The sequence below is a fragment of the Mytilus edulis genome, chromosome 10 (assembly GCF_963676685.1).
Source record: "Mytilus edulis chromosome 10, xbMytEdul2.2, whole genome shotgun sequence".
Classification (NCBI taxonomy): domain Eukaryota; kingdom Metazoa; phylum Mollusca; class Bivalvia; order Mytilida; family Mytilidae; genus Mytilus; species Mytilus edulis.
The window spans coordinates 51,145,211-51,217,299 of NC_092353.1; positions in this window are offsets into that span (position 1 = coordinate 51,145,211).

Consider the following 72,089-nt stretch of genomic DNA (forward strand, 5'->3'; position numbering starts at 1 on the left):
TATAAAATTGAAGATATTGAATATAATACACTTAATCATGTCATAACAATGATTTGTTTTGTAATTTATAAATGTTTTTATTTATCAGAAAAGAGAACTAAATTTGTGAACATGTTGTCAGTTCTAAAAAATGAAATTGAAACACAAATGTTATACCATCCAGATAGTCTATTTTTGAGAAAATTTCATGGGAAAATATCACAACTTTGATTATATTTATTTTTTATGAGAATTAGACCTTATATAAATACTACAGTATTTAAATAACACAAAATCAATCAATTAATAATTTACAAATCATCAAGATCAGGGGTCAATAGCTCCTTCTTTGATCTTTTCGATATACTTCATTCTTACTTACCTGAAATATTCGATTATTATAAGTTTAAAAATTTACACATTCGATAAGTGACTTGACGACTGTAATAAATTACTCACCATTACATGAATTTTTTTTTGTCAAGCCATGAGGTCAACCATGCTTGATCATTCTTGATCATTCTACTTTCGGTTAAAAAAGTTTTATATAATCAAAACAAATGACGGGCAAAAATCCGGTTATCTGGTGTTCTTCTTTTTATTACTTTCTTATATGATTGTTTATATATAGGATCAATGAATAATATATATGTATTGTGTGCTCGTATGAATACTTTGTAAAATGCAACTAACACAAGATATAAATATGAGATTTTTTTTGCTAATCAAATCCCCTGGTTTCATTAGCAATTAACAACACAGGGAGGAACCTTCGCGTCATTGTTGTAGCGCTAAGGGACATTGTTCACAACCAGTAGTGAAATAAAATATTTAAAGTTTAAAAAAAAAAAAAAAATCATAATCTTTCAGTCAGTTTAATTGAAGTCTGGAGCTGGTATATCAGTTAACTGCTAGTAGTCTGTTGTTATTTTTGTATTTTTGTCATTTTGTTTATTTTCTTTGGTTACATCTTCTGACATCAGACTCGAACTCCTCTTGAACTGAATTTTAATGTGCGTATTTTTATGCGTTTACTTTTCAACATTTGCTAGAAGTATAGGGGGAGGGTTGAGATCTCACAAACATGTTTAACCCCGCCGCATTTTTGCGCATGTACCAAGTTAGGAGCCTCTGGCCTTTGTTAGTCTTGTATTATTTTAATTTTAGTTTCTTGTGTACAATTTGGAAATTAGTATGGCGTTCATTATCACTGAACTAGTATATATTTGTTTAGGGGACAGTTGAAGGACGCCTCCGGGTGCGGAAATTTCTCGCTACATTGAAGACTTGTTGGTGACCTTCTGCTGTTGTTTTTTTCTATGGTCGGGATGTTGTCTCTTTGGCACATTCCCCATTTCCATTCTCAATTTTATTCAATATATATTGTCACAATGACGCTTGATCTATTGTGCGCTTTATAAGATACGGATGGTTGTTACATGTATGTTCAAGACGTCATAGGCTGTCATTTCACATTTGAATGCCAATAGAAGTAATAACAGTGAGTAACACATAGATGAGAGGGTGAACGAGCAGATGTTTACCTATCGTAAAGACATCGCCCCGATTGACAATGTTCAATTGGGTAACAGTATCTTATACACCCTATCAGCAGTGTGTAATTCATAAAATATTTAAGAAACAATGTTGTTAATCCTCACGTATTATAGGTTATTTGTCAATTTGATATCATTTGTTGGTAATTTGATTTATCTCTGCTGACAATTATATTTCCATATGAGTCGTCATTTATGAATACAAATATAATTGAGAAATAAATATTTTCAAAATACAAGAAGCATACTAAACTTTACTTGAGGATTATTAAATTATAAATCCCGAAGGTTTATACGTGCAATTTTTTGACATTTATTATGTATATTTACTTTCCCAACACGCGATGTCCTACTTTTATAAAACGTTTACACATCCACTAAAAGTGTATATTGTAAATGTGAAGCTAGCCATATGTTTCGCCTTCTTCTAATCAACCGAACTCACTATATGTAATGAAAGACAAATTCTACCTAAGAGCACTGTTAATTTCAAACTATTTGCAACTTTGCAGACATCAGTTTGCATGCATAAATGTTCAATTGACCAGTTTAGTTTAATGTATAGTAATTTAAAAGCTTTTATAACGGAACCAATAAACTCATCATAGATACTAGAATTAAAAGACGCGTGTTTCATCACAAAAAAAAAATGTTTAAAAGGCCAAATAAAGTACGAAGTTGCAGAGCATTTAGGTCCAAACATTCCTAAAAGTTTGCCAAATACAGCTAAGGTAATCTATTTCTGAGGTAGAAAAGCATTAAAGCTGGCTTGAACCAAAGAACATGATAAACATTCTGATATAAGAAGCCTGCATTGAGATTCGCGACACTGAAAGTTTACCCATGATTTATCATATCTATAGTCGGTTTGCATTCATTTTGTACATTTTACCTATAGCGACGGAATAAAACACACAAATGTGATAAACGGAACATTTTATGAATTAAGAAACGAAATATGAATTTCGTCCAAAGGTAAAATAGGAATATCAATTACAGCACCGTTTACTTTTTTTTGTCATGCCAGACATGTTTTACATATTCCCCGTTTTCATTGTCAATTGTATTGAAAAAAAGACTACAAGTTGAATTCATGTTGCAAGACACAAACTTTAGAAGCTTCTTCAATATCACAACTTTCTGTCGTAAAAAATCTGTTTTCTTTAATTTTCTGACAATTCTCACTTGAGACAAGATGTCTTAGACACTTTTTTGCTCAATAAAGATCCAGTGTCCGTAGCTGATAAAATTTTGTGTAAACTTTATACTATAATATTACAAGTGACATTTGACACCAGAATCACAAATCCCTTCAGTAAAAATATAAATATTTGTCGTGTATTTTCTTACTACGTACGTGAAAGTCATTATTGCAATCATACCAGATCTTCCTATATCTAATTATACACCTCTTTGCGAAGTATTACATTCTATAAACGTAGATGATTCAATTTTTGTGTCTATGGTACTTTTGCAATATGAGCCTTAAAGTTCTCTTTCTTATACAATCGTTCTAAGATATGTATTTCAAAATGATAAACGAGTTTTATAAAACCTCTTACAGACTTGATTTAAAAAAAAAGCTGCTTCAATACGTAAGTCTGTAGCTGACAGAGTCCTTGAAGCCCTCAGCAGCCCAGAGGTACTAAATACTATCATACCCATTTTATCTAAACAAATTAGCGATACATTAGAGCCAATTATAGAAGCTGAAGTTAAAAAATGTGTTGCCGAAGAAATCCAACCACTATTACAGAAACTAGATTGTCAGTCTAGTTTAGTTGAAACACAAAAGCAACAGTTAATTAAACAATTCATACAACTCTCGTCATTGCAACGCACCACCCAAGACCAAATCACATCAAACAATGAACGTGAAAAAGAAATCAACTTTCTCTATAATAGGGTCGCTCTACTGGAAAACAGGCTTGAAATTCAGAAACAGTACTCTAGAAGGGCAAGCCTGCGTTTCAATAATGTTGCTATTCCCGCAGACAGAATTCAAGGGGCAAAAATAGTTCATCCAGTCGATACTGATAGCATCATCCTAGATATATGTAACAACAAACTCGGACTCGACATTGGTATTGAAGACATTGGACGATCCCATGTCATCGGCAAGCTCAAACAAGGAAGGTCTCAAGTAATTGTCCGATTTATTTCATACAGAACTAGACAACTGGTATACTCCAACAAAAAAAGCTCTGAAAGGTGATCCTAATGGTGTATTTATTACAGAAAACCTAACACATTTTAGGACAAACCTCGTCAAACAGTTAGCAACGCTAAAGTACAACAACAAAATCAATGCCTGCTGGACCACAGACGGTCGGATCTTTGTCAAAGTGAATGCTAACAGTCAAAAGCGCATTATTAACAACCTCGATGATATTAGTGATCTCGAGTCAGATATCCAACAACTTGAAGAACGCACGAACACAAATAACTCTGATGGAATGTAGAGTACAAGGATTCACCATATTTCATATTGATATATATATATAATAAAGACTTATCTTTAATTCTACTACAATTGAATAACTTTTTGAGAGTGTGTCATATGTACTGAACAGTTAATAACAAAATATTATATTTACAGATTGTTTCTTTCCCAAATGTGAAACTGTATGAAAACCCCGCATCTTACCAAAAGCAATCAAAGTCAGTGATCCTATTAAAAAATTCTATGTTCATCCATTAACACAATGTATTGAGAGTAAATTAAAGTCTCGGTTTTTGTTTGTTTTTTGTTTTGTTTTGTTTTTTAAAGGTTCATTCATTCTTATTCTTAAACTTGAAAAACACTGAAGTAAAGATTCATTTGAAAGAAAAATCAATTTAAAAAACAAAAAGCAGTAGCTAGTACTGTTAGTTAAATAATACACATTCCAACTTAATATGTGTGTATATTCTCGATATATAGTTGTCGGAATCCGTAAAACTTGTTCCAATCTGTTTTTTTTTTATTTTGATTTGTTTTTGATTTGTTTTTCTTTGGTTAGAAAGGAACAAAAACTAAATCCAAAAGTGTCCCTAAAATCATAGCCTTTTTTGTTACCTTATATTACACTTATTTTGACCTTCACCACTGTATTTAATATTTTCAATTGCATGGTATGTTGTTTGTATGTATATATTATGTTTATTAGGTGCATCTAAAAATTGAACAATTTTGTTAATTTTATTGCAGGCACTAACTTGACAGAGACCTAATGAGAATCTTTTTTAAAAATAAATAATTATAGCCCATTTCATTAAAAGTCTTTAAAAAAATTACATCGATTGAACATTTCCGTTTGCCGTAAAATTTATGTTTATCTATGAGTACATACTCTAACCAGTCTACTGACCATAGGTGTCAACAATAGATAATTGTGGTTAAGCTCGAGTAATTTACCATTTCGAAACCGTTATACATTGCCTAGAGATTCACGAATTAATTGTAGTTCACCCACAAACAAAATCTAACCGAACTACATACAGATGACCGCTTTAAACTAACATAATACCCTATTAAAAAATATTAATACCCTATTAAAAAATATCAACTATTTGATAAGAATAAGAAAAAAGTTAAACATGTCGAGAAATGGGGAAATCCAATATTTCACTTACTAAGTTTTTCAAGCATCACAATTCATTGTTCAATAGTTAGATAAGCCATTTGAAACAACTATAAATTGAACGGGATTTTTGCTTGTCTGCAAATTGTAAATTGTATGTTGACGTACTAACCTATTGCGTATCATATCATAATTTGTTATCTAATGTTTATAGCCTGTCTTTAACTCTATTAAGCTAACAGCATTTCTGGAAGTTTGTGATAATAGTCATAACACAAAAACATTTGTTTTGTTTAGCCAGGATATATATAAAAAAAACACTTAAAGCTACAAACCTACTTACAGCCATGTCTATTGATCGCTGGCTAATAGTTGTCTCATCGGCAATCATACTTTAGTTTCTGGGGTAACTATCAAATACAGTCCCATGTACTTTTTTCTTTCTTTATTTATTTACCAATTGCTTTTTTTTTTTTTTTATTTCTAAATACAATACATATAACTCCTTCAGTATTACAATATCCCATTTTCATTCTCCTTATTTTTTTATGACTTCCATATTTGCGAGGCTTATTTATTGGCCTTTAACATTTTTCAACTTTTCTTGCTCTTACTTTTTTGTATTTTTCTGTGATGATGAAGGTGGTGATGATAATGATGATATGTGTGTCAGTTTTGAAATGTTCTCCTACAGCAGTCCTCTCCTAATTCCTGTAACAGTTTATTCATGTAATGGATAACTGCGTCCAGGAATACAGGGCTGCTATAGGTATATTTAATAACAGAAAAAAACGATGTGGACCTTCATCCAATTCACAGTTAGCTTCCTATCTAGACATATTTATAATCAACTTACGTTGCAGTCTCCTCATCTTCAATCTCTCTGTTTTACAAACAATTAATCCAAGATCAAACATTATTTTTCTGTTGTACGTACTTTATTTTCTCCTTATTATTGGAAATGTTGAAACAAATCCTGGTCCAAGTTTTCGTAATGAATCGAACGCACCGTCGATGAATGAAACACAACCACAAGAAAATTTTATATCCATTTGTAGTCTCAACATAAGATCCGTGAGAAATAAACTAAAATTTCTAAATAATTTTTGTGATGAATTTGATATTATTACGCTATCGGAAACACACTTAGATCCCAACATTGCTGACGCCGATATAAAACTTGATTCCTTCTCTTCAAATATAGTCCGAAAAGATAGAAATAGCTTTGGTGGTGGTTTACTCATTTATGTCAAAGATGGTATCGGACTTAGTCGAATAAATGCACTCGAAACGAAAGAAGACGAATCCCTTTTTGTCAATATCCATGCTAAAGGTCAAAGCTTCCTATTGTGTCACACTTACCGATCGCCTAATTCAGATAACAACTACTGGACACGATTAAATCATGTAATTGGGATGGGTTTGCAGGTCAATGAGAGGATGGTAATAACGGGCGATTTGAACTCTGACTTACTTACTACGCATAATAACAAACTGATTGACACATTAAATTTGTTCAATTTAACCAATGTTATTGAATTACCTACTAGAGTAACGGACCATAGTAGTACTCTGTTAGATCCGATTATTATTAGTGACTCTATGTCATGTTCCTTTTCAAATGTTCTAAAAACTCCATCTGCAATTAGTGATCATGATGCACCTGTTGCATTTCTCGAATGTCCAATGTCCGATTTTAAATCTTTTAAAAGAGAAGTATGGCTATACGATCGGGCTGATAAAGCCAAATTTGCTGAGAAATTAGACGAAATAGACTGGAATACTATGCTTCCCGAAAGTAAAACCACTAATGAGATGTGTGAATGTTTTACAATAGAATTTTTGAAAATAGCTAAAAAATGCATTCCTACTAAAATAGTAACAGTACGACATAATGACAAACACTGGTTCAATAATGACATAAGACGTGAAATTCGAATCCGAGACAGATTAAGAAAAAAAGCGATTAAATATAATTGTGAAAATAATATTATGAAGTACAAAAAACAACGAAATAAGGTAAATAATATGAAAAAAATCGCCAAAGAAAATTTTGAAACAAATTTGGACTGTCTAATATCAAAACAACCCTCAAACTCAAAAACGTATTGGAAATTAATGAAAACGTTAATTAAATCCAAAAAAGGTTCAGAAACCATACCCCCTCTCAAAATATTATAAATGATAATGAACTGAATGATACTGTATATGAAGATGAGGAGAAATGTAATTTGTTGAACAAATATTTTAGTATGATTTCAAAATTAGATGAGTATCATGTTGATTTGCCCGAATTTGATACAAAAACTAATAGTAAGTTTTCAGATATTCAAGTAAATATAAAAGAAATAATAGATATTATTCAGATATTAGATCCAAACAAAGCATCTGGTCCTGATGTGATCAGTCATAAGATGCTAAAGCTGTGTCCAGAAAAGGTAGCAGTTCCACTCCATATTATATTTAATAAATCCTTAAGAGAGGGAATATACCCAACTAGCTGGAAGATAGCAAATCTGATACCCATTTTCAAAAAGGGAGATTCATCCTTGCCATCAAATTATAGACCGATATCCTTAATTAGTTGTGTAGGAAAAGTTATGGAAAGAGTAGTGTTTAAGCACTTATACAATCATTTAAAAGCTAATAAATTAATTTATGAGTATCAATCAGGATTCCTCCCTAAAAATTCAACTGTTCATCAACTCTTAGAAATATATAATTGCATATTAAACTCTTTGGAAAAAAAAGATATAAATTGTTTTGTATTCTGTGACTTCTCTAAAGCTTTTGACAAAGTTTGGCATAGGGGTCTTATATATAAAATGAAAGCTTATGGTGTTGACGGAAACGTATTGAATTGGTTTCAGGATTATCTACACGACAGAAAACAGAGAGTAGTATTAAATAACTCGTCTTCTTCCTTCTGTAATGTCTCAGCTGGTGTCCCCCAGGGATCAGTTCTGGGCCCTCTTCTCTTTGTCTTATATATTAATGATATTGCTGATAAGCTTACTTCACTGTGTCGGCTATTTGCTGACGACACATCATTCAACTATTCTGGTAACGATGGAGAACAGATTAGATCTGTTATTGATCGCGACTTGAAAGAGCTGGATGTTTGGTCTTCTAAATGGCTTATGTCATTCAACCCAGATAAAACCGAAATAATGATTTTTTCAAATATTGAGACTCCAGACCTCAGCTTTTCCTTAAATGGTAAAAATATACCTTTAAGTACATCTCATAAGCACCTGGGAGTTAATTTCAGTAGTGACGCAAAATGGAACAATCATATTGAAAGTATAATTACAAGTGTAAAGAAACACTTAAATGTTTTACGTAAACTTAAATATCGATTATCTCGAAATAATTTAGAAAAACTATACTTAGTTTTTATTAGACCCATTTTCGAATATGCCACGGAAGTGTGGGATAATTGTGGAATAGGCTACTCAAATAAATTAGAAAATTTACAATTGGAGGCCGCAAGAATAGTAACAGGTCTACCAATATTTACAAAAACTGAAACTTTATATTCTGAGGTTGGCTGGGAATCTCTTTTTGAAAGAAGAAGAAGAAGAAAATTACAGATGTTTTATAACATGAACCAAAAGCATGCACCAGAATATCTATGTAATCTTGTACCTCCTTGTGTACAAAGTACAACCAACTACCCGTTGCGAAATGGTCAAGATATTATTGTTCCATTTTGTAGACTTTCCCTTACTACTGAATCGTTTATTCCCTCTACTATACGTGAATGGAATAAACTTGATCCAAAAATTCGCAGTGTCGACTCTATTTCTAAATTTAAGAAAGAATTAAAAAACGATAGTCTAGTATGTAAAATTGAAACGTTTTATTTGTACGGCCCAAGGAAATTAAATATTATCTTAACGCAATTGCGATGTTCCGCTTCATCCTTAAACAATGACCTATTTAGAGCTAACATTATAAATGATCCCTCTTGTCATTGTGGGTCCGATATTGAGGATGTCTACCATTACTTTTTCGTTTGCCCAAAATACACATTATGTAGGAAAAACTTATTCGATAACCTTAACTGGCTATCTGAAAACTTTGTTTTAGATACAAAACTATTAATTTGCGGACACTTGGAACTTTCGAACGAACAAAATATTCAAATTTTCAAACATGTTCAGAATTACATAAAAAGGTCAAACAGATTTCTTATGCCTTGATAGAGCGTTATTATTGCTGACACAGGACGTCATCGTTGCCATCAATCCACAAGTCATCATCACAGAAGTATACGATTTTTCAAACTTTCTTTTTCCTTTTTTACTTTGTCTCCTCTTTGTTCACCTATGAAAGCTAGTATTATATTGTATAAACTGTTTGTTTTATATGCATGTCCATTATATTATACTATTATTGTAACTTTATATTGTATTATGGAGAAGACTTCATAAGTATGATTTACTTGTGTCTAATCCATTTTGCTTTAATTCAGCAAATAAAATATGTTTAAACTAAACCTGATTTTACTTTCTTGTTTCTTAGATTCCAATCTGGTTTACATAGAAGACATTTGATAGAGTAATATAGTGCTTTATATATGTCATTAAATTACCATAGCATTCATATCAAATTCTATTTAAACTCTGTTTATCAATTCTGAATACAAATGTAATTCAATTGTTCTTATCAAATTAGAAAGACAAGTCATATAGATTTCAATAAGTTTATGGATAACATCTTTGAAATTTGAATTCGAAAACTGTCCTTTGTAACTGTTACAATATGGTGTTTATCCGTTGTTTGTTACATTTATAAAAATAAGAATTGACAATGGGACAACTATCCACCAAATTTCAAATAAAGTGTGTTTGAGTAATTACAGGCAAACGTACGGCCTTCAACAATGAGAACAAAGTATACCATATCGTTGGCTATCAAGGCCACAACATAAAAAATATGAAACAACTCAATTGAGAAAACAAACGAAAAACAAAAATGACTTTGAGTTGTTCTGAGATTGAATGTTGATTTGACGTTATTCTATATAGTAATTTATAATATTCCTAGCTTTTTATTCTATTACAAAATCTGACTCATACATTATCATATAAAAAATACATAATATATATAACAAAACAGTATTAGCTTCAAACGTCGAACAAGATATAACACAAATGATAAAACTATGTAACTTTTATAATTATGACAATTATAAAAAACATTATTATCATACCGCTCTCCTTAGAATCTGCAGGTTTTATCGACTAAAGATTTACGTCTTCATGTAATATTTTTTTACAATTTCCACAATTCATCAAAATTGACGGAAGTGTTAATGTGATTATATTTTAATTTCGTATGTAAATACATTGTTCCAACCAAAAACCATAATCTTTTCCTAAAATAGTATAATCTATCTCTGTCAACGGAAGAGATTCATTACAGATTATTTACCATTAATAGTTTATTGAAACATCATGCAAAGATACTCTAAGAAACCACATAGTATAACAAGGAAGTTCCTGTAAACGTTGATAATAACTTTAAATAAGAATTGATTCTGAATTCGTATAGGAGATAATCAGCAATAAATGCACTTAAATGCACCATCTACCTACATTTTAACATTATGAAGGACTGTTTTACTACAGATTATATATATATATTTAAAAAAAACAATGAATTTAACTGTATAGTATTTGTTGCCAATTGAAATTGAAGGGTTATTTAAGTTCCAACGCAACTGTTTATCTACGTAGCTGTGCAACACTGTTAAAGCGTTTGAAAAGACAAGGGACCTGAATTTTTGAGCGATGTTTTGATCGTAATAATTTTTATTTTCTCATATCGGCTTGACAAAACACTGAATTATTGTATAATAAAACCATATCAATTTTCAAAATTCGGACTCGACACTGCACAGGTACGATAGAACCATGTCATTTGTAAAATCGTGTCAACTAGAAAAAAATATTCATACCTCTTTTTATAATATGCAGTTTTTATCGAATTAGAAATTATGTCTCAAAGTTTTTTATTTAGATTTAAACAAAAATATGCTATTTTGACAAAATTTGAATTGTTTTTGTAAATACATTGTACCTAACATAAACCAAAGACCTATTCCTAAAATGGTATAATCACTCTCTGACAATGGAAATGACTGATTACAGCTTTATATTCGCCATTAATAATTTAATGAAATAGCATGCAGAGATTCTCTGAGGAAACCACATAGCATAACAAGGCAGATCCTGTAAACTTAGATAATAATTTTAAGTGAGAATTGATTCTGATTCCCGAAAGGAGAGAATCAGCAATAGATGCATGTTGAATGCACAATCATACTGCATACTAAAATGATGTGCAACAACCTAATTACAAATAATATATATGTTTGATTTTTTTTTTGAAAAACAAGTTTTTCAGTATTGTATTTGTTGCTAAGACATGTAAGAGGAGGCTTATTTTATATTCAAAACAGTTGTATAAATATTTACTAAGCTGTGAAATACCAATTTTGATGTTTGAATGGACAATATGTTCATTTTGATGTTTAGATATAATTTCATTTTTTTTTATAATAAGTTGAATTTCTAGCGCTATAAAATCCTAAAACAATACATGTTTTCTTAAAAGTTCTTTTAATTTCATATTACCAACACCTCAGATATCAATAAATATTCATATGTGTAATAATCAGTTTTTACACAGAGCATATATACGAATGTGATGAGTGATCTTCATAATTAGCAAAAGACAACTCATTTTTTTATGATTTCACATCAACTGCATTGCATCTGCTGTAGATTTATGATTTACAGTACATAGATACTACACTTTACCATTAAAGTATTACTAAATTAGACTTTCTGGTCTTATCTTGTACAACAAATATAACTGGTAGTGATTCAGAAGTATTATAGTTAAAAAACAATGTTTTAATGTAATGTTCTTCTAAATATACTACATTTACATAATAGAGTCACCCACGTCTTCAAGAAAATCTTCTTTCCTTAACATGTTTCCTGTAATAAAAATACGGTTACATAATTGTCTGTTTTGGTGTGGGTCGTAATCGCTGATGATAAACTATTATATGGTTTTTACTGGAATAATTTTGGTGATACATTTTATTCGTAAATAAAACTCTATTAATAATTAAATATGATTGCTCCTCGATCAGGCAAGTTTACCTTACCAGTACATTTTATGGGAGACTCTTTTAGGTTGATTTCAAATTGTGTTAATTGCAACACGAGTAAAGTTTAGTGTTCTCAATGAATAGATATAGGAAGATGTGGTGTGAGTGCCAATGAGACAACTCTCCATACAAATAACAATTTAAAAAGTAAACCATTATAGGTTAAAGTACGGCCTTCAATTAAGTATGTTTATTCCTCGTGAAAAACTATAATTTATAACTTTTAAAAAAATCAGATTTTTAAACAAACAAGATTAAAACAATATTATACAAAACATGTTTTTTTTCAATAATATGTATGCATTGAAGCAACAAGCAACTATCAAATATATCTAGACTACGTTTATACATTCTTTTTTGTACCTAAATTCATCACTTACATCACAAACTAAAACTTGTGTGGAAACTTTGTGGAGGAATTTTCTTCATTATATATAATGAATCGTATCACTACTTACTTTTCCTATGCTTAATAATATTAAAAGCGTCTATTGGTTTACAACGCAAAATGATGTTACATGTATATTAATTCTAAGTATTTTCTAACATTCCTACACAAAATATAAGTAGGTCAACTCGAGTCGATAACTACATGATTGATTGATTGATTGATTGATTGATGGCTGTGTAATGTCTAGTTTATAGGTCAAAGCTTAGGTTTTTCGAAAATAATACTAAAAAAGAATGTTGCAAGAGATATAAAAAAACTGAGATTGATGAAATATATCTTTTGAATACTCTTGTGTCCACTTATTGATCACATCAACCGTAGAATAGGCAGTTTCACATTTAAGAATAACGTTCAACCCAAGCTTTAATTACTGAGTAAGTTGATGTTGATAATTTAGAGAGTGGTGATTATTTGAATGGTTAATTATACAGAATGTGTACCAAAATGTATTTTTTGTAAATTTACGTTAGCTGGAAGTGAAACATTCATGGTGATATGAAATCATATGAAACATAAAAGCCCAAGATCAAATGCTTCAGAACATTTTATCCAATATTCACCAATCGATAAATCATTAAGAAACTAAGGTTCTAATTCCCGCAGACAAAGCTGACCTCAATTGAAAATAGCTATTGTTATGTCCCTTTTTAATCAAATTGCCTTAAGACTAGTGTATTTGGTCTTTTAATAGATACAAAAAGTGATATGAGTGATAATGTGACAACTCTCAATGCTGGGCACAATTTTTAAAAAGGAAACCAACACATAGCCTTGCCTCACACCGAACAGCAAATTTAAAGAGTAAAACATTTAAATATTTTAATTTTAGATCCATTCAAATAAGAAAACCAACGGTTTTAATCAACTTGTAAATATTTGGTCGTTCGTTCCTGACCGATATCAATATACCACGATAAGTGCCTCGGACGCACGACAAGCGCCTTGAAAGCACAAAATTCAAAATATTTTTTTAAAATTATAACAAATAAAGATTCAGGAATATATTGCGAGTATTGTCATGCAATAACCAAATACGGATTCTTATCAAACTTACTGGAAATATATTTATGGGAATGTAAGAAATAAAACCTAAGCTATAAATGACGAAACAAGGATCCCTGAGTGGATGATCACACTTATTTGTATGTCTTTAAGCTGTCAACCACTTTCCGCCATTAATGGTAATTGTTTAAAAAAAGTATTTTTATGTATCTTCATCGAACAAATGTTAATATCCACTGAAAATGCATGTTCATGTCATTATATTGTAATTGTTTTGTCCATATATGCAATATATTTACGTTATAAATTTACTTTTTCTACACATTTTAAAAACCTGCAAACTGTTCGAAGTAGCCTTGGGTGTCAACATCTATGATATAACGGACTATATATTTTCAAACCCGCTGAAAGGGAATGCATATTTCTATTTTATACTAATAGGAAAATAAACATCTATGAAACGCGTCAACATTTCAAGAAAACGTTGATTTATAAACTAATTTTCAATTAAACACATAAATCGTTAGCAAATAACTCGAGGATAACTATATTACTTGAATAAATCTAGTCTTACATTTACATTGGAAAATCCAAAAGTTAAAAGGGATTAATACTTTGCCGGATGTGTTTGGTGTCACCCAAGAAAGTTACGATTCAGTGGTAGTAGGTTTTTGTTGTGTGACATATGATTTGTTTTCGTTTATTAACTATTATATACATAAGGCGTCTAGTTTTCAGGTTGGCATTTTTTAACATTTGTCATTTCGGTGCTTTTATTCATTTTAAATGCAGAGCTGCCGTGACTATACAGTATAGGCTTTGCGCATTGTTGATGACCGAATGGGACCTAAATTTATTAATGTATATTTGTTTAATCTGTAATGCAGAGTTGTCTCATTGCCAATCATACTACATATTTTTCAATTCCGTAACACCTTCAAAGTGAATGCATTAATCAGTTAATCATCCTAAAAAGACCATGATCTGTAATGATGGCTTTTAAAGGCTTGGTTGTTTTATATCTTTAATAAAAGGACTGAAAAAATTGCAAGTAAGTAAGTTAGTAACAGCTGTGTCAGACAAAACCATTAAGAAGAACATGATTTCATTACCTAAGATGTCCACATGCAGCTAAACAGTTTCTTTTTTATGTTATGTTTTCAACTTTTGGAAGCCCTTCAAGAATAGTGAATTCGGTACAAATGATAATCTATATTGTCATTTATATGAACGTAATGAAATGAGATTACAGTTATATCTTAGGGATGTATGCACTGTTATGGGATCATCGTTTTTCCTTTAATGCTTTAACTTTTCCAATTACTTTATCGGTGTCAAGTTTTAATCACAAGTTTCTTATTTCGACAATACATGTCTCTTTAGTGATGCTGGGGTAAAATATATTCAAAAGAATTATTTTAAAATTGAAGTCTTAAAGTTTATTAATTAAACAAAATGTTAGCTTATATAAATATAAGTATAAGATTTAAAAAAAAAAGTTCTTCAGAATACTTTTAATAAAGTTAAAAACTCATACATATTTATAACCAGATTTAACTCCAAAATTATACACAAATAATAACAATACTACAGCAGGTTTGGGTACTTTGAATCTAAAGGATTGTACTTGTTTCCGTCAATTATTGTAAAAATAAGTAAATGTGCAATAATTGCCAATTAAACTAATTCCAAAATGAATAAATAAATAAATTAGATAATGTGTTCTACGTTTACTAAAACATGTAAAATGATGCCAAAATTGCTACATATATCTTATAGGTGCTTTGACATTCGTTATTTTGTAGAATGTTTTAAACAACTTGTTTCTCCTTTACTCATTGTTATGTATGTACTACTAACAATAATGGTAAATATTGACAAGAACCAAAACAACAAATAATGTATACCTTACGCAACAGACGAAAACAAGCATTCATTATATTTTGAAATAAAGTATGTATAAAACTTTGTATTCGTATTGTAGACGAATAAATGAATGTAATAAATCAATCAGTAAAATAACAGTCAAAGAACCAGGAATTCTTTAAAAAATTACAGAAAGTTATTAATTCCATTAGATTGAAGGAAAATGCTTGCACAAACTCGTAAATCTTATGCACCGATGCTGCTACTGTTTTTATTAAGAAAATAAATTGCCAAATGATCATGATGATTGTAGAGTTATTGAAAGATTCATTGCTAGTTGTAAGCTTCTGGCAATGTTAGATTGCATATTTGTCAAACACGTCACTTTTTTTAAATCCATAAGAAATGTTTACTCTGTGTCTGCTAAAACTGAATGAATTGAAATGTGGTATAAAAGTTAACGACGCAAAAAACGGCGCCTTTGTTTATTTCTACAGGCTGCAACTAAAAATTACAAGAAGCGAAACTTATTAAAATGTTAGTTCATTTTCCTAGACTCCAGATACTATGTATATAACAATATTCTAACAGCATTACCGCACCGTCGTTAATAAAGAAGAATAAAAAAAAATCATCAATTCAGTCCAATTTTAATCAACATAAAATTAGCGATTGTTTATTGTACAAAAAAGTATGCATGCCAATTTATCATAAAAAACATCTTTGAATTTAATTGACGAAGAGACACAATCAGAACTAAGTGAAGAGAACTAGAAAGGAAACAATGGCATGTGAAATTAAAAACCAATTGTTCAGAGAACAATTGAAGTTCTTTCAACATCAGTTTTCAAAGTTTTTGAAAAGAAGCTAGTTCCGGTTTACTCAAAGATGAATTTGGCATTGAACCATACGTTTCTTCATACTGATGTGATAAAAAAAATGGTTTCTATATACGTTTGAGTGAAGTAAGGGTGATAATTTGCTACTACCAATGAAGTAAATGTGACTTCCGGTCTCATCTTATAGCTTCTTTTAAACCGATTATATATGGATTCTTAGTAGTTTTCTGTGAGAAAAAAGCTACTTCCGGTTTCTCAAGGTCACATATTGCTGTAATTTTTCAAGGTCATAAGTCTCCTTACTTTTTATAAAAAGGAATACGGCTTTATTATGAACCAAGTTGAAGTAATAATCAAGTAACCTTATATCAAGAAATTTCAGGGGCACTAACTCCTATAAGATGTCTGCACTTGTTCTTTTTAGGTTGCACTTTGTAAATACCGCTGTTTCTCAAAACACGCCTCTTTTGGGGAGTAATTGAATATTCATAGAAAATTAATTTTGTTTACATACTGGTTCCCAGTTTTGCTCTCTGTGTTCCATATCGCAGAGACAGAACTTGGGAATGTTACCAGTAAATAAACACGTGCATATTGTTTACATTGAAATCTGTGGTAACTTTTCATTCGAGGTAGGGGTAGTTAAGAAAATTAGTGTAAGTTTAAACTCTGAGAAGTTCAGGGCATATAAACGTTGAAAATATGCTGCACAGCCCTATATTTTGACCTTTGAAAAAAATTGTGGTGCATATGAACTTTCAATTCTAGGATAAGATTTTTTTCAAAACTTTATAGTAAAAGTGGTACAGTTTTAGCCGTAAAAGGAGTTCCTATGGGAAATTGCATTGTCAATATTTACAGAAATGCAACCTTTATATATATCTTTAAAAGTTATGGAACAAATGGAAAAAACAAGAAAATATCACAATCGATAATTTGACCTTGACCTTTGACCTGGACCCCATTTCTAAGTTAGGACCTAGGGCCTTAAATAAACCGGTTTCAGGGTGATATAGTAAACGGTTTATGAGTAAAAAAATATCGATAATTTTTTTTGGTAAAGGTAGATAATTCCTATAAAATTATTCAAATTAGCCACAAAGTCCTGAGGATGTGTCGTTTCTTTTTTTTGTTACGAAGAAGATGTAGCCACAAGATTCGCAGTGAATGGGAGGATAACGCTTCCAAAGGCAATTGTTTGGCTTAGATGGATAGAAATATAAAAGCGCATAAACTGTATGGTACTATATAAAAACTATCCTCGCGATATATTGTGAAACAAAAATTTCACATGAGAACAAAATTTGGCGGAAAAAAAATGACAAAAATAAGATGAAAATAGAGAACAATTGAATGCCTTGGAAAAGGCATATAAAGAATAAGGCATGGTTAAACATGTTTATGAGCACCAAACCCAACATAAGAATAAACTATACAAATCAGTCGAACAAGATACATACATAAATCTGTGTTCGTTTGTTATTATTAGATCACCTTCATTAAAATAGTCTTAACAATTGTTGAAAGACTATTAGCAGATGTTTTGGTCCACATGTGTCTTATAAATGTGCAATCGTGCAGTGACAAAAATTGCATGCATAGTTAGATAAAAAAAAAATCAATAAGTTATTTAGGGCCTAAATTGTTGGAAGGACTAGTCCGGTTATCGGCTGAAAATCATAGCAATTATCGTTAATTAGATCTCAATCTGAAGAATCAAAGTATACATTTTTGTGAAGTTGAATAACACAACCGGCAGCAGACAGACCTTTGCTAAATATTGATTGATGGAATTTGTTTTACTGGTACTTTGGAATCTTCCACTTAAACGTTGTAAATCCTAAAAGTTTCAAACACATAAAGACTCGGACTTGAAAAATACCAGACTTAAGTAATTAACCCACATATCCTTATTGATGGAGTTAATGATATAACTTATTAATTGGCTTGTAATACTTTTAGACTTCATACTTTACCGTACACATGGTACAGCCTTGTGGAGTACGAAAGTCAATTTAAAATGTTATCAATTTGATTCTTTAATTTCAAACATATGCCTGACAGGATGACACACTTTCTCCTTGAAATTAATTGATTTTATGTATTTTTCCTGCTTTTAACTCTGAATAGGAGAGATTTAATAATACATGATACACTTAAGCAATCAACCCTCTGGTAAATAATCTAAAATATAGATTCAATAAAATAATATGTTATCAACCTAGAAGACAATAGTTAAGCACACGCCAAATGAAACGTTATTTCAGTAACTACTCAATCTGTGACACACATACAAGTCAATTAAATTTCTTCGAGAGGAAAGAAAGGCAAAAAATATAAAATTAATCGTAAGGAGCAAAACACAATATACATTTGTATTGTGTGTTGAAAAGAGTGTGGGGACTTATTAACACCAAACAATACTTTGTCCTATTGTAAACGTTATTTTTTTTGGTAATGTTTACGTTGTTGTATAATAAAGTAAAAAAAAAACTGTCAAATATCTTACTTTCTGGATAAAAACACGATTTATTTGGAATCATTTCGACAATTGTTTAATTGGTAATAAACACATGACGAATAGTGCACGTGTTCACGAGAAGTAGGGTTGACGTTTACTTCACTTTTTGTAGACGTTTGACATACTTTTGCTCATTTTTTTTCCGTCGTCTGCTTATAACGTTCATAAAACGGTCGTCAGCCACAAATCTGTCCTTATCAGGTAATTTTAATTAACCTTCTTTCCTTACAGAAAGTGGTCGAGTCGATCATCAAATTAAATAGTCGGAAATAGTTGCATCCCACGGTTGTTTCATTGCAAAGTAATTAGAAGTAATGTAGTATATGTTTTCCGATTGATTAAAGAATTGTAGAAATGCAGAATAATGTTTCCTTTAAAGGTTATAGTTTATGGTTTCATTCAGGGAAAAGTCTTGACCATTTAGCTGTAAAAGAAATGTGAACAACATGAATGGATTGTAATTTTATACTGTTTAACAATTATATCGATATTGATATACAGGTTTATAACATAATGTCTATGAAATGTGTCAGAGATGTAAACTACTCTTGGAAATGGAAAGCAGATGCCCTTTCCTCATTAATTATATTCAGACATGATAATACTCACTTACTGCACACAGGTCTAGACATGTCATTTCAATTCCACAAAAGTTCCATCAGTCACGTACTACTAAAGATCCATAAATCAGAATTCAGAAGGTTAAATGCCATAAAGTCACAATTTTTGTGGTTGAAAAAAATGAACTTTGTCAAACTATAAATTGGTAGGTCAGATTTGGTAAAGCGGGTTGATAATACTAATACTTTGACATTTGGATCGCAGCTCGAAAACATGATCAAGGTAATGTTAGGTTATAAACATTGACTTTAAAATGATACCCTCAATTGTCATTTAACCTTACGAAATAGATAAGGGAGCTAACCTTTGATTTTTATGGGAGGGCTAAGATGAAATTTGAAGAAAAAAAAAGAACAAGAGTTTTTATTAAAAAAAGAAAGATGAGCAACTTTGCTATAAAAAAGGCAGAAAAACAGTTTTGTAAAAAACGTCAGGGTAAACTAATAAAAAAAACAGTCAACCCCCTAAAAATCTAATGGTAGCTCCAAAAAAAAGTATCAGTTAAAACGTCCAATAATATTCCCTTGAAAAAAATCGTTTTCACTATTTAACTCTTTAGTTTTCACACTGGTGTTAATATATGGCATACTCTATTGACTACAATAGCCAGTGACAAGGGGACCCAATTTTCTGTTAAATGTATACAAATTCAAAAATGGTCATAAGCTACAAAATTACTGCTTTGATAGCTAAGTTTTAGTTAAATAGGACGTTGAACTTGCCCTGAAAATAAGTTATAAAATTAATCCCAAAGTAGTTTGAAATAGCTAGTTGTCAATTTAGTTTACTGATTTAACATCTACGAACGGAACTTGCTATATTTGTAATAGTGAGTTGCACGTAGAGAAATAATATAAAAGTATTATCTGCATATCAATTGAGATACTTTTTTTCGCTAGCTACGAATTAGAAAAAAGAGACATGACATGTAATTTGTTGGTAAATACTATATAGTCATATATTTCAAAACATAGACCAAGCATGACATATCAAGTAAATATCTGTGTCAAAGTAATTTTAAATCTTGAACTAGTTAAATCACAAATGTTATGATGATATAATGGTAAAATGCCAATGAAACAATCCTCTACAAGAGACATAGAGTAGCATAACTTATTATTATACAGTAGACTAATGGGGGTAGAATGGGAGTACAAACTAAGCAAAAGATGTATTTTCTTTGCCAAAATGTAATACATGTGTATATCGTGCTATTTACAAATGAATATTTTAGAAATTAAAGGTAGCCGTGCTTCTTTGCAAGCGTTAAGCTATTATTATGTTTAAACAAATTTTAAAAAGTAAAATTAAAACAACAATTTACTCTGAAGAAGATTTAAAACGGAAAGTCTCTAAACAAATGGCAAATTCAACAGCTCAAACACATCAAACGAATAAACAACAATTGCCATATTCCTGACTTGGTACAGGCATTTTCTTAAGTGGAAATGGTCGATTAAAGCGTATATCTAGCTAAACTTCTCACTTGAATGATTGATTGATTGGAGTTTATCACCTTTGTCAGCACTTTGTTTTTCTATTTTGCGGTTGTCATATTTCATTGGTGGAGGAAGATGACGTACCTTGGAAAAAAAAATTTCGGTAAAAAATAAATGATAATCCCAGCTAAATAAAATTGAACTCTAAACTTCAGTATTGACAAGCTAGTGAAACAGTAGTCCGACAACTTAAACCAATCTGCCACCGAGAACCCTAAAGCCAAAAAGAAAATTTAATGCTTGAAGTTTTAAAGAAATCGAGAGAAGACAGCTTCAAAACTACAGTATATAATATTATTTTGGAGTTTTGTCTCGTTTACGTTAGATGTATTAACTGTTTTTGTATTAGGAAGTTTCCTTTTAAGTCCTCTGAACTGAGGTGTGATATGTCTCTGCGTCAATCATATCCAATAGGGTTTGTTTTTATTATGAATTGGCATGCATAGTAATTGTTTTTCTATAAAACACCGCTTCTTATATTTGGTAAGCTTCTAATAATTTTATGTTGCCCAAAAGTCCAGTCTTATTAGCTTTTTTAGGCTAAAGAATTGATAATTGTCGATTCATCTTTATTAAAAAAAGGTGCGGAATTGCTGTTATAATATTGTTACAGTACAGTACTAGAGTCTAGAAACTGCACTAACATATTAATAAGTTTTTGCTTTGAAAGTTGTAGATCCAGCCTCGAGAAATAAACAAAAAAGACATGTTTGCGTCGTCAACTTTTATATTACATTTCATTTCATTCATTTTTAACAGACACAGCGTACAGATTTCCTTGGGTTTTGAAAAAATTGACATTTTTACAAATATGCAATCTAAAATGGCCAGAAGTTTACTACAATTAATGAATCTTTCAATAACTCTACAATCATCATAATGATTATCATTCTGCAATCTTTTTCCTTAATAAAAACAGTAGCATCATTGGTGCATAACATTTTTGAGTTTGTGCAAGCATTATCCTTCAATCTAACGGAATTAATAACATTCTTTGTTCTTTAACTGTTATTTTACTGATTGATTTATTACATTCATTTATTCTTCCGCAGCACGAATACGAAATTTTGCACATAATTTAATACAATGAGTTTTTTGTTTTCGTCTGAGGCGTCAGGTATAAATTATTTGTTTATTTTGTTTCTGTCAATATTTACATCATTGAAGAAAATACATAACAATGCCTGAAGGAGAAATATGTTGTTTTAAACATTTTACAAAATAATTTATGTCAAAGCACCAATAAAATATATGTACCAGCTTAACAAGTTTGGCACATTATTTAAGTACATGTAGTACACATTATCTGAGTTTGTTTTAATTTATTTTGAAATTAGTTTAATTGGCACATTTACATTTTTTATTATAATTTACGGCAACAAGTACAATGCTTTAAATGCAAAGTATCAAAATCTGATGAAGTTTTGTGATTATTAATGTGCAATTTTGGAGTTAAGTCTGGTCCTAGATATGTATGAGTTTTTAACTTTATTTTAGTTTTCTGAAGATATGTTTTATCTATATTTTTGTTTGTATGGTTTATAATGTCAGAAGCTGACATTTTTTTCTTTAATTAATAAGCTCTAAGACTTTATTTTCTATAATACTATTTGGACATTTGAATATATTTTACTCCATCATCACTAAAGAAACATTTATTGTCGAAATGAGAAGCTTGTGCAGAAAAAATGACACCGAAAATGTAATTAGAAAACTTTAAGTATAAAACGAAAAACGATGATACCATTCCAGTGCATACATCCATATGATATAAATCTCATTTCATTACTTTTATATAACTTAATATAAACAATATCATTTGTACCAAATTCACTAATCTTGAAGGGCTTCCAAAAGCGGAAAACATAACATAAGAAAGAAACTATTTAGCTCAATGCTCTTCAACTTTTTACTTGTTTGGTGTAAAAAATAATTTAATATGAGCGTCACTAACGAGTCTTATATAGACGAAACGCGCGTCTGGCGTTCTTAATCATAATCCTGGTACCTTTGATAACTATTTACACCACTAGGACGATGCCACTGCTGGTGTACGTTTCGTCCCCGAGGGTATCACCAGCCCAGTAGTCAACACTTTGGTTTTGACATGAATATCAATTATGTGGTAATTTTTACGAATTTCCAGTTTACAAAACTTTGAATAGTTCGAAAAACTAAAGATTTTCTAATCCCAGGCATAGATTACTATGATTACCTTAGCCGTATTTGGCACAACTTTTTGAAATTTTGGATCCTCAATGCTCTTCAAGTTTTTACTTGTTTGGCTTAAATATTTTGATATGAGCGTCACTGATGTGTCTTATGTAGACGAAACGCGCGTCTGGCGTACTAAATTATAATTGTAACTAAGTAACTGCATGTGAACATATTAGTTAATGAAATCATGTTCTACTTAATGTTGTTTGTCTGACACAGCTGTTACTTACTTGCTTACGATAAATTGTATAAGTAATTGTATCAAACATATAAAACGACCAGGCCTTTTTAATTTAGCCATTAGTAAAGATCGTGGTCTATTGGGGATAATTTACTGCTAAATGCATTCATTATGAAAGTGTTTTGGAAATATAAAAAAAAAGAAATTGTGGTACCATTGCCAATGAGACAACCTTAAATAAGAGACTTAACTTACATAAAAATTAACAACTATAGTTCAACGTACGGCCTTCAACATTGAATATTACCCATACTCCATAGTCAGCTGTAAAAAGCTCCGAAATGACAAACGTACAACAATTAAAAAAAAAAAAAACTAACGGCCTTATGTATGTACAAAATAATAAACAGGAAAAAACGTGAAAACCCAAGGAGATTGTGACAGGATGAAATATGTCAGCGGGCGCCTCTTCCTTTTCCTACTCGGGGACAGTGGATTTATAGTAGAACATGATAACAAAGTATAAAAATCAGTTGAAGTAGGCTTAACTCATCAGATGGATACAAATAAAAAACCATTCAACAAAAAGACAGAGTGGAAATGGACCAGAATTTTACATCCCAACAACTAAATGATCGATATAAGTAGAGTACATATTATATACAAAATATATAACGTGGAAGTTGTACTATTTCTAAAGAGACTTATTCATACGATGGATCCAACATTATTTTTATCTTTGAAAGAAGTGAAAGCCTCAAACAAAGTGTAGCTAAATCAGCCATGCCATGTACATATGGATTCCACCACTGCATTAAGTGTGATACGATATTTCTTCACTCGAAACAGTTACATTTTGTAATTTGAGCCGCAAATTTAGTTTCATATCAAAACACGATGTTACAAACTAAAAATTACAAATAAATTGCACGGTTTAAATATGCGAATAGTTTTCATGCATACTGGCACAAAGTTTGCATGTGTTAGTACCCCTTTCAACCTGATTCGTAACATGCCTGGATAACATCAAAATCATTCGGAAGTATATCAATGGAATCCAACTTTTTGGATTTTTCAAAAGTAAATGTAACACTTGATTTATGCAAGTAATATACTGTTTCCCGAGTGATTTCCTAACGATTAATATGTTCAATTGAAAATTAGTTTATAAATCAACGTTTTCTTAAAATGTTGACGCGTGACTTCGAACAGTTGGCAGGTAATGAAAATGTATTAAAAAAAATGTCAATTTATAACGTAATGATATTGCATTTATCAGTTAAAACAATTGAAACAGAATGACATGCACTTTCAGTGGATAATAACATTTGTACGATGAAGATCAATAAAAATAGATTTATTGACAAGTACCGTTAATGGCGGAAAGTGGTTGACAGCTTAAAAAGGTACACATACGTGTTATCATCCACTGAGGGCTCCTTGTTTCGTCATTACCTTAGGTTTATTTCTAACATTTCCATAAAAACATTTCCAGTAAGTTTCATAAGAATCCGTATTTTTTATTGAATGCCAATAATCGTCAGTTATTCCTGATTGTTATTTTTTTTTATTTTATTGTAATAATTTCGTGCGTCAAAGGAGCTTGTCATGCATCCGATTTGCTTATCATGGTGTTAAATTATCGTTCAGAAACTCACAACCCCAAAGATTTACAAATCTGTATCATTTACCATTCAAATAATCACCTCTTTTATAAAATTATAAACATAATTATAATTATCAATCAAAGCTGGTATTGAAAGGTATTCTTAAATCGTGAAACTGCATATTGTACGGTTGGTGTGATAAGTGGACACCAAAATATTCCAAAGATGTGTTTCATCAATCTCAGTCTTTTTAATTCCTCTTGCAACAGTGTTTTGTTTTAGTATTATTTTCGAAAAAACCCTAACTTTGACATATTATGATTTTTGTTATATTTTCAAAACTTACCGCTAGACATTAGGTTGCCATCAATAAATCAATCAATCAATCATGTAGTTATCATCTTGATTTGACCTACTAATGTTTTTAGTAGGAATGTTAGAAAATAATTAGAATTACTATACATTTAACATCGTTTTTTTTTAATATTGTTAAGCATGGAAAAAGTAACTAAAGACATGATTGATTGGATAGAATGAAGAACATTCCTCCACAAAATTTCCACACAAGTTTTATTTTGTGATATGACACATGGATTAAGTTAAAACAAAATTTATAATTTTAGTCTTGATATATTTAACATTTGTTTGTTGTTTCAATGCAAACATATTATCGAAAAAAAAATTGTCTTGCATAATATTATTTTGAACTTTTGATTTTTTTAAAGTTACAAAAGTCTTTCACGTGTAATAAACATTCTTTATTGAAAACACTCCACTTTACTATTAACCTAAAACGATCTCCCATAAAATGTACTAGTAAGGGAAACTTTACCTGATCGAGAAGCGATCATATTTATTAATTGATAGTTTTATTTTACAAATAAAATGTATCACCTAAATTATTCCAATTAAAACCACAGGCGTTTGTTCTTATATTTCTTTTGGCGAAAATATAGTGGTTGATCATCAGCGATTACGACCCACACTAAGCACAGACAATTATGTAACCGTATTCTTATTACAGGAAACATGACGTGGATGACTCTATTATGTAAATTTAGTATATTTAGACAAAAATTACATAAAAACACCTCTTTCTTTTGAATTATATTACTTGTGAAGCAATACCAGTTTTATGTGGTGTAATAGATTTAAAAACCATAAAGTCTGACTTAGAAATATGTTAATGGGAAACTGCAAGGTTGATGTACTCTTAAATATGAATTTTTCACCAGCTGGTGTCTGTTTACAAACTACACAGTTGATGTAATATCATACACACAACGGATTTTAAAGTTATTTATTACTCACTATGAAGATCAGTAGTCACATTCGTATAAATTCTTGTTTTGTCTTTAATAAAGCTTGTGTAATAGTACTCTTAAAACACTTCTGTATATAGATTGTTAATGAAATCTAAGGTAATCAACATGGTAATGGTAATATGAAAACCAAAAAACATTGGATTGAGAACTTGATGTATCAAATTTTACGAAAAACTTTCTTCAGGATTTCATATCGCATGAAAACAAAAATCATTATAAAAAAATGGAATTAAATCAAAATATTTTAATGAACACTTTGTTCATTCAAACATAAAAATATATAATTTGCACAGCAAAGTAAATATTAAGACAACTGCTTTTCAATATAAACTAACCCTTCGATTGATAAGAAATGCAATACTGATAAACAATTTCTATGATTTTCTTTTCAAACAATGTATATAAATTGTAGTTGGATTTCGATCTTTTTACCTAGTGATAGTATGCCGTTAGATAGTGCATTCTAGTACATTCAAGTGCATCTATTGCTGATTATCTCCTTTACGAATGCAGAATCAATTCGTACTTAAAATTATTATCAAAGTTTACAGAATTTGCTTTGTTATACTATGTGGTTTCTTAGAGTATGTTTGCATGATATTTTAATAAACTATTAATAGCAAATAAGCTGTAATGAATCATGCACTTCCGTTGACAAAGATTAATTATACTATTTTAGAAAAAGATTATGGTTTTTGGTTGGTATAATGTATTTATCTAAGAAATTAAAAGGATGTCAAATAAGCACTTCCGCCAATTTTGATGAATTGTGAAAATAAAAAAAAAAAAAATTCTTAAGACGTAATGCCTAAGTCAGTAAAAACTGCAGATTCTAAGTAGTCATAATTATAGTAGTTACATGGTTTTATCATTTGTGTGATCTCTTGATCGACTTACCTTTGAAGCTAATAGTGTTTTATGATATATTTTGTGTTTTTCCTAACAATTTTTCATATGATCATGTATGAGTCAGATTTTGTAAAAGAAAACAAACTTGGGGGTACAATATAAGCTAACTTTTTAGAATAACATCAAATCAACAATAAATGTCAGCATTATTTACAGACAAATGGACAATTGAAATCAAACGATATACACTACAAACTGCTCAGAGTCTGAATAAACCATATTTTGTGCTCGACCAGTAAAATCGAGCACATATTTTACTTACTAGTCTCGACGTTGTTTCGACAGTACTTAACTGTACTTAACTGTACTCGACTAGGTCTTGACTTTACTTTAAAAGTCTGATTCAGTACTTTATGATCTTGGTGTAGTTTGAAATTGTCTGGATCAAGGCTTGACTACTCTCGACCTGTCGCGAATAGCATTGACCTTCAACTTTAGTATTGACAGGTCTATTATCAGCGCATCTACCTAAATTAAATAAAGATTTTACCGAATTCCAGTTAATTTTGTAGTTTGGTTTATTGGTGTTAAATTAAAGAAATCAAGATCACAACTCAGCTTTATTTACTAATTGATAAACTGAATAAGTTCAAGGTATCACTGGAATCCTTTCAGTAACACAACACTCACTTTTGGGCGTATGGTTACAATGTATATGAGATGAGAGGCTGCAGCAGCGGTAACGACTCATTTTAAAACAGACAATTATGTAGCCTTATTATCATGTGAAGGAAAACTGTTTAGGGAAGATTATTTTTCTTGAAGACGTGGGTGACTCTATTATGTGAATGTAGTATATTTAGAAAACGTTACATTAAAACATCATTCTTTTGAAATGATAATGCTTGTGAAGCAATACCAGTTATATTTGGTGTACAAGATAAAGACCGGATAGTCTGACTTAGAAATATATTAATGGTAAAGTGCAACGCTGATGTACTCTTAAAAAAGAATCTCTTCGCCAGCTGGTGTTTGTTTACAAGCTACACAAATGATGTAATATCATACAAACAACGCTATTTGTTATTTGTTGCTCATTATGAAGATCAGTTGTCACATTCTTATACAATATTGGTATGTCTTAAAACAAACTGATGTAATGAAACTATTAACACTCATCTGTATAACGATTGTTGATAATATCTAAGGTGTTGGTAATATGAACACTAAATGACATTGGATTGAGGACTTGATTCGTCAACTTAAAAAAAACACGCGAGAAAACCAAGTTTATTATCTAAAATGAAATAATATTTAAATATAAAAATGAAAACTATGTTAATTCCACCACTAGAAATGTCTTTGAGATTCAGACAATTGTTTTGGAGTATTACATAACCGTTCGATAGACAACAAATTCCTTACTGATAAACATATATGATCTGTTGTTAGACTTTTATACAGTGTATTCAGAATGTCTTCACCAGCTGGTGTTTGTTTACAAGCAACGTAGTTGATGTAAATTAATATAAATTACAGTTTTCTAGAATCATTTATTAATCATAATGAAGATCAGTAGTCACATTCGTATACATTCTGGTTTTGTCTTAAAACGAACTGGTGTAACGAAACTATTAACACTCATCTGCAAACAGATTGTTGATAATATATAAGGTATTGGTAATATGAATACTAAATGACATTGGATTGAGGACTTGATACATCAACTTAAAGAAACCGCGCGAAAACCAAATTTATCATCTAAAATGAAATAATATTTAAATATTAAAATGAAAACTATGTTCATTCAAGCACTGGAAAAGTCTGTGTACAGCTTAGCAAATATTAAGACAATTGTTTTGTAGTATAATATAACCGTTCGATTGACAATACATGTCACACTGATAAACATATACAATATACTTTTATACAGTGTATTCAGAATGTCTTCACCAGCTGGTGTTTGTTTACAAGCAACGTAGTTCATGTAAATTCATATACATTACGGGTTTCAAATTCATGTATTACGCATTATGAAGATGAGTAGTCACATTCGTATACACTGAATATAGATTGTAAATGAAATCTAAGGTGTTAATAATATAAAAAACAAAATGTCATTGGATTGAAAACTAGATGTATCAACTTTAACAAAAAACTTTTTCAGGAGTTCATAACACACGAAAGCAAAATTAATTTATAAAAAAAATGGAATTATACCATAATATTTAAATGAACACTTTGTCCATTTAAACTTCAACATATATTTTGCACAGCTTAGTAAATGTTAGTACAACTGCTTTTGAATATAAAATAACTATTCGATTGACAACAAATGCAATACTGATATTCAATTTCTATGATTTGTTTTCTTCAAACCATGTATATAATCTAAAGTTGGATATTTTTTTACATAATGATAGTACGTAGTATGTTGTCTGCTCTATAATCGGATTGTTGTCTCTTTGACACAATCCCCATTTCCATTCTCAAGTTTAGTTATATCATGCATATAGTGCATTCAAGTACATATCTCCTTTACGAATGCAGAATCAATTTTCACTTAAAATTACTATCAAAGTTTACAGGATCTGCTTTGTTATACTTTATGGGTTCTTAAGAGAATCTTTGCATACTTTTTTCAATAAACTATTGATGGCAAATAAGCTTTAATAAATCATGCACTTCCGTTGACAAAGATTAATTATACTAATTGAGGAAACGATTATAATGAATTTTTGTTGGTACAATGTATTTACTTATGAAATTACAGTTTCATCAAATAAAGGCTTCCTTTAGTTTCGAATAATTGTGAATATTGAGAGAAAAAAAGCATACTGTAAGACGCAATTCTTAAGTCGATCAAAACTGCAGAAGCGGTATGAATATTTGTTTTAATAATTCTCATAATTATAGAAGAAACATAGTTTTATAATTTTTGTAATATATTGTTCGACTTTTGAAGCTTAAAGTGTTTTATTATATATACTTTATTTTTCTGAACACATTCTCATATGATGATATAGGAGTCAGAAAATAAGCGGGGGAAAATAATAACATCAAATCAACATTAAATATCAGGATAACTGAAAGACTTATTGCGAAATGAAATCAAAACATATAACATTTGAAACGTTTTGTGTGTAGGGTTCACTGTGTGAATTTGAAATATCTAAATCTAGGAATTGACGCGTATATCTGTTTATATTTGATTTATTTAATGAAACTTTCAAGTCATCTCCAGATATTAATTTCATAATCTTTTTAAGGTACTACATGGAAATGAAATTGAATGTTACACTACCATGTTTGAATTCTATCATTTGGATGCTTTCATAAATGTTACTCTGTTTGAAAAAAAAAACTAGTTTATACAATTTTTTTTCAATATAACCCTGAAAGTCATTAGCCGCATTTTTTAAACATACGATCGATGTTTTATTGGGAAGCCGTGATTCTATGCAGGCAATCAGTTTTTTAGAACTGCGGGCAGTAATACTTTATAAATAAAGAATTTAGATTAGGAGGAAAAAAAAGTTCATTCAGCAGAAAAGAAATGCTAAAAATAACCAAACATATTTTTAATCTAAGGACTTTCTGATGAAAAATATAAACATTTGCGAAAATGTTTAATTTTTATTCCATGAGAGTATGGAAATTTGGGAGAGGGGTCCTTCATTTCTGTATTTTTTAAATTGTCATGTCATTTTTCTATATTCTGTATATTTTTGCCGATTTGTTTCTGTTCTTTATATTCTAGCACCCTATTATTCTCTCTTTTTTTTTGTCTATTTGTTCTGTTCTTTAATTTGTTTGGTGTATTATTCTGAACTTTATACCATTATACTTTTCATTTTTGTAAACCCCTTTTAGGCACTCTCCAATCCTCTGCCATTCACAACAACTGTCATCTTCTCTTGCAGTATGTGAAAAACAAATTATCTTGTCTATATAACCAACTATAATACACACAATATTATATAACATAGATCATAAATTATTGATATTTTGAAACAACCCAATTTAATTGTCTTTTATTCCTTTGGTTTTTAGATGGATTTTTCCTTTGAAATTTTAATTTCTCCAACTACCTCAGGATTTCTTATTCTGAGATCAGATAATTGACCTTTACTGACTCTCGTCATTTTCAACATGTTATCTCCGGTGGTAATATCTCTTTCCAGCAGTAATATTCTACAGTTCATTTGCGTTTTACTATTTAATAACCCAATCTATCAATTTACCGGATAACCAATAAGCTTGTGAATTACTGTCTTCTTAAAGAGCAATAGATACTACTCAAGAAAAGTTGCGGTGCCGGATATCGTGTAAAAAAGTATATATAGATATTGCGCGGAAAGTTAGGTAAGAAGTTTAGTAAACTTTAATTTACATTTCATTTTTAAAAATAGTCTGCTTTTCGATATTTTGTTCTTGATTATGGTGTCTGCCATTAGATGTTTTCTTCGGATACAGTGCTGGATTTAAAGGGTTTTTGGCAAACAACAATCGACAATGAGATATGAGAACACTTTGTACCGTTAATTAGTAATTTTAATAGTATGTCAATTATATTTACCATTCAATTGTCATTATTGCATGTCTTCTTTATGATGTTGGACTTACATAAATCGATAAAAACATACAGGGGGCAATATCTGTTTTTAATTGTCATGTCAAATTGCCAGATTATGATTGGTAAATACGAGGGAGATAATTTACTGTATCCCATTGCAAATACTCCATTACCGTTCACAGAGACGCTTGATCCATTGTGCCCTTTAACATATGCATGCAGGTTGTTATGTAGAAGACGCCACATGCTGTTACTTTGCATTGGAATGTCAATAAACAGTAATATCAGTATATTTTGTGCATATAATCACAATTAATCAGTCCAAGTGAATGTATATTTAAAGCTTTCATTACTTATCTGAGCTAACTTGAACCTATGAAAATTCTTATATTAGAAGGTTGAATTGAGATTTGCTATACTGAAAATTAACCCATGAGTTTTCAATTCTACAGTCGGTTTACCTTCATTTTGTACATTTCATCTATAACGATTGAATTAAACATGCAAATGTGATAAAAATAAAAACACTATATGAATTAAAGAACGAATGTAGAAATTCGCCAAAAAAAAAAGAGTACGATATGAATGGCAATTACAGCATCATTTACTTTTTTTTTGTCATGCCAGACATTATTGACATATTCCCCGTTTTCATTCTCAATTGTTTTAAAAAATGTCGCAAGAGACAAAATTATGAAGCTCCTTCAATATCACAATTTTTTGTCGTAAAAATCTTTTTTCTCTAATTTTCTTACAATTCCCAATTGAGACAAGGTGTCTTACACACCTTTTTGCTGAAGAAAGATGCATTGACCGTAGCAAATCAATTTTTGTGTATTTTTACACTATAATATCACGAATGTCATTTGATAAAACAACACCAACATCGATTCTGCATGCGTAGATGATTCAATTTATGTTTCTATGAAACTTTTGAAATATGAGTCTTAAAGTGCACTTTCTTTTACAATCGTTGAATGATATATATGCCAAAATGATATGCAAATATTTATAAAATCTCTCTTACAGGCTTGTTTGTAATATAAAGATGTGTGCAATATCTCTCTCTCTTACTTCCTTGTTTCTTGTGTCTAATCTCGTTTACATAGAAGACATTTGATAATGTAACCTAGTTTGTTTTATATGTGTCATTAAATTATCATCGCATTTATATCAAATTCTATTTAAACTATGTTTATCAATTCTGAATACAAATGTAATTCAATTGTTTTCATCAAATTAGAACGTCAAGTCGTAGAAATTTCAATAAGTGTTTGGATAACATAAAATTTTGTATTCGAGAACTGCCTTTTGTGAATGTTTCAATATAGTTTTATGAAGATCTATATCCGTATTTTTGTTACATGCATACAAAAAATAGATTTCACAAAAGTATGATTGACAATAAGGCAGCTTTCCACCGAAATCGAGTGGGTTATAGCAATTTCAGGCAACCATACGGCCTTCAGCAATTAGAAAAACCCATACCACTTAGTCGGCTATAAAAGTCTTGACATGAAATAATAGAAAACACTTCAATTTAGAAAACTAACGGTTTAATTTATAACAATTTTTTTTACGAAAAACAAATATGACAAACACGAACAAACGAAAACCACTGAGCAACAGCTCCTGACTTGGGACAGTCATATAAAGAATGAGTCGGGATTTAACATATGTATTTGTGCTCAACCCTCCTCAAACCTATGACATTGATGCAACAACAAAAATAAGAATAAACTTTACAATTCAGTTGAAAAAGGCACATAAAGAAGCTGTATTCGTTTGTACTTTTGGTTCACCTTCATCAATATTCTAAACGAAAGAACAAGTGTTTTAAGATTATTTATAGAGGAATTGTCGGTGAAAAAACCCGTTTAGCTCATATATCATGGTCCACATGTGTCTGCTAAACGTTCAGTGACAACTATTGCATGCTTATTGAGATAACAAATAAATAAAACAATCGATAAATTATAAAGGGTCTAAATAGTTGGATTGACTGGTACTGTAATTACAGCCATAAAATTCATAGAAGTAACCTTAAATTTGATTTCTATCAAAAGAGTCAAAATATATCTAAGTTACCACTATCGGCAGTATATGGACCATTGCAAACAAGTTGTTAATGCGATTTGTCATACTGGTACTTTAGAACCACCACTTAAATGTTCCTCTGCTGATTTAGTTGAGAGAAGTACCAACTACGAGAAAGACATAGAAAAGGGGTCATCTTTTTAAATAAGTTCAGACTGTCTGTTTGAATTGATATATATTTTTACTCATTTTAGTTATTCTTGTAGTTCAATCACAAATATACATTTTGAAATTAAACACACTGAAAAAAACAAAGGTAGGTAATTGACCAACATTTCCTTATTTATATATTGATTAATGTACCCAATATTTGGTTTTTAATTCTTTTACTCAGCACACCTCATCGAATGTTGTCTCTTCTACAACCTTGTGGAATAAGTTGGATCAATTTAAAGCGTTTTCAATTTGATTCTTTAATCTAAAACATATACCTTACAGGATGACACACTTTTCCCTTCAAATAAAATGATTTTTTGCAATTTTTCTGTTTTTAACTCTAAATAAGAGAGATTAAATAATACACGCTACACTTAAGCAATCAACCCGCTAGTATATAATCTGAAAAAAAGAATTGACAAAATAATATGTTATCAACATAAAAGAAAATAGTTTAGAACACGCCGAAGGAAATGTTATTTCAGTTACTATACTCATTTGTGACAAACATACTAGTCAATTTAAGTTCTCAAATATTGTGAAAGACTTTCAAATATCTTACTTTCCGTGAGAGAAAAAGGCCATTAATATAAAATTAGTCTTTAGTTACAAAAACAAATATAACATATATGTTTATTGAGTGTTCAAAGGGATGTGGGGACGAATAAATACCAAACAATATGTTGTTCATTTGTAATTATAAACGTTAGATTATTTTTGCTTTTCTTCTGATGTTCTAAAATATATATCTAAAAAACAAGCTCTCAAATGTCTTACTTTCTGGATAAAAAACACGATTTCATTGAAATCAATAACTTTCGACAATTGTTAAGTTGGTAATAAACACACGTTGAATAGTGCATGTGTAAAAGATAGGTATAATTGACGTATACCTCACTTTTTGTAGACGTTTGACACAATTTTGCTCTCTTTGTTTGCGTCGTCTGCTTTTAACGTCTATAAAACGGTCGTTAGCCACAAATCTGTCCTTATCAGGTAGTTTTAATTAACCTTCTTCAGAACATAAAATTACACAGTCGGAAATAGTCGAATCCCACGGTTGTTTCTTTGCAAAGTAATTTGAAGTAATGTTGTATCTGTTTTCCGATTGATTAAAGAATTGTGGAAATGCAGAATAATGTTTCCTTTAACGGTTGCAGTCTTGACCATTTCGATGTAAAAGAAATGTTAACAACATGAATGGATTGTAATTTTATACTTGTTTTACAATTATATCGATATTAATATACAGGTTTATTACATAATGTCTGTGAAATGTGTCACATGATTAAACTACTCTTAGAAATATAAAACAAATGCCTCTTATTATTTATGATATTCAGACATGGTTTTTTTAAAGTAAAAATTACATGTCTATACTCATTTACTGCACAAAAAGGTCTAGACGTGTCATATCAAATCCACAAAAGTTCTATCAGTCACGTACTATAAATGATCAATAAATCAGAATAACAAAAGTTTGCATGCCAAGTAATATTTGGAAAAGCGGTTAGACTGATGTAATACTTTGACATTCGGATCGCCGCTAAAGGACATGATCAAGGTTATTTAAGGTTAGAAATCTTGCCGTTAAATTGACAACCTGGATATATATTTAACGTAAAATGATATACTAATAAAACAAATCAGGACCTAGTAGTAAAAATAAACAGGCAGGACAGATATTACAACTGAGAAGAAAATGCATGACAGAAATTACAACAGTTACTGAAAAAAAGATCTAGGACAAAATTTCTCATCCAAGCCACCCCCTAAAAATCGAATTGTAGCTCCCTAACAAAGTATCAGTTAAAATGTCCAATTAATGCCCTCTGGAAAATATGACATACACTATCGACTACATCAGTTTGATTTTCTTTAATGTATAGGATATTTCAGTTTTCTTCCACACTGAATTCATTAAATTGATACAATTATCAGTGAGAAGGGAATTCAATTTTCTGCTTAATGTATAAAACTTCGAAAATGATCATACGCTACAGAACTACTGCTGTGATAGCTAGTTTTAGTTAAATATGACATTGAACTTGCCCTGAGAAAAAGATGCGTTATACAATTAATCCCAAAGGCGTTTGAAGTAACTACATGTATAGTTGTCAATTTGAACTTGATTTATTTTTAATAGTGTGTTCCACGTATAGATATAATAATATAAAAGTATTATCTGAATATCAATTGAGAGCTTCACAACTTCGTTTTTGCCAGCTATGAATTAGTAAAAAATAACATGAAATGTAATTTGTTGGTGATGACTATACAGTCAAAACATTCTGTTGCAAGTAAATGTCTATGTCAGTCTTATCTTAAATCTTGAACTAGTGAAATCACATATAGTATGAATGCCATTGAGACAACTCCCCATAAGAGACCAAACGGACATAGAATTACAAACATTTATTAATCAGTAGATACTTAGGGGATATAATGGGAGAATTAACTAAAACAAAATATGGATTTTACTTTGCCAAAATGTATATTATAAAAATTAAAGGAAGGTGTGCTTTATTGCAAGCTCTAATCGGCGAAAAAATCACGATACTTATTTTTAGATAAAGAGTATAATCATGTTAAAACAAATGCCTGTACCAACTCAGAAATGAGACGGTTTTTATCCACTCGTTTGATATCTTTGAGCGTTTAAATTTGCCATTTGATTACGGACTTTCCGTCTTGAATTTTCCTCGGAGTTCGATATTTTTGTTATATTACAGAAAGTTTTTTTTTTATTAAGGATTTTCATGCATACATTTTTATACTATGAAAGATCGTTACTTATGTTTAGCCTCTAATTATTTTATGTTGCGTAAAAGTACAGTCTCATTCGTTTTTTAGGGTAAAGATTTGATTGTTGTCGAATCTTTATAAACGAAGGTGCGGAAATGCTGTTACAATATTTATATATATATATAGTATCCAGAGTCTAGAAACTGCACTAACATTTAAATAAGTTTTCGCTTCATGTTATGTTTAGTTCCAGCCTCGAGAAATAAACAAAGAGGACATTTTTGCGTCGTCGACTTTTATATCACTTTTCAATTCATTCGATTTGAGCAGACACAGAGTAAACATTTCCTTGGGATTTGAAAAAAATGACTCTTTTACAAATATGCAATCTAAGCTGGCCAGGAGCTTACGACTAATGAATCTTTCAATAACTCTGCAATCATCATGATCATTCTGTAATCAATTTTCTTAATAAAAACAGTAGCGTCATAGGTGCATAAAATTTGTGAGTTTGTGCAAGCATTTTCAGTCAATCTATCGGAATTAATTACTTTCTTGGTGCTTTAACTGTTCTTTTACTGATTTGTTATTTACATTCAATTATTCTTCATTAGCACAAATATGAAGTTTTGTACATAATTTATTTTAAAATATAACAAGTGTTGTTTTTGTCTGTTGTGTAAGGTATAAATTATTTGTTTATTTTGTTTCTGTCAATATTTACCATTATTGTAGTACATAAATAACACTGATCAAAGGAGAAACATGTTGTCATGAACATTCTTCAAAATAATGATTGACAAAGCACCTATAAAATATGTACTAGCTTAACAAGTTTGGCACATCATTTTAGTAAATGTAGTACTCATTATCTAAACTTGTTTTTATTTATTTTGAAATTAATTTAATGGGCATTTATTGCACAATTACTTATTTTTATTATAATTGACGGATACAAGTACAATCCTTTAGATTAAAAGTACCCAAAAGCTGATGTAGTTTTGTAATAATGCGTGTATAATTTTGAAGTTAAATCTGGTCATGTATGAGCTTTTAACTCGTTTTTCTGTACAAATATTGCAATCTATATTTATATGGTCTAATAGTGTCAGAAGCTGTTAAATTCATAAGTTCTAAGAGTTCATTTCTGACTTTTAGATATTTTTGACTCGAATATCACTAAAGGGATATTTAGTGTCGAAATGAGAAACTTGTGCAGCAAAATGGACACCTATAATTTATAAAACGAAAAACAGTGATCCCATAACATTGCATATATCCCTAAGATATTATATAAATATCTTATATATATATACATGACTATATAGAATAGCATTTGTACCAAATTCCTTAATCTTGAAGGGCTTCTAAAAGCGGAAACCATAAACTAAAATAGAAACTGTTTAGCTGCAAATTAGTTAATGGAATCATGTTCTACTTACTTAAGATGAAAGTTATCAGTACTTTTATCAAAAATATAAAACGACCAAGCCTTTTAAACTATTGTTAAAGATCGTGGTCTTCTTTTGGGATGATTAACTGCTAAATGCATTCAGTATGTAGGTGTTTTGGAAATATAAAAAAGAAAAGGTGGTACTCTTGCCAATGAGACAACCTTCAATAAGAGAATTAACTTACATAGAAATAACAACTATAGGTCACCGTACGACCTTCACCAATGAACATTACCCATACTGCATAATCAATTGTAAAATGCCCCGAAATGACTAATGAACAACAATTCAAACAAAAAAACTAACGGACTTATGTAAGTACGAAATAATAAACGAAAACAACGTAAAAAACCAAACAGAATGTGACAGGATTAAATGTGTCAGCGGACGCCTCTTCTTTTTCCTATACTTGGACAGTGGTGTTATAGTCGAACATAAGAAAAAAGTATAAAAATCAGTTGAAGAAGGGTTAACTCATCAGATGGATACAAATACAAAACATCTAAGAAAAACAGAGTGGAAATGGACCAGCACTTTTACATCCCAACAACAAAATGATACATATCAGTACACTACATATAATACTGTAACGTGCAAGTTATACTATTTTGAAGAGACTTATTCATACGATGTATCCAACAATATGTTTTTAAAATGAATAAAACTGTATTCATTTGTACATTTGGTTCACCTTCATCAATAACCAAACAAAAACAAGTGTTGAAAGATTATTAATAGAGTAATTAAAGGATACAGAATTACAGAATAATGTCGTTGTTATGCACCCGTCGTAGCAGAGGAAGCATTACTGTTTACCCTTGTCCGTATGTTGGTTTTCGTTCTCTGACTTTAGTTTGCTTTAACCTCCACCTGCAACGTTTACAGTGCTTATGACCACAAATTACAGATCAAGTTTGAATTTACTGTTTTAACTTTAATTTTTCTAGAGTTATGCCCCTTTAGAAATGGACAAAAATGGTGAGTTTATTGTTTCCGTTTTCTAACTGAAGTTTGCCGAAATATTTTTTTGAAACATATGCACAAAATTCATACCTTAAACCTCAGATTAAGTACAAATTTGGGTTGCGTAACTTTTACTGATTCTGAGTTATGTCCCGTTATTGATTTATAATATTTTCAAGCAGTGGCACTATATATGTCAAATAAACATATTCCTCACTTTTTTTTACCACGGATTATTGATGAAAATGTGTAAGTACTCCTTTCAACCGGTTTCGTAACAACTTTCCTGGATAACATCAAACACCTCCGGCCGAATATAAATGTGTTTTAACTTTGGGATTCTCAAAAGTAAATGTAAAACTTGATTTATGAAAGTAATATAAATTAAATGTTCCCCGAGTGATTTGCAAACGATATATGTTTTTAATTGAAAATTAGTTTATAAATCAACGTTTTCTTGAAAAGTTGACGCGTTTCCTTTTTACAAATTGTGACCTGCATGGAGAGTTGTCACATTAGCACTCATATCACTTTTTTTTATCTATTAAAAAAAATATATTAAAGGTTAATATGATTAAAAAGAGACATAAAAATAGGTAGTTTCAATTTAGGTCAGCTTTGCCTGTGGGGATTTCAACCTTATTTCTTAATAATTCATCGATTAGTGAATAATTGTTAAAATGTTCGGAAGCATTTGATTTTGAGCTTTTTTGTTTCATCTGATTTCATATCACCATGAATGTTTCACTTCCAGGTTACGTAAATTTACAAAAAATACATTTTGGTACACATTCTGTATCATTAACCATTCAAATAATAACCTCTTTCTAAATAATCAACATAAATATAATCAATAATCAACATTATGTTGTGTTGTAAACCATTGGTCGCCTTTACTTTTGTTTAGCATTGGGAAAGTAACTGGTGAAACGATTGGATATAATGGAGAAAATTCCCTCTACAAAATATCCACACACGTTTTTTTTGTGATTTAAAGATGGATTAAGGTACAAAAAAATGTATAAACTTAAGTCTAGATATATTTGATATTTGCCTGTCGTTTCAATGCATACATATAACAATCAAAACCAAGGAGTAAACAAAGACTCACAAAACCAAAGGACATTTACATCAACAGTTATATAAATAATAGTTAAGAAACAACACGAACTCCACTAATAACCGGGAGTGAAATCAGGTGCTCCGGAAGGGTAACCATTTTCTGCACCGTACACGACACCCGTCGTGTTATTTCTTTGTTCAGTTCGGTAATGATGGAAGGTTATTATGACTGAGGAAGAATATCAGATATGATTTCTGACACACTTTTGTCATAAAGGCCAATCAGCTCATGATGGCGACCGTAGAATATATTATTGAAAAAAATGATGTCTTGTAAAATATTATTTTGAACTTGTTTGTTTAAAAATTTAAAGTTATAAAAGTCCTTCACGTGGAATAAACATACTTCATTGAGTACACTCAACCTTGCTCGTGTTGCATCTGCAGTAAAATGTACTAATAAGGGCAACTTTGCCTGATAGAGGAGCAATCGTATTTACTAATTGATAGACATTTTTTTACGAATAAAATGTATCACCAAAATTATTGCAGTATAAACCACTGGCGTTTGTGCTTATAGTTCTCTTGGCGAATATATGATTGTCTATATATTATATATTATATATATATATTATGATCATCAGCGGTAATGACCCACACCAAACACATAATTATTATACCGTATTTTTATTACAAGAAACATGTTAAGGGAAGATCATTTTACTATAAGACTTGGGTGACTCTATCATGTAAAAGCAGTATATTCATAAAACTTTGCATTTAAACAGCATTCTTTTAAAATGATAATACTTGTAAGCAATACCAGTTATATTTGGTGTACAAGATAAAGACCGGAAAGTCTGACTTAGAAATATATTCATGGTAAAGTGCAATGCTGATGTACTCTAAATAATGATGCGTACTTGATGTTTATTTACAAGCAATACACATTGATACAGTTGATGTAAAAAATAAAAAGAACGGGTTTTAAAGTTATGTATTACGCATTATGAAGATCAGTAGTCACATTCGTATACACTCATGTTTTGTCTTATGAAAAGCTTGTGCAATAATACTCTGAACACTCATCTGAATATAGATAGTTTATGAAATCTAAGGTGTTGTAATATGAAAACCAGATGCCATTGGATTGTGAACTTGATGAGTAAAATTTTAACAAAAAACTTTTTCTGGATTTCATAACGCACGAAAACCAAATTAATTGTAAAAAAAATAAGTTATATCATAACATCTAAATGAAAAACTTTCTCCATTCAAACATCAACATATATATTTTGCACAGCTAAGTAAATAATAAGACAACTGCTTTTGAGTATAAATCAACCCTTCGATTGACAACAAGTGCTACTGATAAACAATTTCTATTATTTTTTCGAACTATGTATGTGTCATCTGTAGTTAAACTTTTCTAATAGTATGCAGTTAGATAGTGCATTCCAGTACATTTACGTGCATCTATTGCTGACTATCTCCTTAAATAATGCAGAATCAATTATCACTTAACGTTTTTATCCAAAACAAGTACAAAATGTTTCTTTGCAGGATATTTCAATAAACAATTAATGTCATATAAGCTGTAATGTATCATACACTTCCGTTGACAAAGATTAATTATACTAATTTAGGAAAAAAAATATGGTTCCTTTACATTTAATTAATTTTGAATATTCAAAGAAAACCTTTAAGACGTAATTCCTTAATCGATAAAAGCTGCATATTATAAGGAGAAGGGGTAAGATTATTTCTTTTATTGACATAATGATAAAATTGACACGGTTTTATAGTTCGTGTGAAGAGGTTAGTCCGACTCTTGAACTTGATATCGTTTTAAAATACAATTCTTATGTATTTTTTGTATTACTTTCTTATATATTACTGTATGAGGCAGATTGATGAAAGATAACTAACTGGGGTGTAAAAATGCTAACTGTGTATAGCCCCTTATCTATTCAAACACCAAAAACAGTCTTTGAAAACTTAAGTAAATATTAAGACACTTGCTTTGGTCTTCCTTCGATTGGCAACAATTGCAATAATAATAAACTCAGCTTTCTGTTTTTTTTTTTTGTAATTTGTATTTAAATAGTTGTACATACTGTTTGTATGTTGTTAGATATTACATTCAAGAGCATTCATCGCTTATTTACTCTCTACAAATTCAGAATAAATTCTTAATTTAAGTCATAACCAAAGTTAATTGGATCTGCCTTATTAAACTATGTGGTTTCTTAAGAGTATATTTGCATGATATGTCATGGTATATAAGTTGTAATGAATCATGCACTTCCGTTGACAGATATTAATTATACTATTTTAGGAAAAGATTATGGTTTTTGGTTGTTACAATGTATTTACAAAAGAAATTCATTTCCCACTTCCTTCATATTTGATGAATTGTGATAATTCAAAGAAAAACTTCAAGACGTAATTCCTTAACCGATAAAAGTTGCATATTATAAGGAGAAGGGGTATACAAATCGTTTCTTCATTGGCATGATTATGTCTAGTCCGACTTTTAAAATTGATATGGTTTTACTATACAACTATTATGTATTTTTTTGTATAACTTTCTTATGTATTAATGTGTGAAGCAGATACAAAAAAGATAACACACAGGGTTGAAATAATTGCGAACTGTTTAAAGACCCTTGTCTATTCACACATTAAGTAAGTCTTTAATAATCTAAGTTAACATAAAGACGCTTGCTTTGACTTATGAAATAACCCTTCAATTGTCAAAAACTGAAATACTGATAGAGTCACCTTTCAATTTTTTTTGGAAACATTTATGTAATCTGTATTTAGATAGTTGTACATAATGTTAGTATGCAAAGATATTGTGCATTCAAGTGCATCCATCGCTGATTATCTCCATGTCCCTTTACGAATGCAGAATTACTACTCACTTAAAGTTATTAACAAAGTTTAAAGGATCTGCCTGGTTATACTATGTGGGTTTTATGTGGGAACTAAACACATTTATTCAAAAACCAGTTGTTGGCATGACACGGGTTATGTTCTTCTTATATATGTTATGATGGTATGATACTAAACCCCTAACGGGAAGGATTGTGCCTGATGTTCATATGATGAAATCATAATCTTTCAGTCAGTTTAATTGAAGTCTGGAGCTGGCATGTCAGTTAACTGCTAGTAGTCTGTTGTTATTTATGTATAATCGTCATTTTGTTTCTTTTCTTTGGTTACATCTTCTGACATCAGACTCGGACTTCTCTTGAACTGAATTTTAATGTGCGTATTGTTATGCGTTTACTTTTCTACATTGGCTAGAGGTATAGGGGAGGGTTGAGATCTCACAAACATGTTTAACCCCGCCGCATTGTTGCGCCTGTCCCAAGTCAGGAGCCTCTGGCCTTTGTTAGTCTTGTATTATTTTAATTTTAGTTTCTTGTGTACAATTTGGAAATTAGTATGGCGTTCATTATCACTGAACTACATTTAGTATATATATGTTTAGGGGCCAGTTTAAGGACGCCTCCGGGTGCGGGAATTTCTCGCTACATTGAAGACCTGTTGGTGACCTTCTGCTGTTGTTTTTTTCTACGGTCGGGTTGTTGTCTCTTTGGCACATTCCCCATTTCCATTCTCAATTTTATCTTAAGAGTAAATTTGCATACTATTTCATTAAACTATTGATTGCAAGTAAGCTTTAATAATCATGCACCTCCGTTGACGAAAGATTGATTATACTAGTTCAGGAAACGATTATAATGATATGTTGGTGGTACAATGAATTTACTTATGAAATTAAAGTTTCATCAAATAAAGACCTCCTTTAATTTCGATTAATTATGAATATTGAGATAAAAAATATACTTTAAGACGTAATTTTTAAGTCGATAAAAACTGCGTAAGCGATATGAATATTTGTTGCTATAATTGTCATAATTATAGAAGAATAATGGTTTTATAATTTTGTATTATTTTGTTCGACTTTTGAATTTAAAAACTGTTTTATTATATATACTTTATTTTTTTTAACACATTCTGCTATGATGATGTATGAGTCAGACTTTGTGAAGAAAAAAAAGCGGGGAGAAATAATAACATCAAATCAACATTAAATATTAGGATAACTTCAAAACTTATTACCACAGAAATCACAACATATAACAATTGAAACGTTTTGTGTGTAGGGTTCACTGGATGTATTTGAAATATGTAAATCTAGGAATGGACGCGAATAGCTGTTTATATTTGATTTATTTAATGAAACTTTCAAATCATCTTCAGATATTAATTTCATAATCTTTTTGAGGTACTACATGGAAATGAAATTGAATGTTACACTGACATGTATGAAATCTATCAATTAGATGATTTCATCAATGTAACTCTGTTTGAAAAAAAAACAACAGTTTATACACAAAATTTTCTCAAAATAAGTCATTAGCCGCATTTGTTAAACATACTACCGATGTTTTAATGTCAATTATATTTACCATCCATTTGTCATTACTGCATGTCTTTTTTATATTATTGGACAGTTAGACTTACCTTAAATCTATAGAAACATGTAAGAGGCAATATTTGTTTGAAATCTTCATGTCAAAATGCCAGATTATGATTGGTAAATACGAGGGAGATAATGTACTGTATCCCATTGCAAATACTCCCTTACCCTTCACAGAGACGCTTGATTCATTGTGCGCTTTAAAAGATACATGTAGGGTGTTATGTATAAGACGCCATAGGCTGTTCTTTTGCATATGAATATCAATAAACAGTAATATAAGTATATATTGTGCATATAATTACAATTAATCAGTCTCGTTAAATGTATATTTAAAGCTTTCGTTACTTATCTGAGGCAACTTGAACCCATGAACACTCTTATATAAGAAGTTTGAATTGAGATTCGCTATACTGACAATTTACCCATGAGTTTTCAATTCTACAGTCGGTTTACATTCATGTTGTACATTTCGCCTTTAAAAATGTTAGAGATTGAATATATGTAATTGTGAAATACGAAACACTTTAGGAATGAAGGAACGAATTATGAGTTTTGTCACCAAAAAATACGATAGGAACATCTATTACAAATAAAGGCAACAGTAGTATACCGCTGTTCAAAACTCATAAATCCATGGACAAAAAACAAAATCGGGATAACAAACTAAAACCGAGGGAAACGCATTAAATATAAGAGGAGAACAACGACATAACACTAAAATGTAACACATATAGACAAAATCCCACGAGAAAAACAAATATAACATATATATATAACATCAAAACCAAATACATGAGTTTGGGATAGACAAGTACCGTGACACGTCTTATCGCAATGTGAATTTACACCCAAAAATAAGAGAAAACAAACGACACAACGTTATAATGTAATACACACAGAAACGAACTATAATATAACAATGACCATATTCCTGACTTGGTACAGGGCATTTTTAAAGGAAAAAATGGTGGGTTGAACCTGGTTTTGTGGCATGCCAAACCTCGCACTTTTATGGCCATGTGAAATATAACATCAAAATGACAACACAGGACTACAATATAAATAAATTGGAGAACACAATAGACAAAGAATCACACGAACAACAGCCAACAAAAGGCAACAAGTTCAAAATTTTAATACGCCAGAAGTGTATTTTGTCCACACAAGACCTATGTGTGACGCACAGATACAAAAGTTTGAAAGCCGAAACGAGTACAAAGTTGAACAGCATCGAGGACCATAAGATCAAAAAGGTTGTGCCAAAAACGGCAAGGGTTTTCCGTTAAGTTACCAGAAAATCCCTATAATTTAGAGTAATTTATACTTTTGCAAACAGTAAATTTAATAAAATGAATATTCAAAAGATGTACATGATAAAGCTGAAGTATTAACTAATTACAGGAAACAACTGAAATACATTTACATAACCAAACATCGTTTACTTTTTTTGTCATGCCAGACATTTTTTGACATATTTCCCGTTTTCATTCTGTATTGTATTAAAAAATAGACTGTTAGTTGATTTCAATTCGCAAGAGACAAAATTATGACATTCGTAAATATTTTTTTGTCTTTATTTTTTTTACAATTCTCACTTGAGACAAGATGTCTTAGACACCTTTTTGCTGAAGAAAGATCAATTGTCCGAAGCGAATTATTTTCTAAGTACCTTTTACACTATAATAACAGAAGTGACATTTGATAAAAAAAAAAACAAAAAAACACCAGTATCACGAATTCCTTCAGTGAAAATATAAATATTTTGTTTTGTATTTTCTTACAACCTACATGAAAGCCATTATGGCTTTGACACGTCTTTGTGAGGTATTCGATTATTCATGCGTATGTGATTCAATTAATATTTCTATAGAACTTTTAAAAGATATGTCTTAAAGTGCTCTTTCTTATACAATTGTTGAATGAAATATATTTCAAAATGATATACGAATGTTTATAAAATCTCTCTTAAAGGCTTGTTTATAATATAAAGATGTTTATAATCTCTCTCTCTATCTCTCTCACTTCCTTGTTTCTTGAGTTCAATCTGGTTAACACAGAAGACATTTGATAGTGGAACCAGTTTGTTTTATATATGGCAATAAATTAACATCGCATTCATATCAAATTCTATTTAAACTCTGTTTATCAATTGTGAATACAAATGTAATTCAATTGTTTTTATCAAATTAGAACGTCAAGTCGTAGAAATTTCAATAAGTTTGTGGATAACAACTTAAAATTTTGTATTCGAGAACTGCTTTTTGTTTTATAAATATCTTTATCCGTATTTTTGTTACATGAAAAAAAAGGTGTCACAATGGTACAATAAAATAAAACATTTCAATTTAGATAACTAACGGTTTAATTTATAACAAAACAATTTACGAAAAACAAATATGACAAGCATGAACCAACGATAACCACTGAACAAGAACTTCTGACTTGGGAAAGGCATATAAAGAATGAGTCGGGGTTTAACATGTTTTTGTGTGCTCAACCCTCCTCAAACCTATAACATTTATGCAACAGCACAAAAAGGAATAAACTTTACAAATCAGTTGCAAAAACTGTATTCGTTTGTACTTTTGATTAACTTTATCAATATTCTAAACGAAAAGAACAAGTGTTTCAAAATTATTTATAGAGGACTTGTCGGAAAAAACGTTTAACTCAGATGATATGGTCTACACATGTCTACTAAACGTACAGTGACATTTTGTACATGATATTGAGATAAAAAAAAAAGTGAAACAATCAATAAATTACAAAGGGTCTGAATAGTTGTAAGGACTGGTACGATTAAAGGCTGAAAAAAAACATTGAAATTATCGGGAATAAGATCTCAGTAATCTAATGCGTCAATATATACATTTTTTAAAGTAATCACAACCGGCAGCATACGGACCCTTGCAAAATAGTGGTTGATGGAATTTTCTTAATGGAACATTTGAATCTACCACTTGAACATTGTAAATCCCTATCCGATACAGTTGAGATTTCCATATCACATAAAGAAGGGTTCATCTTTTAAAATAATTATAGAGCGACTGTTTGAAATGATATAGTTTAATGTATTGTAAAGTTAAAAAGTTATTCCTGTAGTTTAATTACAAATATATGTTTTTGGTGTGTCGTTGTTCTCCTATATTTGATGCGTTTCCGTCAGTTTTAGTTTGTAACCCGGATTTGTTTTTTCTCTCAATCTTAGGAATTTCGAACAGTGGTATACTACTGTGCCTTTATTTATACATGATGGGATGCAATAGCCCTCACAAGATAATACTTTCTTTACAGTGTGTTGATATACGCATAATACTTTATTTAGTAAACAGAAAATATTTGGTTACTAAAGACATGTAATTATAATGATGCAGCGTTATACTTCTGTTACCTTTATATATTTTGAAATAAAACACACCGACTTGCTAAAGGCATGTCGGACTTGAAAAAGACCAGACGTAGGCAATTAACCCACATATCCTTATTCATACAGTTATTTATATTAACTTATAGTTATTTTGTAATCAGTTTACTTGCCACACTTTACCAAATGTTGTCTTTTCTATGGCCTTGCGGAATAAGATGGATCAATTTAAAGTGTTTTCGATTTGATTCTTTAATTTAAAACATATGCCTGACAAAATGACACACTTTCTCCTTGAAATTAATTGATTTTTTGCAATTTTCCTGCTTTTAACTCTGAAAAAGAGAGTTTAAATAATACACGCTACACTTAAGGAAGCTATTAAATCAAGAGTTCCAAATGGTGAAGTTGAAATCATCATTTCGTAAATTTTACGGAGTTGGTTGACCGTTATGGAATAACCGTTTCACAAATGATATCGGATATGTTCGTTACGTCGTAACTACAATCCACTACCTTTTCATAAATGTGACCTACAAAATTAGACTGTTTACCGGATTTGTTATCACATAAGAAAAACCCCTTGTTTTTGTTGGGGTTCATGTTGTTTATTCTTTAGCTTTCTATATTGTGACATGTGTACTATTGTTTGTCTGTTTGTCCTTTTCATTTTTAGCCGTTGCGTTGTCAGTTAATTTTCGCTTTATTAGTTTGACTGTCCCTCTGGTATCTTTCGTCCCTCTTTTAAGCAATCAACCCACTGGTAAATAATCTGAAATAAGGTTTTGTAAAAATAATATGTTATCAAATAACCTAGAAGACAATAGTTTGGCACTCGCCAAACGAAACGTTATTTCAGTAAATACTCAATCTATGACAAAAAATACTAGTCAGTTACATTTCTCAATTATTCTGAACAACTTTCGAACATCGATATACTACTGTTGTATCTTATGTTTGAGCTTTTGATTTTGTCATTTGGTTAGGGACTTACCGTTTTGATTTTTTCTCGGAGTTCAGTATTTTTATGTTTTTTACTTTACCTTCCTCGAGAGAAAAAATGCAAATAATATGAAATCAATCTTGAGTATCAAAAAACTATATACATTTTTATTGTATGTTGAAAAGGATGTGGGGACTTATAAACACTAAACAATATTTTGGTCTAATGAAAACGTTATTTTTTTTTTGCTATTCTTCCGTTGTTCTAAAATATAGTAAAAAAAGACTATCAAATTTTTTACGTTCTGGATAAAAACACGATAAAAATGTTATTATTTCATCAATTGTTAAATTGGTAATAAATGCATGTGGCAAAGTGCATGTGCATAAGGGAGGGAGGGTTGGCGTATAATAAACATTTTGTAGATGTTTGACATACTTTTCCAATCTTTTTTACGTTGTCTGCTTTTAACGTCCATAAAACGGTCGTCAGCCACAAATCTGTCCTTATCAGGTAGGTTTAATTAACCTTCAAATAAAGTGGCCGTGTCGATCGTAAAATTACACAATCGGAAATAGTCGCATCCCACAGTTGTTCCATTACAAAGTAATTAGAAGTAATGTAGTATCTGTTTTCCGATTGATTAAAGAATTGTAGAACTGCAGAATTATATGTCCTTTAATGGTTACAGTTTATAGTTTCATTCAGGGAAATGTCTTGACCGTTTAGATATAAAAGAATTGTTAACAACATCAATGAATTGTAATTTTATACTTCTTAACAATTTCATCTTTATTGATATACAGGTTTATTACATAGTGTCTTTGAAATGTGTCACATATCTGAACTACTCTTGGAAATGGAAAACAAATGCCCTTTTATTATTTAATATTTTCAGATATGTTTGTTTATTTTCATAAAAAAGCCATGAAAAAATTCACTTATTGCACAATAAAGGTCTAGACATGTTATATCAATTTCACAGTTTCATCTATCAGTCCCAGACTACTTATAATCCATAAAATCAGAATTACAAAAGTGTGCATGCCCATAACGTCACAATTCTTTGAAAATATGAAATTTGTCATTTTGACGTGTAGACATCAAACTTTTAAATATTAGGTTCAATTTGAAAAGTTGTTTGACTGATGTAATACTTTGAAATTTTGATCGCCGCTTGAAAACATGATCAAGGTTATTAAAGGTTAGAAATCTTGCCGTTTGAATGACAGTCTGATTTTTTAACGTTATTAACTTCCGAAGTAACAAAATAACAGATAAAACGTCCAATAAAATTACCTCTGGAAAAAAATCGTTCTTCCGATTTAACCCTACAGTTTTCGACACTGTGGTTGATATATGCCATGCACTATTGCCTATATAAGTTTGATGATCCTAAATGTGTAAAATATTTCAGTTATCATTCATATTACACGCATTGCATTGATACATTAATCAGTGACAAGTGGACTTAATTTTCTCATAAATTCGAAAATGGGCATACGCTACATTACTAATGCTTTGATAGCTAATTTTAGTTAATTTTAGTTTATTGTTGCCTTTTTTTAGTTAAATAGAACATTGAACTAACCCTGAGAAAAAAAATTGTTAAACAATTAATCCCAAAGGAGTTTGAAGTAACTAGTTGTCAATTTAGTTTACTGATTTAAAATATACGAACAGAAATTGATATATTTGTAATAGAAATATAACATAAAAGTATTATCTGCATATCAATCGAGAGGTTTACAACGTTGGCTACGAATTAGTAAAGAAAACAACATGGGATGGTATTTGTTGGTGATGACTATACAGTCATTTATAATAAAACATACATCAAACATGCCGTATCAAGTAATTATTTGTGTCAGATCAATCTTAAATCTTGAACTAGTCAAATCACACATGGTATGATTGCCAATGAGACATCTCGGATATGTTCCTTACTACAATCCCCTTCCTTTTCATGAATATGACCTACCGTATTAGACTTTTTACCGCATATGTTAGCACATAAGAAAAACGACGGGTGCCACATGTTGAGCGGTATCTGCTTACCCTTCCGGAGCACCTGAGATCACCCCTATTTTTTGGTGGGGTTCGTGTTGTATATTCTTTATTTTTCTATGTTGTGTCATGTGTACTATGTTTGTCTTTTTATTTTTAGCCATGGCGTTGTCAGCTTATTTTCGATTTATGAATTTGACTGTCCCTCTGGTATCTTTTGTCCCTCTTCTCTACACGAGAAATCAAATGCCATAGAATCACATACATTTATTAACCAGTAGTTACTTTGGGGGAAGTAATGGGAGTATAAACTAAAAAATAATGATGAATTTTGCCTTGTAAAATGAAGAATATAACGTGCTACTAAAAAATTACAACATTTATATATTATAAAAATCATAGGTAGCCGTGTTTAATTGTTTTTAAGCTGTAAGCAGCGCACAAATCATGCTACGTTTAGAACAAAGAGAAAAAGTATTATATTTTAAAACAAATATCAATTGATTGAATTGTGTTTAACACTATTTTCGGCACTATTGTCCCATTTTTGGGCTTTTTACTAATTTAGGAAGCTGGAATGCCCAGAAAAAAAGCAACGACTGACTTTCGTTGGACAAATAACAATCCCATTTAATTAAAATTTGAGAGGAGTACAACAGCCACGTGTTGGTTGTGAATTGAAAAAAACTTCAGTTTGACTTATTTGACAAATGCCACTAGAAAGCTTATAAGGAAAAGAAATTTGAATGATTTAAGTATTAAAAATAAACTGAGAGGAGACAGCGTAGAAGTTACAGTACATTATTTTATTTTTGGAGTGTTAACTCGTTTACAATTTAATGCAAGAAGTTACTGTTATTTCAAATGCTATAGTGTCCTGTCTAGTTCTCTAAACGCAGGTGTGATCATGTTGTCTCTTCGTCAATCAAATTCAATGTTGTTTGGGTTTTTTTTATTTCAAACTCGCATGCATACATTTTTGTACTATAAAACATTGCTTCATACATATTTTACGCTTCTAATTATTTTACATTGCCTAAAAGTAAAGTCTCGTTAATAATTTAGTCTAAACAATTGACGATTTTCGATTCATCTTTTCAACGAAGGTGTGGAGTAATACTGTAACAATATTGTTATATCACAGTAACTGGAGTATAGAAACTGCACTAACATTGTAATAGGATTTCTACTTTTCCATTCATTCATTTTTAACAGACACACAGTCAGGATTTTACTTCGTCAAAATTATCTCCCCATTACGCCAGTTCACTTTCACAATCGTCGAAATGGAAGCCATTGTAGGGATGATGCGCTGCCAATTTTGCTCTTGTAAACCGATAAATTTATCCACATTACACAATTACGATCCTTATATGCCAGTTGTATTTTAAAAGACAATTGTATCAACTAGCAAATGAGCATCAGTTAATGATCTTGTCTGCATTGATTCAACTTAAAACTTGTGTTTGATCGGTTGTCTGGTGGAATTTTCGAAAATTCATAAACATTAAAAAATATTCTATTTAAATATTTCGCGGAAGGGCAGACTAGATGTTTTTAATGGTTGAAGACTATAAATCCTAGTTATCACACTAAATTAAAAAATTTCGAAGATATGCATTTTCATCATCCAACTTGAAAGACTAAAAATAGCTATTCGAACACACCTACTATGTTTTTGTGATTCATTAGATATGTATTGCACTTGACCCATATATTTCATCTTTTAGCACTGTGATTTTTTTATGTTATAAAGTCAACTTGTAGCTTTGATATATAAAAATAATAGAATCTGAAGCGAGACGATGTATGACATATTCTTGCTTTGTACGATATCAAGACAAAATATTCAACCCAAACACGCACTAACATGAAAAGGTGCACTCGATTTTCTCTTTTCGATACAATTGTTACCCTTTTTTGGAATTTTTTCTTGAGTCACATAATGGAAGGGCAGACAAGAAAATTACTGAACTAATAGATTGATATGTTTTCCGTCCGTGGTAATTTTTTTTTCTAAATCGGAGGTTATGCATTTTCTACATCCAACTTGAAAGATACCCATGTCGTCGACTTGATATCTAATTGTTCTGCTTAACTATATTCTAGATAAATTGAAAACTTATGCAAATGGTGTTTTTAAAATAAAACACCTCGTAATTGAGAAGAAAAATGTCATTTTATTTGTTTCTATTAACTTTAAAAAAAATTGTCACTATAGTAAACATAACAGTAAGCATTTATCGCCTTCTCTAACAAAGAGCTCCGATTCTTTTGTTCTATTTCAACTGGGTTTCCGACTGCACAGCGTACACATTTCCTTGGGATTTAAAAAAATAACGCTTTTACAAATATGCAATCTAAAATGACCAGAAGCTTACGACTAGTAATGAATCTTTCAATAACTCTGCAATCATCATGATCATTCTACAATTTATTTTCTTAATAAAAACAGTAGCATCATCGGTGCATAAAATGTTCGAGTTTGTGGAAACATTTTTTCTCAATCTAGCGAAATTAATTACATTCTTGGTTCTTTAACTGATTTATTATATTCCATTATTCTTCTGCAGCACGAATACGAATGTTTTGTACATAATTTATTTAAACGTATAACGAGTGTCAGTTTTCGTCTGTTGTGTATGGTATAAATCATTTGTTTATTTTGTTTGCTGTCAATATTTACCATCATTGAAGTACATGCATTTCATTTTAAAGGAGAAACATGTTGTTTTAAACATTCTACAAAGTAATTTATGAAAAAGCACCTGTAAAATATATTTACCAGCTTAAAAAGTTTTGGCACATCATTTAAGTACATGTATAACTGGTTATCTAAATCATTTGTTTATTTATTTTGAAATTAGTTTAATTGGCAATTATTGCACAATTTCTTATTTGTTATTAATATTGACGGATACAAGTACAATCATTTAAATTTAAAGTTCCCAAACCTGATGTAGTTTTGAAATTATGTGTGTAGAATTATGGAGATAAATCTAATCATTTACATGTATGCGTTTTTAACTCTTTTTTTCTGTAGAAATATTGGAATCTATATTTATATTTATATGGTCTTATATTGTCAGAAGCTGTTTTATTATATAAGTTGTAAGACTTCATTTCTGACTTTTAAGTATTTTTGACTCGAGCATCACTAAGGGGACACTTAGGGTCGAAATGAGAAACTTGTGCAGGAAAACTTGATACCGATAATGTAATTAGAAAACTTAAAGTATAAAACGAAAACCAATGATCCCATTACAGTGCATACATCCCTAATATAATAATCTCATTTCATTACTTTCATATAACTGACTTTATGGAATATCATTTGCACCGATTTCACTAATCTTGGAGGGCTTCTAAAAGCAAAAAACATAACATAAGAAAGAAACTGTTTAGCTGCATTTGAACATATTAGTTGAAATCATGTTCTACTTAATGATGTTGGTCTAACACAGCTGTTACTTACTTGAGATGAATATTATCAGTACTTTTATCAAAAATATAAAACAACCAAACCTATAAAAGCTATCATTACAGATCGTGGTCTGTTTGGGATGATTAACTGCTAAATGCATTCATTATGTAGGTGTTTTTGGAAATACAAAATGCGGTACCATTGCCAATGAGACAACTCCCAATAAGATACTTCACTTACATAGAAATTAACAACTATAGGTCACCGTACGGCCTTCAACAATGAACATTACCCATACTGCATAGTCAGCTGTGAAAAGCCCCGAAATGACAAATGTACAACACTTCAAACAAGAATACTAATGGCCTTGTGTATGTAAAAAATAATAAACGAAAAAAAACGTAAAAAAACAAAAACAATGTGACGGGATTCAATGTGTCAGCGGAAGCCTTTTCCTTTTCCTATGTGGTGTTATAGTAAAACAAAGTATAAAAATCAGTTGAATAAGGCTTAACTCATCAGATGGATACAAATAAAAAAAAAAACATCTAACAAAAAGACAGAGTGGAAATGGACCAGTACTTTTACATCCCAACAACAAAAGTTATACTTTTTTTAAAGAGACTTATTCATACGATGTATCCAACAATATTTTTATTTTTGAAAGAAGTAAACGCCTCAAACAAAGTGTAGCTAAATTAACCATGCCATGTACATATAAATTCTATCATTGCATTATTTGTGATACGATATTCCTACACTCGAGATAGTTACATTTTGTAATTGAGCAGTACATTTAGTTTCATATCAAAACACAATGTTACAAACGAAAAAAATACAGATAAATTGCACGGTTTAATTATGCGAATAATTTTCAAGCAGACTGGAACAAAGTTTGCATGTGCTATTACCCCTTTCACCCGGTTTCGTACCATTCCTATATAACATCAAAAACATCCGACAGAATATTAATGCCATACAACTTTTGGGATTTTCCAAGGTAAATGTCACACTTGATTTATGCAAGTAATATAATGTTCCCCGAGTGATTTCCTGAAGATTAATGTGTTTAATTAAAAATTTGTTCATAATTCAACGTTTTCTTGAAATGTTGACGCGTTTCATAGATGTTTATCTTCCTATTACTATTTAAAAATAGAAATATGCAAACCCTTTCAGCATGTTTGAAAATATATAGTCCGTTATATCATAGATTTTGACACCCAAGGCTACTTCGAACAGTTTGCAGGTAATGAAAATATATATAAAAAAGTAGATTTATAACTTTAAGATATATTGTAATGCATATCTCGGCAAAAACAATTACAATAGAATGACATAAACATGCATTTTCGATGGATAATAACATTTGTACGATGAAGATCAATACAAATAAATGTATTGACAAGTACCGTTAATGGCGAAAAGTGGTTGACATCTTATAAAGGTACAAATAGGTGTTATTATCCACCCAGGGATCCTTGTTTCGTCACTAGCTTAGGTTTATATCTTATATTTTCATTAATACATTTCCAGTTAGTTTCGTAAGAATCCGTATTTTATTATTGAAGACAATAATCGCAAGTTTTTCCTGTATATATTTTTTTTTAAATTATTTTTTAAATAATTTCGTTTGTCCAAAGGGCTTGTCATTTGTCCGATTCGCTTATCGTGGTGTTTAATCATTTGTCAGGAACGCACAACCCCAAATATTTACAAGTGAACTAAGACCGCTGGTTTTCCTTACAGTAGTCATTTTGGGGGCTCTTTATAGCTTCCTGTTCGGTGTTAGCGAAGTCTTCGTGTTGGAGACCTATAGTGATTTACTTTTTCAAATTGTGACTTGCGTGGTGAGTTGTCATATTGACACTCATATTACTACTTCTTCTTAAAAGACTCAAATCAATAACAGATATATTTGACATGTTTGTTGTTTCAATGCATACATATTATCGAAAAAGAAATATGTCTTACAAAATATTATTTTGAACTTGTTTGTTTAAAAATCTGAAGTTATAAAAGTGTTTCACGTGGGATAAACATACTTTATTGAGAACACTCAACCTTACTCGTGTTACCATGAACACAATTTGAAATCAACCTAAGAAATTCCCATAGAATATACTAGTAAGGGTAACTTTACTTGATAGAGGAGGAATCATATTTACTAACTGATAGAGAAGGAATCATATTTACTAACTGATAGAGTTTTATTTAACCAATAAAATGTATCACCAAAATTTTTCCAGTAAAAGAGCACTGACGTTTGTACTTATAGTTCTCTTGGCGAATATATATTAGCCCATAATCAGCGTTTACGACCCACACCAGAACAGACAATTATGTAACCGTATTTTTATTACAGGAAACATATTAAGTAAAGATTATTTTTCTGGATGACGTAGGTGACACTATTATGTAAATATACTATATTAAGGAAATGTTACATTAAAACATCTTTTTATTTTGTAATATATTACGTGTGAGGCAATACCAGATATATGTGGTGTACAATTTATATAGACCGGAAAGTCTGACTTCGAAATATGTTGATTGTAAAGTGCAATATTTATGTACTCTAAATTATGATTCTTACACCAGATGGTGTATGTTTACAAGCTATGCAGCTACCATGAAATCATAAAAAGAACATGTTATAAAGTTATCTATTTATGTTATTACTCATTATGAAGATCAGTCATCAAATTCGTATACACTCGTGGGAGCCGTGGTGTAGTGGTTAGTGCATCGGACTACTAATAAAAAGGCTCCTGGTTCGATTCCCGTTCCGGAATGAAAATTTCAGGGACTGAATTTACGGCTTTCCCTTGACACCATTTGCGAGTATGGTCTTGAAAAAACGATGATAGTCCGTCGGAAGGGGACGATAAATGGCTGACCCGTGTTAAGAGAGAGAGCCATATCTGTTGCACGTTAAAGACACCCTTGTAGATTTCGAAAAAGGGCAGGTTATTGCCGCTACAAGGCAGCACTCGCACCCGCACAGTGGAAAGGGGTTAATATAAGTTTCAAAACTTGTTTCCCAATCCACTATAAATAAATATGTTTAAACTAAACTCGTGTTTTGTGGTTAAACAAACTGGTATCATAAATTATGCTAACACTCAAATAGATATAATTTCAAAATGATATCGCAGTTGCATGTAATATGAAAATACAAATGAAATACTGATAAACAGTTTTTATGTTGTTTTTTTCTTCTTCAAAACATGTATATAATCTATAGTTAGACTTGTTTATACATAGTATGCAGTTAGATAGTACATTCCAGTACATGTAAGTGCATCTATAGCTGATTATCTCCTACACGAATGTATATTCAATTCTCACTTAAAACTATTATCAAAGTTTATATGATTTGCTTTGTTATACTATGTGGTTTCTAAGAGTATGTTTGCATGATATTTCAATAAACTATCAATATCAAATAAGCTGTAATGAATAATGCACTTCCGTTGATAAAGATTATTTATATTATTTTAGGAAAAGATTATGGTTTTTGGTTGGAACATTGTATTTACAAAAGAAATTCAAATTTTGACAAAAAACCCACTTCCTTCAAAACTTTTGAAATTATAATGGGTTTAGTATACAATTATTCAGTTTTTCCGTATTACTTTCTTATTAATTACTGTATGAGTCAGATTAAAGGAAGATAGCTTACTGGGTTGAAAAAGTTGCTAACTGTTTAAAGCCCCTTATCTATTCAAACTATAAAACGGTCATCCAAAAGCTAGGTAAATATCAAGACACTTGCTTTGGAATATGAAATAACCCTTCGATAGGCAACAACTGCAATACTGATAAACTCACCTCTCTAAAAAAAAATCAAAACATATATGTTATCTGTATTTAGATAGTTGTACATAATGTTAATTTGCAAAATATGTAGTGCATTCAAGTGCATCCATTGCTGATTATCTCTTTAATAATGCAGAATCAATTCTTACTTACAGTTATTATCAGAGTTTACAGGATCTGCCTTGGTACACTGTGTGGTTTCTTCTAATTTCTTTTCATGAAATTTCAATAAAATAATAATGACAAATAAGCTGTAATAAATCATGCACTTCCGATGACAAAGATTAATTATACTATTTTAGGAAAAGATTATGATTTTTGGTTGGTACAATGTATTTATCTAGAAAATTAAAAGGAGGTCAAATTAACACTTCCGTCAATTTTGATAAATTGAGAAAATGGAAAAAAATAAAAAAAATTCTTAAGACGTAATTCCTAAGTCGATAAAAACTGCAGATTCTCAGTAGTCAAAATTATAGTAGTTACATGGTTTTATCATTTGTGTGATATCTTGATCGACTTACTTTTGAAGCTAATACTGTTTTATAATATATTATGTATTTTTCATAACACTATCTCATATGATGAGTCGGATTACGTAAAAGAAAAAAACTTGGCGGGGGGATACAATATTAGCTAACTATTTAGAATAACATCAAATCAACATTAAATATCAGGCTTATTTACAGACTAATGAACAAATGAAATCAAAAGATATACACTACAAACTGCTTAGAGTCTGAAAAGACCATATTTTATGCTCGACCAGTAAAATCGAGCACATATTTTACTCTACTAGTCTCGACATTGTTTCGACAGTACTTAACTGTACTTAACTGTACTCAACGAGGTCTTGACTTTACTTAAAAGTCTGATTCAGTACTTGATTATCTTGGTGTAGTCTGAAATGGTCTCGATCAAGGCTTGACTACTCTCGACATTTCTCGACAATGCAGTCAAATTTAAGGATCAAATTAATCGAGGTAAAAATGCTTGAATTTTCAGTTAGAAGTTAATTCAGATAGTACACTTTATTTTTTTTATATCTTTTTCAAATCAAATTGTATTTTCATCAGATTATACAGCTTACTCAGTTATATATTTAACTTACAAAACACAGATAATTCGGTAATTTGGTTTATAGCTGTCAAATTTATATGTTGAAATTATAGGTATCTATCTGAATGTTGACAAAACTGAAAATTCAGCAAGGTCAAAATATAACTGAAATAGCTGTATAGTGTTTTATTTGTTCATATGAGACAGACTTCAAACAAGAGCTTTGTTGGAAGAACGACAGAATCTAGCATTAGCTTTAACTTCACGTTTTTATATATAGATGTTTTTGTACTGAATAATTAAAAGTTTTCCGACTTTGTTATAACATATTTTGTCCGAGCAAACTATAGACAAAGAAGACAAGAGATACCGCCATCACGAGTTGATTGAATATTATAGAATAGCTGTTTCCAAGATGACGACGAATATCTTCCAACCGTCTTATCTACAATTACAACCTCTTTCCCTCTGATTTGTCCTACAGAATTAGACATATCGCCGCTTTTGTTCTTACATGAGCACAAGTGCAACATATGGAGCAGCATCTGCTTCCCCCTTGGGCACCTTCAACTCCCCTGTTCTGTGTTTGCTTCTTTATGGCTGCTCTGTCTGTGGTTTCTTCTGTGTTGTGTTTTGTCTACTGTAGTTTATATTTTGGTGGTAATAGTGTTTTTTTTTTTTGCTTGGCTTTTCCAGTTCTTTATATCAGTTTGAATATCCCTTTTTGTTTCTTTCGCCTCTTATTTCTGTTTTCCGGTTTTTGTTATCATTTTCAAAAACCTTTTGCCATAGCATTATTTTATTTTCTTTAGATTTTATGCAGCCTTCAATCAGACAATCCCTTGGTCCTCGCCTCAAGTCGACCTTATGCTGTTTTCATTCGTAGAAATTTGGGGAATATTTATATTTGATTTATCATCATTTTGTGTGTTGAACACCATTTGACGTATTTAGTATTGTTTAGCATGGAAAAGTAACTAGTCCATGCTAAACAATACTAAATACGTCAAATGGTGTTCAATTGAATTGAATTTGATGAATAAAAATTCCTCAACAAAAGTTTTAAACAAGTTTCATTTTGTATTGAAGAGTATTGATCAAGATATCAACTGAGTCTAAATATATGTTACACTTTTTGTAAAATTATTTTATGTCTTTCAACATGGAATAAATGTACTCCATTGAGTACATTAAATATTACTTGTGTATCGAGCCACAAATCAGTATTAACTGAAGAAAATATCTTCTTATTATTATAGTAAGGAAAAGATCCAGGCTCAGCTTTATTTACTAATTGATAAACTGAACAAGTTCAAGGTATCACTGAAATTCTTTCAGTAACACAACACTCGCTTTTGGGCGTATGGTTGTTCTCTATCGGCAAATGTATGAAAGGCTACAGCAGCGGTAACGTACAACTTTGAAACAGACAATAAAAGTTGCCTTATTTTCATATAAAGGAAAATTGTTTTGGGAAGATTATTTTTCTTGAAGACGTGGGTGACTCTATTATGTAAATGTAGTATATTTAGAAAACGTTACATTAAAACATCATTCTTTTGAAATGAAAATGCTTATGAAGCAATACCAGTTATATTTGGTGTACAAGATAAAGACCGGAAAGTCTGACTTAGAAATATTTTAATGGTAAAGTGCAATGCTGATGCACTCTTAAAACATGATCTCTTCGCCAGCTTGTGTTTGTTCACAAGATATACAAATGATGTAATATCATACAAACAACACTATTTGTTATTTGTTGCTCATTATGAAGATCAGATGTCACATTCGTATACAATATTGGTATGTCTTAAAACGAACTGGTGTAATGAAACTATTAACACACATCTGTATACAGATTGTTGATAATATCTAAGGTGTTGGTAATATGAACACTAAATGACATTGGATTGAGGACTTGATTCGTCAACGTAAAAAAAACACGCGAGAAAACCAAGTTTATTATCTAAAATGAAATAATATTTGAATATTAAAATGAAAACTATGTTCATTCCACCACTAGAAATATCTTTGAGAATCAGACAATTGTTTTGGAGTATTACATAACCGTTCGATAGGCAACAAGTGCCTTACTGATAAACATATATGATCTGTTGTTAGACTTTTATACAGTGTATTCAGAATGTCTTCACCAGCTGGTGTTTGACTACAAGCAACGTAGTTGATGTAAATTAATATAAATTACAGTTTTCTAGAATCATTTATTAATCATAATGAAGACCAGTAGTCAGATTCGTATACACTCTGGTTTTGTCTTAAAAAAAGCTTGTGCAATAATACTCTTAAATAAATATCCGAATAAAGATTGTTAATGAAATCTAAGGTGTTGGTAATATGAAAACCAAATTGCATTGGATTCAGAACTAGATGTATCATCTTTGACGAAAAACATTTCAGAATGCATTACACACGAAAGCAAAATTAATTATAAAAAAATTGAATTATACCATAACATTTAAATGAACACTTTGTTCATTCAAACATCAACATATATTTTGCACAGCTAAGTTGATATTAAGACAAATGCTTTTGAGTATAAAAGAGGGACGAAAGATACCAGAGGGACAGTCAAACTCATAGATTGAAAATAAACTGACAACCCCAATAGAATAAAATAACCCTTCGATTGACAACAAATGCGATACTGATAAACAATTTCTAATTTTTTTTTCAAACCATGTATATACATAAAGGCAACAGTAGTATACCGCTGTTCGGAATCCATTAATCCATAGAAAATAACAAATCCGGGCTACAAACCAAAACTGAAGGAAACGCATTGAATATTAGAGGAGAACAACGACACAACATTAAAATGTAACACACACAAAAACGAACTAAGCATTAGACAAAATCTGATGAAAATAACATCAAAACTAAACATTGCTAAATACATGAATTTGGAATAGAAAAGTACCGTGACAAAATCTATACTTAGACTTTATTTTACCTAATGTTAGTATGCAGTTAGATAGTGCATTCCATTGCATTTAAGTGCATCTATTGCTGATTGTCTCCTTAACGAATGCGGAATCAATTCCCACGTAAAATTAGTATCATATTTAAAGGATTTGCTTTGTTATACTATGTGGGTTTTTATAGTGTGTTTGCATGATATTTCAATAAACTTATAATGGCAAATTAGCTGAAATAAATCATGCACTTCCGTTGAAAAAGATTGATTATACTATTGTAGGATCGGAATTTGTTTTTTGGTTGGTACAATGTATTTACTTATAAAATTAAAGTTTCATCAAATTAAGACTTCCTGTAATTTCGATTAATAGTGAATATTGAAAAAAACCATACTTTAAGACGTAATTCTTAATTAAATAAAAACTGCAGAAGCGGTATGAATATTTGTTTTTATAATTATCATAATTATAGAAAAAACATGGTTTTATCATGTTTGTGATTTATCGTTCGACTTTTGAAGCTTAAACTGTTTTATTATATATATTCTTTTTTTTTCTGAAACAAATATCACATGATGATGTATGAGACAGATTGTGTGAAAGAAAAAAAGCGGGGTAAAATTATAACATCACATTAACATTTAATATCAGAATAAGACTTATTGCCATATGAAATCAAAACATATAATAATTTAACAACGTTTTTGTGTAGGGTTCACTGTGTGATCTTTTAATATGTAAATATAGGAATGGACGCGTATAGCTGTTTATATTTGATTCATTTATGACACTTTCAAATCATCTTCAGATATTCATTTCATATTCTCTTGAAGGTACTACATGGAAATGAATATTAATGTTAAACTTACATGTATGAAATCTATCAATTTGATGCTTTCGTAAATGTTACTCTGTTTGAAAAAAAACTGTTTATACAAAAAAAAATTAATATAACCCTGAAAATCATTAGCCGCATTTTATAAAAATACTATGGATGTTTTATTGGGAAGCCGTGATTCTATGCAGGCAATCAGGTTTTTTTGTAAGATCTGCGGGCAGTTAAACTTTTTAAATAAAGAATTTAGATAAGGAGAAAAAAAGTTCAGTCAGCAGAAAAGAAATGCTAAAAATAATCAAACTCATTTTTAATCCAAGGACTTTCTGCTGACAATATATACATTTGCGAAAACGTACTATGGATGTTTTATTGGGAAGCCGTGATTCTATACAGGCAATTAGTCTTTTTTTTTAGATCTGTGGGCAGTAATACTTTTTAAAGAAAGAAGTTAGATAAGGAGAAAAAAAAGTTCAGTCAACAAAAAAGAAATGCTAAAAATACACATTTTTAATCTTAGGACTTTCTGTTGAAAATATATACGTTTCCGAAAACGTTAAATTTTCATTACATGAGAGTATGGAAATTTGGGAGAGGGGCTTGTTCTTCATTTCTGTATTCTTTAAATTGTCAAGTCATGTTTCCATATTCTGTATAATTTTTGGCTCATTAGTTTCTGTTCTTTATATTCTAGCACCCCATTATTCTCTCTTTTATTTTTTGTCTATTTTTTCCATGCTTTAAATTTTTTTGTTTATTATTCTGAATTGTATACCATTATAATTTTCTTTTCTGTAAACCCCTTTTAGACACTCTCCAATCTTAAGCAATCCACAACAACATTAATCTTCTTTTGCAGTATGTAAAAACACATATTATCTTGTATATATAACCAACTGTAATACAAACAATAGTATGGTGTCTGCAATCAGAATTTTTCTTTAGATACAATGCTGGATTTTTGAACGGGTGTTTGGCAAACAACAATCGACCTCTCTTAACATGAGATATGAGAAAACTTTGTACCATTAATTAGCAAAATATTAATTGTATGTCAATTATATTTACCATTCATTTGTCATTACTGCATGTCTTTTTTATATTGTTGGACAGTAAGACTTACCTAAATCTATAGAAACATGTAGGAGGCAATATTTGTTTTTAATCTTCATGTCAAAATGCCAGATTAAGATTGGTAAGTACGAGGGAGTTAATGTACTGTATCCCATTGCAAATACTCCATTACCGTTCACAGAGACGCTTGATCCATTGTGCGCTTTAAAAGATACATGTAGGGTGTTATGTATAAGACGCCACATGCTGTTCTTTTGCATATGAATATCAATGAACAGTAATATAAGTATATATTGTGCATATAATCACAATTAATCTGTCCCGTTAAATGTATATTTAAAGCTTTCGTTACTTATCTGAGGTAACTTGAATCCATGAACACTCTTATATAAAAACTTTGAATTTAGATTCGCTTTACTGACAATTTACCCATGAGTTTTCAATTCTACAGTCGGTTTACATTCATGTTGTACATTTCGCCTTTAAACATGTTAGAGATGGAATATATGTTATTGTGAAATACGAAACACTTTAGGAAATAAGGAACGAATTATGAGTTCTGTCACCAAAAAAAGTACGATAGGAACATCTATTACAACATCGTTTACTTTTTTTGTCATGCCAGACATTTTTTGACATATTTCCCGTTTTCATTCTCTATTGTATTAAAAAATAGACTGTTAGTTGAGACAAAATTATGACATTCGTAAATATTTTTTTGTCTTTATTATTTTTACAATTCACACTTGAAACAAGATGTCTTAGACACCTTTTTGCTAAAGATAGATCCATTGTCCGAGGCAAATTATTTTCTAAGTACCTTTTACACTATAATAACACAAGTGATATTTGATAAAAAAAAAAACAAAAAAAAAACACACACACCAGTATCACGAATTCCTTCAGTGAAAATATAAATATTTTGTTTTGTATTTTCTTACAACCCACATGAAAGCCATTATGGCTTTGACACGTCTTTGTGAGGTATTCGATTATTCATGCGTAGATGATTTGTTTATAATATAAAGATTTTTATAATCTCTCTCTCTCTTTTACTTCCTTGTTTCTTGGGTTCAATCTGGTTAACACAGAAGACAGTTGATAGTGAAACCAGTTTGTTTTATATATGGCAATAAATTAACATCGCATTCATATCAAATTCTATTTAAACTCTGTTCATCAATTCTGAATACAAATGTAATTCAATTGTTTTTATCAAATTAGAACGTCAAGTCGTGGAAATTTCAATGAGTCTGTGGATAACAACTTGAAATTTTGTATTCGAGAACTGCCTTTTGTTTTATGAACATCTATATCCGTATTTTTGTTACATGAATAAAAAAAAGAAGGTGTCACAAGGGTATGATTGACAATAAGGCAGCTTTCTCCCGAAATAGAGTGGGTTATAGCAATTTCAGACAACCCAACCGTACGGCCTTCAACAATTATAAAAAACAATACCATATAGTCGGATATAAAGGGTTTGATATGTAATAAAATAAAACATTTCAATTTAGATAACTAACGGTTTAATTTATAACAAAACAATTTACGAAAATCAAATATGACAAACATGAACCAACGATAAACACTGAACAACAGCTCCTGATTTGGGACAGTCATATACATAATGAGTCGGTGTTTAACATATTTATGTGCGCCCAAAACCTATGACATTTATGCAACAGCACAAATAAGAATAAAATTTAAAAATTACTTGAAAGGCATATGTATAAATAAACAAATACTTTGTACTTTTGGTTCACCTTCATCAATATTCTTAACGAACAGAACAAGTGTTTCAAGATTATTTATAGAGGTCTATAGTAGAAAAAACGTTAAGCTCAGTTATTATAGTCCACATGTGTCCACTAAACGTTCACTGACAACTATTGCATGCATGTTGAGATAAAATAAAATATAAAAACTAATAAATTACAAAGGGTCTAAATAGTTTGAAGGACTGGTACTATTGTAGGCTGAAAAATAATAGAGGTTACCTTAACTTTGATCAACATATATAAGTTACAAAATGAACCATCTATCCAGGGGGAACAGAAGGTAATAAAAATGTAGCCTTGTGGAATAAGATGGATCAATTTAAAGTGTTTTCAATTTGATTCTTCAATTTAAAACATATGCCTGACAGGGTGACACACTTTCTCCTTGAAATTAATTGATTTCATGGCATTTTCCTGCTTGTAATTCTGAATAAGAGAGATTACACGCTACACTTAAGCAATTAACCCACTAGTAAATAATCTGAAATATAGATTTGACTAAAAAATATGTTATCAACCTAGAAAACAATAATTTAGAACACGCCGAATGAAAAGGTATTTCAGTAACTACTTAATCTGTGACACAAATTGTGGTCAACTAAATTTATTAAAAACTTTAAAATATCTTACTTTCCTTGAGAGAGAAAAAAACGATTAATACATGTAATATGAAATCAAAATAAAATATAATATACATTTTTATTGAGTGTTTAAAGGGATGTGGGGACGAATAAATACCAAACATTATTTTGTTCATTTGTAGTTATAAACGTTAGATTATTTTTGCTTTTGTTCTGATGTTCTAATATATATATTTATAAATCAACTGTTAAATGTCTTTCTGTCTTAATAAAAACTCGATAAAATTGGAATCATAATTTTCCACAATTGTTAAATTGGTAATAAACACATGTTGAATAGTGCACGTGAACAAGGGAGAAAGTGTGACGTATACTTCACTTTTTGTAGACGTTTGACATTATTTTTCTCCTTTTTTTGCCTCGTCTGCTTTTACTGTCCACAAAACGGTCGTCAGCCACAAATCTGTCCTTATTAGGTAGTTTAATTAATCTTCTGTCCTTACAGAAAGTGTTCAAGTCGATCATAAAATTACACTGTCGGAAATAATCGCATCCCACGATTGTTTCATTGCAAAGTAATTAGAAGTAATGTAGTAACTGTTTTCTGATTGATTAAAGAATTGTAGAAATGCAGAATAATGTTTCCTTTAATGGTTACGGTAGATGGTTTCATTCAGGGAAAAGTCTTGACCATTTAGATGTTAAAGAAATGTTAACACATAAATGAATTGTAATTTTATACTTTTTAACAATTACATCGTTATTAATATACAGGTTTATTACATAATGTCTTTGAAATGTGTCACATATCTGAACTACCCTTGGAAATGAAAAACAAATGTCCTTTTCTTATTTACTAAATTCAGATATGGTTTTTTATTGCTATAAAAATGCCATGACAGCACTCACTTACTACACAATAAAGGTCTAGACATGTCATATCAAATCCAAAAAAGTTACTTTAATCAGTCAAAACTACTAATAATCCATAAATCAGAATTACAAAAGTGTGCATTTCCATAAAGTCACAATGTTTTGAAAAAATTAAATTTGTCATTTTGGTGTGTAGAAATCAAACTTTTAGGTATAAAGTTGTTTTACTGATGTATTACTTTGAAATTTTGATCGCCGCTTGAGAATATGATCAATGTGTTTAAGGTTTAAAATCTTGCCGTTAAAATGACAACCTTAAATTGTATGTAACGTTTTGAGCTTCATAGATACCAGTAATGAAATTTTATATTTATGCCAGAAGCGCATTTCGTCTTCTAAAGACTCATCAGTGACGCCCGAAACAAAAAATGTGAAAAAAGTCAAATAAAGTACGAAGTTGAAGAGCATTGAGGACCAAACATTCCTAAAAGTTTTGCCAAATACTGCCAAGTTATCTATTCCTGAGGTACAATAGCCTTAACATTTCGATTTTTTTTTAGTTTTTCAACAGTTAATATATAATTATGAACACATCAATGATAACTCAGGTCAACACATAAGTGCTGACTACTGGGCTGGTGATACCCTCGGGAAATTAAAACTCCACCAGTAGTGGCATCGACCGAGTGGTTATAAATAAACTCATCATAGATACCAGGAATATAAAACGTCCCAAAAAATTACCTCTGGAAAAAAATGATTCTTACGATTTTACCCTTTATTTCACGGCACTGTGGTTGATATATGACATACACTATTGACTACATATGTTTGATGGTCGTAAATGTGTAAAATAATTCAGTTATCTTTGATATTGATCGCATTGCATTGATACATTAATCAGTGAGAAGTGAATACAATTTTCTTCTAAATGTATAAATATTCGCAAAATGTTCATACGCTACATTAATAATGCTTTGATAGCTAATTTTAGTGAAATAAGACATTGAACTTGCCCTGAGAAAAAGATGCGTTATACAATTAATCCCAAAGGAGTTTGAAGTAACTAGGTTGTCAATTAATTTTACTGATTTGAAATATTCGTATGAAACTTGATATATTTGTAATAGAAATTGCAAATAGAGATAATAGATAAAGGTATTATCTTCATATCAATTGACAACCTTTTTTTTTAGCTAGCGACGAATTAGTAAAAAAAGAGACATATAAGATATTTGTTGTTGATGACTGTACAATCATATATATTAGAACATACACCAAATTTGAATTTGATTGACCAACATATAGTGTACTAGTATATTGTGCTGTTTAAGAGGAAGCAGTCGTGTCTTGAAAACAAATACGAATTTCGGTAGGAAAGTAACAATCCCAATGTATTAAAATTGAAACAAAAATTCGAGCACAAATACTACGTGTGGGACAGAGTTGACAAGGTAGTTATCCTCGTTTGACAATTCTACCACTAGGAAACTTAAAACAAAAAGAAAATAATATGATTGATGTTTAAAAAAATATACTGAGAGAAAACAGCTTCGAAGTTACATTATATTGTATTATTTTCTGAGTTTTATCAATATTTACTGTTATTTCATATGCATGTGTTTCTTCTCCGGTCCTTTATAGTCGAATGTGATGTTGTCTGTTTACACATCTTTGTCAATGTAATGGAATTAAAGGCGACTGTCATACAAGTGAGAGATTAAAAACGAAGGTGCGGAAATGCTGTTACAATATTTCTTATATATATAGTATCTGGAGTCTAGAAACTGCACTAACATTTTAATACGTTTTCGTTTCTTTTAATGTTTAGTTTCAGCCTCGAGATATAAACAAAGAGCACATGTTTGCGTCGTCGACTTTTATATTACATTTTAATGCATTCATTTCTAACAGACACAGCGTACACATTTCCTTGGGATTTAAAAAAATTGACGCTTTTACAAATATATAATCTAAAATGGCCAGAAGCTTACTACAAGTAATGAATCTTTCAATAACTCTGCAATCATCGTGAACATTCTGCAATCTATTTTCTTAATAAAAAACAGTAGCATCCTTGGTGCATAAAATTTATGTGGTTTATGCAAGGATTTTCCTTCATTCTACCGGAATTAATTACATTCTTTGTTCTTCAACTGTTATTTTACTGACTGGTTTATAACATTCAATTATTCTTCTACAACCCCAATACGAAGTTTTGTACATAATTTATTTCAAAGTATAACGAGTGTTACTTTTCGTCTGTTGCGTAAGGTATAAATTATTTGTTTATTTCATTTTTGTCAATATTATTTGTATGAAAGTAGATACATAACAATGATCAAAGGAGACACGTGTTGTTATGAACATTCTGCAAAATAATGAATGACAAAGCACCTATAAAATATATGTACCAGTTTAACAAGTTTTGACACATCATTTAAGTACATGTAGTACTCATTATCTAAATGTGTTCTTAATTATTTTGAAATAAGTTTGATTGGCATGATTGGCAATTATTGCACATCTCCTAATGTTTATTATAATTACAGGTAAACAGTACAATCCTTTAAATTCAAAGTATCAAATTCTAATGAAACGTTGTAATTTTTCCTATGTAACTTTGGAGTTAATTCTGGTAATGAATATGTATGAGTTCTTAACTCAATTTTTGTTTTCCGTAGATCTTATAATCTAGTATACTTGTATCTATAATCAAAATTATATGGTCTTATAATGTTGGAAGCGGAAATTTGTTTTATTTATAAGCTCTAAGACTTTATTTTTACTCGAGCATCACTTAAAGTACATTTATTGTCGAAAAAAAAAACAAAAAAACTTGTGCATATAAATTGACACCGATAATGTTACTAGAAAACTTAAAGTATAAAACAAAAAAACAATGATCCCATACTAGAACATACATCCTTAAGGTATTAATCCAATTTCATTATATTCATATTAATGACTACAAAGAATAATATTTGTAACGAATTTACTAATCTTGAATGGCTTCCAAAAGCGGAAAACATAATATAAGAAAGAAACTGTTTAGCTGCATTTGAACATATAAGTTAATGAAATCATGTTCTACTTAATGGTGTTTGTCTGACACAGCTGTCATTTGCTTCAGATGAATGTTATCAGTACTTGTATCAAAAATATAGAACAACCAAGCCTTTAAAAGCCATTATTAAAGATCGTGGTCTTTTGGTGATGATTAAATGCTAAATGCATTCATTATGTATGTTTTTAGTAAATGTGGTAGCATTGCCGATGAGACAACCTTCAATAAGAGACTTAACTTACATAGAAATTAACAACTATAGGTTACCGTACGGCCTTCAATAATGAATATTACCCATACTGCATAGTCAGCTGTAAAAAGCCCCAAAATGACAAATGTACAAGAACTCAACAAGAAAATTAACGGCCTTATGTATGTACAAAATATTAAATGAAAAAAACGTAAAAAACAATTAGAATGTGACAGGATTAAATGTGTAAACGGGCACCTCTTCCTTTTTCTATCCTGGGACAGTGGTGTTATAGTAGAATATAAGAACAAAGTATGAAAATCAGTTGAAGAAAGCTTAACTCATCAGATGGATACAAATAAAAAAATATCAAACAAAAACACAGTGTGAAAATGGACCTGTACTTTTACATCCCAACAACAAAATGATACATATAAGTACGGTACAAAATGTAACGTGCAAGTTATGCTATTTTTTTTGTGACTTATTCATACGATGTATCCAATAATACTTTTATCTTTTAAAGAAACAGAAGCCTCAAACAAAGAGTAGCTAAATCAGCAATGCCATGTACATGTAAATTCTACCACTGCATTAAGTCTGATTCGATATTATTACACGCGAGACAGTTACATTTTATAATTTGGGCCGCAAATTTAGTTTCATATCAAAACACGATGTTACAAACGAAAAATTACAGATAAATTACACGGTTATATCATAGATTTTGACACCCAAGGCAAACAGTTGGAAGGTTATGAAAATGTATAAAAAAAAAAGTAAATTTATAACGTAAAGATATTGCATATATCGGCAAAAACAATTACAAAAGACTGACATGAACATGCATTTTCAGTGGATAATACCATTTGTACGATAAAGATACATAACAAAGGATTATTGACAAGTACCATTAATGGCGGAAAGTGGTTCACATCTTAAAAAGGTACAAATAAGTGTTATCATCCACTCAGAGGTCCTTGTTCCGTCATTAGCTTTGATTTATTTTTAACATTTCCATAAATACAATTCCAGTAAGTTTCATAAGAATCTGTATTTTGTTATTGAATGACAATAATCGCAAGTTATAATTAAATGGTTTTTTTTTTGTTTTAAAATAAGTTTGTGCGTCCAAGGCGCTTATCATGCGTCTAATGCGTTTATCATGCGTCTGATTCGCTTATCGTGGTGTCTAATCATCGGTAAGAAAAACGCACAGCCCTAAATATTTACAAGTGGACTAAGACTGCTGGTTTTCCTTACAGTAGTCATTTTAGAGGCTCTGTATAGCTTCCTATTCGGTGTAAGCGAAGGATT